The sequence below is a fragment of the Rattus norvegicus genome, chromosome 15 (genome assembly GCF_036323735.1).
Source record: "Rattus norvegicus strain BN/NHsdMcwi chromosome 15, GRCr8, whole genome shotgun sequence".
NCBI classification, from domain to species: domain Eukaryota; kingdom Metazoa; phylum Chordata; class Mammalia; order Rodentia; family Muridae; genus Rattus; species Rattus norvegicus.
In genome coordinates, this window is record NC_086033.1 from 46,997,690 (window position 1) to 47,069,778 (window position 72,089).

Genomic DNA, 72,089 nt, shown 5'->3' on the forward strand with positions numbered 1-72,089 from the left:
GGTCTTACCTGTGGTCCCGAGGCTCAGGTTTGCTCGTGGGGTGCTGTCCAGGGGCTCTCTGCAGCGGCAGCAACCAGGAAGACCTGTGCCGCCCCTTCCGGGAGCTTCAGTGCACCAGGGTTCCAGATGGTCTTTGGCTTTTTCCTCTGGCGTCCGAGATGTGTGTGCAGGGAGCAGTCTCTTCTGGTTTCCCAGGCCTGTCTGCCTCTCTGAAGGTTTAGCTCTCCCTCCCACGGGATTTGGGTGCAGAGAACTGTTTATCCGGTCTGTTTCCTTCAGGGTCCGGCGGTGTCTGTGGCAGGGGTCCTGCCGCTCCTGGGCCCTCCCCCACGGGAGCCCAGAGGCCTTATACAGTTTCCTCTTGGGCCAGGGATGTGGGCAGGGGTGAGCAGTGTTGGTGGTCTCTTCCGCTCTGCAGCCTCAGGAGTGCCCACCTGACCAGGCGGTTGGGTCTCTCTCTCACCGGGTCTGGGAGCAGAGAGCTGCTGCGGGCCGGGATCCCGTCCCTGGTTAATTTTAAGCAGTGTGGGGCTAGCTTAAGTAAAACTTGTAATAAAAAAGGGACAAGGTAATGGTAAAGTGTTTTTACATATGCGTTCTTCTAGAGTTATATTTTAGTCTTTGGATCCTGACTAGAGATAGTTTACACCCTAGACATGAGAGAGAATGGGTTTGGGAAAAACAGTCCTCCCAGACTCTCCACGGATGCTTTGGAGAAAGAGAAAAACTTTTTAGAGCTCTCCTAGGAACAGAGGGAAGGCAGGAGACGTCCTGCCTCTCTGCTGGCTCCTACTGGAGAAATGCTTATTTCTGGTTCTGGGTTCCATAGGTAGGATATGTGGGTCCCTTCGGGTGGGACACCATCTAGTTTTTTCCCTTTTTGTCTATTGTCTGTCCTTGGTACACCAAGCTATCCATGTCTGTCAGTTTATGTCTGTGATTTTTGTTTCTCGTTGTTTAAATGTTTTATGTTTCATGTTCAAAATAAAAAATGGTGAAAACTTTATCTCACCAGCAGGAACGACGCGGCACACACAGGATCCTACTGCAGAAAAGCTTTAATGCGTCTTGAGAGGGAGAGCATAAGCTTACAATGCGGAGACGGAGAGTGAGGAATAACCGTCCCTTATATAGGAAACTATCCTCGCCTAGGACGTGTCACTCTCTGACTCGTCGCTGCCAATTATGCCAGATGACGTACCAAAACGTACGTGTCCCTTTGAGTAGGGAAGTTACCAGGCGCCTGCGGATTGCCCTTTTTACTAGGTGCGTTCTGCCGGATGCCGGTGCCATCTTGTAATGGAGTTTGTGAGGACAGCTCCTCGGACAGCTCCTCACATCTCCCCCTTTTCTGTTTTTTTTTTTAAGCAAACAGGACACCCAGATATAGGAGGGTGAAGACAGAGGTCATATCCTCGTACAAAGTTGGCGAACCTGTACAAGAGAGATACCCTTAGGCTGTTGTTGGGACCCAGGGCACTCCCGACCCGTCGCACTGCCATTTTTCGAGGGAGGGAAAACTGGGGCAGAAACCCTCATGTAATATGACATGCCTTCCAGGGAGCGTATTTGGTAGAACTTCCCTGTGCGATGCTAAGCTCGTCACCCCTCACGGGCTGCTCAAGCCGGACACTCTAATCCTGTGCAATGAACCGAGGTTCTAGGAGTGCAAGAGCTGTCCAGCCGGCGACCTGTTGCTTGAGCATGGTCAACCAGATATCGGCTGACGCTCCTTGTTCAAGGGCTACAAGCGCCTGGGCGATCACTACTTTGTCCTTTCTTGTTTGAGATCTCAATTTGCAAAGCAACCAGAGGAGTAACACTAATCCACAGCAGAGGATCACTCCAAAAAGTCCCACTCCCACCCATTCCTTGAAATAAGAGACTGCTGAGGTGATCCAGGACGACAATCCCTCCGTCAAAGACAGGTGCAGTTGGGTAGAATTTACTTGAATGATGGTCGCTCTCAGCTCCCGAAGTGTCTGTTCAAACTCCGAGGTCCAATTCTGTAACAGATGCTGTGAAAGACTCTTAGACAGATTAGCAGCTCGGGTAAATTTGTCATATTATATGGAGGTGACACAAAGGCCTGGGAGTTTTTGCTCACAGCCAAGCTGGGCCAGTTGCCATAGAATGTCTAATTGCTCTCGGACCAGATCTATACGTTGGTTGACAAGCATAAGGCCTCCCTATATCTGAGTATTGGCTGAGGCCTGTCTGTCCCGAGCCACAGAGATGGTGGCCGATAAATCATTGATAGTTTGGGTTGTCTGTACTGAATTTGACAAGGCCAATGCCGAGGCAGTAACCGAGGCAGCGACTGCTGTCGTAGCAATAATGCCAGCAATAATAGCAGAAATACCAAAATCTCTTTTTCCTCTAAATAAGGTCACGGTCCCCGAGGTATCAACAGGGATCGGGATAAAGCGAGGCATGCGGGTAACTACTGCCATATTTTATATGAGTAGCTGTCCAGACAGAGGCAGCAGGTTTGATGTTCCCCGTCCAGGAAAATGACAACCGTCCCTTTTCGCCCTTACTTCCAAGTAGCATCGCCATGGGCGTAAGATCAGTGCAGCTACCATTAACGCAATGTAAGACCACCACCATAGAGAACTGTGGCGTTAGCCACAATGTCCTCCTCACCAGTTCCCCATGTGGCCTCCCTTAACCAAGCAGAAGATTGATTACATAACATAATGCAAGGGAGATCAAAAGATGTTTTGTTGAATATGCCAAAACAAAGGCTGCCCTTAAGGGGAATAGTCCTATTTTTTTTTTTTTTTTTTTTTTTTTTTTTTTTTTTTTTAGTCGTTCAACCTGTGGATCCTTGGGTAAATAGGCCAACCCTAAATCCCTGTTAGTGGTACATCACCGGCATCGGGAGTGGAAAGGTTGACATTATTCCCCATCGTAGCTCGCCCTGCACCGTTGCTGGCATCCATGGAAGAAGAGTGAGGAGGTGCAGGAGTCCCAGTCCCTTCTTGATCACTTGCTGTGATGCTCCTAGTAAGTCGTCCTGGGATCCATATGGGATTTTCATTGTCCTGTGGAAAAACACAGACAGCTCCCCTGGATCTTATTAAAACAGGATCCAGGCCTTTCCATTCATTTGTTAATACATCCTTCCATTTGACTAATTCTTTTGTCCTCTTGGGCTCTGAGCAATGTCGCTCAGCCACTGTTTGTCCAGCTTCATCAAGATTTAAAAAATTTAAGGTAAAAAGGGCCAGAGCAGTGTCCACTCGGGGTGTTGGGGGGAGTTCTATCATAATTCCCCCTCTTTGTTTTATTAAATATGATTTGAGCGTCCGATGAGCACGCTCTATGATTCCCTGTCCTTGAGGGTTGTAGGGCAGGCCCGTCAGGTGGGTAACCTGCAACTGAGCCCAAAACTGACGGAATTTTTGAGATGTGTAGGCGGGGCCATTGTCAGTTTTTACACATTTTGGCTTTCCCCAAGCACTCCATGCTTCAAGGCAGTGCTGAATGACATGTGTTGTTTTTTCTCCTGTAAGTGGGGTGGCATATAGAATGCCAGAACATGTGTCTATAACATCCATTTGCCAGATTTGCAATGGCTGTATTCCTCTCGGGTTGACCCCGATGTGAGAAACTGGGAGGAACTGGCAGCACTGTTGGCATTGGGTGACTATATCACGTGCCTCTTTTCTAGTTATAGAGAAGCGGTGGCGTAAAGTTTCTGAGGTGACATGGAAATTGCCATGAAAGGCTTTAGCCGCCTCTAAAGGAGAGGCCAGGGCCGTAGCTATCATTTTGTCAGCCAAATCATTCTCTGAACTCATTGGGCCAGGGAGTCCAGAATGGGCCCGTATATGAGTAATGTATACAGGGAATCTTCTATTTAATAGGATAATTTGGATTTTTCGGAAAATATCTGCCACATTACTAGTGGTTTTAATTATACCGGCGGTTTCAAGAATACTAACAGCACTAGCTCGGCCTCCTCCTCTGAGTCTAAGGTTTTATTTTCAGAGCTTTCAGAACTGTCGAGGTTCAGCGCTTCTAGCTCTTTCACAGGGTATAGGCTGGCTCCCCCTCCTGGTTTATGTGTAGAGGAGGAAGTGCTGGAATCTGAAAATTTCAACGCTCCCTTGTCTGTGGACTTATCGGGAGGGCACTTTTTCTTTCTTAGGACGTCTTTTTTCTTGCGCGCGCCCAACTTCTCACTACGTTCAGTTTCTGACAGACTTTCCCAGACTACCTCGAGAGTGGCCTGTCCTTCTACTACTGCTGCCTTACACGTTTCATCCTTTAAACAATTCTTAACCAGCTTCCATATAGCTTTGGTCCCTAGGCGCAGATCCTCTTCCGCCAATTTTCTGTCAAGGTCTTTTCCAAGTTTGTTCCATGAGGCAATCGTAAACGAGCCTGAACAGGCAAACCAAGGCGCCACCCTCTCCACCTCCTTCACAAAGTTTTTAAGTGTTCCTCCTCCAATTTTGATGTTCCTCTGCTTTAACACTGTTTCCAAGGCCGTGACCACAGACTGTGAGGATCCCATGATGGGCCAGGAACGCCGGCGGCTTATCTACGTCCGTCTGACAAGGCATGAGGTGAAAGGGTAGAGACGGACATGCTGCTCTCTTATGTACAGGAGTCTTACACGCGCCTCCCCGGACGGTGCCGCTTATCTACGTCGGCCTTATCACGTCCTTGTTCCTCAACAGTCAAAATCGAAGGTAAAAGGGAGCTGCGCGAAGCTCACTTATATACGAGAGACTGAGACGCGCCTTCAGCTGCTGCGATCGTCCTTTTAACAGCGAAAACGGTGAAAACAGAACATAAAGAGTAGGGTGGCTCCCAGGACAAATACTATAGCCTCAACAAATCCTTCCCAAGGCGGTGACAACCCCAGACCAAAGTCCAAGAGAGGGCTGCCTCTCCGAACGTATCTACCTGCAGTTCTGAATCCTCCTTGTCGCCAAGGGATCTCCGAAGGTGCTGATGATGGCGAGGTCTTTCCCGGGTTTTCGGCACCAGAAGTCCCGCGTTACGTCTCGCCAGCAGGAACGACGCGGCACACACAGGATCCTACTGCAGAAAAGCTTTAATGCGTCTTGAGAGGGAGAGCATAAGCTTACAATGCGGAGACGGAGAGTGAGGAATAACCGTCCCTTATATAGGAAACTATCCTCGCCTAGGACGTGTCACTCTCTGACTCGTCGCTGCCAATTATGCCAGATGACGTACCAAAACGTACGTGTCCCTTTGAGTAGGGAAGTTACCAGGCGCCTGCGGATTGCCCTTTTTACTAGGTGCGTTCTGCCGGATGCCGGTGCCATCTTGTAATGGAGTTTGTGAGGACAGCTCCTCGGACAGCTCCTCACATCTGTGAGGACAGCTCCTCGGACAGCTCCTCACAGTAATGGTAAAGTGTTTTTACATATGCGTTCTTCTAGAGTTATATTTTAGTCTTTGGATCCTGACTAGAGATAGTTTACACCCTAGACATGAGAGAGAATGGGTTTGGGAAAAACAGTCCTCCCAGACTCTCCACGGATGCTTTGGAGAAAGAGAAAAACTTTTTAGAGCTCTCCTAGGAACAGAGGGAAGGCAGGAGACGTCCTGCCTCTCTGCTGGCTCCTATTGGAGAAATGCTTATTTCTAGTTCTGGGTTCCATAGGTAGGATATGTGGGTCCCTTCGGGTGGGACACCATCTAGTTTTTTCCCTTTTTGTCTATTGTCTGTCCTTGGTACACCAAGCTATCCATGTCTGTCAGTTTATGTCTGTGATTTTTGTTTCTCGTTGTTTAAATGTTTTATGTTTCGTGTTCAAAATAAAAAATGGTAAAAACTTTATCTGCCAGTCGTTCACACCTTGACTTGGTTTTAACTCCGTTTCAAGAAGAGAACAATAAATAAAAAACAGTTTCAATTGGCTTTTGGAGCCTACATCTGTAGCTAGAAGCCTAAGTCTGCTGGACAAGCTCCCCGGGGGCTGGCTAAATGTTTGTACTAGCCGATCACAGCTTCTATGGTAATGAAACAGAAAAATCTTTGACTGTGATTATTGGACTCAACAGGTGAAAAGGTGCTTCTCTTAAAATCACAGCTAGAAAACTAAAAATGGTGCTTGGTGTAAATATTAAAGACATGTATAGCCACTTCAATTTTGTTTCTGATTGGTTTTAAATGTATAAATATGCTCTACACGCCTTGGTTATGTACTATTGTCTTTTAAGTTATTAGATATGGTTAAAAATGTGTAACATTGGTAACAGAAAGTTGGCTTAAAATTGTAATTTAGATGAAGTCATTCTAGATAACATGTGACATGGGCCTGGTTGCCTTGTCACTGTTTGGCCTTAGCCTTAGATTGTAGGATCAAAAGCCTCTCCCTGTAATTTATGGCACAAGAAGTTTACATTCATGGAATGTTTTCAGCTGCAATAAGACCCTTCTGGGTCTCCAACAAGGTTTGACCCCTGCTGAGCCCTGCCCTTGCATGTGGAAGCTTTTTGTTCCCAACTGGCAGTCTGGCCAGGTACTTCTCACCTGAGTCAGAATTAGGTTGGCCTTCCTGGTTATTTCCCTAATTTATTCAGGCCACATAGTCTGTCCTTTTTTACCAAAGTCTCAGCCAGGGTTCCCCACTGTGCTTCGCAGATACCTGCTAAGTGCTGTACTTTAGATATATAGTTTGGTCCATAAAGAAACCAGAGGCCTTTTCCTCTTCTGGCTTGACACTGAAAAAAAAAAAAAAGAAAAAAAATCAAACAGGTAGAGATTGTTACAAGACTTACAAAAGATTGATGAGGTTTTAGAACTTGTGAGAGCATTACAGCCAGTTTGCTTACTCCAACTGCCATTTCAAGATAGATTTAGAGGACTGATTTTATACAATTTGTTTATGTCCTGGCCATTGTGAGTTTTGATTTTGTGAGCTTGCTTATAATTTTAGAGAGCCCATAAAGTGATATCATTAAAAATTTTACAAAAGAATGGCTAATAGCCTTATATTATGTAATTTTGTCGCTTCTTCAATGTAAGAAGTTAGAACCTTAAATCTTTCAGTGTATATGAAAATTTTTACTACAAACCTTTGCTCTCAAAATGAGCTTTAATATTTGGGGAGTAGCTGTTGCACTACTCCAGAAAAGAATATTTGAAGCTAATTTTAAGCTTCTAAGGATATGTTAATTGGCTAAATACCTCGCCTTACCAGAGGACTTAAACCTTCCTTTGTTATCCTCATTGGAGATAAAGCTTCAGTTGTGTTAGTACAGAATTGTAGACTAGAGTCATGGAAGTATTTTAAAAAAGAAACCTGGTAAAACATATCTTATTCCAAACAGCAATTAAATTGGTTATTACAAAATACTGATATTTGGCCTATCACATATACAAATTTTTCAGACAAGGTTGGTAATTTTACTCCTTGCATGCTTTTGTATTTCCTATAAATTTGTGCATGCAACCCATAGGAAATGAGCTTACTATATTTATAGGTGGTTCATCTAATGAAAAGGCTACATGTATGATTGGATCACTTGTTTATTCTCTTCAGTTTCCCCTGCTTTAGCACAGATTATTAAATTACGTGCTGTAGCCACTGTTTTTTTTTTTTTAAAAATCAAGCTTTTAAGTCATATACTGATAGCCAATGTATGGCTTATGGTTTACAGTTGATTAAAAAGTTTCCCTTTTTAGATACTACTAGCCCTCAAATTATACAATTACTTAATGCTATATTAGAGGCAGGTTTTCTACTTAAAATCAGAGTGATTTCAGTGTGAATTGTCTGACAACTCACTGTCCTTTCAGTGCTCTGGCTCAGACAACTAAACAAAACCACAGATCCAGCTCTTTGAAAATTGTAATGGAGTTGATAACACACCCTCTTGAAAAGAGGAAGACTCCATTTGCTTACTTTCAACTCCCAGCCTCACCCTGCCGGCTCAGGGATTTCTAGTGCGACTAAATCTGGACAATATTTATAGGATTTGGCATCTCTAATTAATGCTTATGTTTAGGTAAATAAAGCTGGTGAGGGGCTGGAGAGATGGCTCAGTGGTTAAGAGCACTAAGTACTGTTCCTTTATAGGCCATTTAAGAACTCAAACTGGATTGCCTAGACTCCTTAACAAGGGAGGACAATGATACCAGGCAGATTATAGGCCTTACATAGGAATAGTTAGTCAAAAAATCTCATTCTTTATATATCCAAAACAGTAATGCTGGAGACAATAATTTGGTATAAAAGTAAATTTATAAATACAAGTGCTCAGTGTCCTCAATTTAATCCTCAAGGACTTATCTTAATAAATAATATTTTAACAATATTTTAGTAAATAAAAAAGGGGAGTTATCCCTGTATGCTAAAATATGCTCCTTTTATTTCAATTTTAAAATTTGGATGCCAAGAAACACTCTGAGCTTATGGCACCCTACAACTAAGCATACTTCTGCCTAGGTATAGAAAGATCCACATATTAGCATGATCCTGTTCAGATATTTTATATGGGGAAGAGGGAATCTTTGTGTTTTTTCTACAGGATGCTACAGGAGTGTGCCAGCTGCCCGAGTGGCTGGTGAGCCATGCTGATCCTGGGAGCATGAAGATTCAGCTCTCCTGGTTCGGGTCCCTGGAGTCATTCCTGTGTCCTTGGAGGAATATGGAGGATTCCCACTCATCTTTTGTCATCACAGAAATTTTGGCGTTGCTGCAGTCAGTGTTACCACTGCGTGTTCCCGTCCCACCACGGCCTATGCTCAGACCCTCTGTGCACTGCTGCTTTCTGGAGAAGACTGGACTCCAGCTGTTACCCCTGCCCCCCTCATTCCCCTGGCGACTCTTGCTGCCTTAACTGGTGCTATTGTTAGGCAAGCACAGTGGGTGAACTTTCAGGAGTAGTTGCTAACAATTGGGAATTCTAAATTTTATTACAGGAGAGGCTTGACTAGGCCCTTGGTAATATGGCCATAGCAGCTGAGGAGAACTAGATGAGGTGCCCACTACTTATCAGGAGAGGCTCAATTTCCACAATCTCTTATATTAATGCCATCTGGCCCCTACTCTTTCACCCCTGGGCTCAAATAAGAGGAATGAGAAGATGACCTGATGTAGCTATCCTCAGCGACGGGCAACTTCCTCTGACCCTTGACCAATCTCAGACAGGAACCTTGGGGGCGACAAGGTAATTCTATGACGGATAAGGCTGGGGTTTGAGAGGTCGATCCTAAGACAGAGGTGGCTACACCCCGTTTAAACGTACGGGCCGGTCAAATGCTCCTCTGCCCAGTTTCTCCCCCAATAAACACACACGTATAGCCCAGAACGGTGTGTTACAACATAAGTTCATTCCTAGCCATTGGGGTGCAGTCCTAACTGCAAGAGTGGCTCACCATGGCCGAGGTGGGCACTCTGTGAGGCATGTCTGATCTCTCTCAGACCACTACTTCCACCTAATGGTCTTTTATAAAAGAAAAATGGGGGAGATGCACGGAGCCATATTAGATTTGGGCCTAGCCGCTTTTGGAACTGCATGGTTCAAAGTGACTAGGTAACTCTGGGCTGTTTGGCCACAGAGACTCACCCCTAAGATGACTACATTAAGTCTTAAGATCGTTGAATGAAAGCCTCTCCCATGAATTTACGGCACAGGAAGATAACATTCAAGGGATGCCTCAGCTCCCTTAGCAGATACCTGTTACCTCCTGAATCAACACCCAGTGTCTCCACCGCCTGACCTCATCATCTACCGCCTGACCTCTTTGCCTCCAGCTATCACTACCTGTATCTGCACCTCCCCCTCCTCTGTGCTTCACAAAGGACACTCCCCCTACCTGAAAGCCTTAAAAGCTGTAACATTCACCCCAATAAACGAGACCTTGACAACAGAATCTTGCTTGGTCTCCTTCTTCTCTTCACCCCCATTTTGGCCCACAGGTAGAAAGCCTCTTCGGGACCCTGAATAACTGGGTCCCCGCTGGCGGGGACAATGGGTCATTTTCAGGAGAATCTGAAAGTGTGCCTTTACCTTAATTTTGTATATCAGACTATTGTCTGGTGTAGTGGGACTAAGGAGAACAGTCTACTCTGAGCTACTCTGTGATATAGGAGATATCTGCTCAGGCTGTACCTAGTCTAACAGACACCATTTTATAAATTCATAGGCTTTACCCTAAGTTACTCCATTTTGAGAATAAGAAAGAGTGACTCTACATTCAGTTTAGAGATGTAATGACCAGTCACAGCAGCACACCAGGAGGCACAGGCTAATCATTTGTGCTAAGGACACCTGAAAATGTTTGATATTATGTTGAACATGGTCCCTGCGTTTCTCAGCCATACCAGAGAAAACCTCCTTATCTTAGGCCATACTGGAACAGGCCAAGACCAAAGCATTGCAGGTAAACTGTCTGGATACCCAGTTACTTGTCATGAGCCTCATTCAAGAAAAGGGCTCTTGTTCCGACAACCAAGATTGAGTTCAGATTCTTCTACTCATGACATTCAGTCCACTTCAAGATGACCTTTGTGGCCTTCTGTCATTACCTGCCTTTGACATCTGACTTGACCAGCCTTGCACCCATGCTTAGCTCTCCTTTTCCTCTGGCCCCTACGTACTGTTCCTAGACACTTGTGTCAGCTCCCTGCTTCTGTTCTCTGCAGCCTCACTAACCCTTTCTTAGTCATTGTGTAAAACACATAACAGGGCAATATTGTATATGATCTACACGTTAATATTAGTAATTAATATACAATGAAAGAGCCTGTGACTGTCAATGGCCAGGCCAGCTATCAATCAAAATTACAGCCAATGAAACTGAAGTAGCACATGGATTTGCTGTTATTCCATGAATTCTGAAATTGGGGAAAGAGACAGATATGTTTATACTTTTCACACACACACTCAGAGCTCTACTACTGAGCTACATTAAACAGCCAATCATTTTTCAAGACAAAATCTCCCTATGTAGCTGAGACTGCTTTGAGCTCACTACACAGAACAGCCTGACTTCAACCTTTCTATTTCTGTGTCTCTTTCTCCCAGGATCTAGAATCTCCTCCTCCTCCTCCTCTTCCTCCTCCTCTTCCTCCTCCTCTTCCTCCTCCTCTTCTCCTCCTCCTCCTCCTCCTCTTCCTCCTTCTCCTCCTCTTCCTCCTCCTCCTCTTCCTCCTCCTCTTCTCCTCCTTCTTTGCCTCCCCCTTCTCATTCTCTCCCTATCTGGTCTGTCCTTTCCTTCCCCTAGATCATTCCTTCTCCTATTGCTCCCCCTCAGCCCACATAAGCTACATCCCCAAGCCAGTATCCTTTCTTAAAGAGGCAGCTTTGGTTAAAAACACTGGTGAGATGCTCTGGAAAGGTGAAGTGTGTGATGTGCTGTCACCAGGGTTCTCCCTGGCTCCTTCAGGAGAATAAACTGCAGCAGTGCAGCCTCAGAAGCATCACCGAGGCCAGTATACTCTGTTCCTTTCTAGCTTTTATTTTATTGAATCAGAAAATTTTCATTTAGTGTTTGAGATCTTTATTTAAGGATGGGGGAAAATTATCTATAGATTTAAAAGACTTAACAGCTCCCATTAAGAAAACAGAGTCAGTGAGAGAGAGTGCTTCCACCCACAGACATCTGTATAAGGAAACAACCCAACGCAAGGCAACAAATCCATGGGAATGCAGTGTTCTGCAGTAAAGAAAATGAACACTAAGCACACCCCCATCTGTGTTTCCTGAGGACTCACAAGGAAGTGGAGTGAATATTTTAAAAGCCCTGTCATTTTCTTGGCTTATTATAGAAATCTAGAAAGGCAGGCCTAGGAACCCAAAGCTTGCACAGGCCTCTACACCCTGGGCAATGGATGAGATGCTTTGTGACAGTGCTGGTGCTATAGTCTAGGAGGCCATTCTTTTGTTCCTCCCTCTTCTAATCAGCTACTATAACTCTCTGCCCTGCCCTAACCTCCTTGGCCCTTCCATAGAAGATAATTTCATTGAAAGCAGACTTCAGTGATATAGTTTGCAAATCAAAGTAGGCACACTGTCATCTGTTTTGATCTTTCTGTTTTGTTTGTTTGCTTTGTTTTGTTTTGTTTTTTTAATTCTCGGGGTTGAACCCAGGGTGTCTCCCATTCTGCTCCACCAACAGCTGTTCCTTAACATTTCTGGTGCAATTTTAAATTTTATGATTTTTTTAAAGAGTTCTCACCAAGTTGTCCAGACTTGACATGATCTTTCTCTGCAGCCCATGTAGACCCTGAACCTGTGATCCTCCTATCTCAACCTCTAGGGATTATAGGTCTGGGCCACAACATCTGACCTGAAAGTAAGTGCTTTTAAAATGATCTTAACAAAGTAACCAACCACTAGCCTTATCTGTTCCTTGTATGTGAAACTCTAAATGATCACAAGCTTTGATTATTATAAAATTACAAGATTAATATTACATAGGAAATTACTAGAGCAGAGAGACTTCCTATTTGGGCATTAAATTAAAGCCCATTGGAAAGTTCATATTCATTTTTGTGGGGATTATGTGTGTGCTATAGATTGTGGGTTCTATGACTTAATATTGACAGGAAGAAACTATTTCTCTTGAACATTTTCTATCCAGGTAAGGGATATTTGGCAAACAACTGAAATCTGTTTAGCAGACATCAAGGCAGTGATGATCTGCATGGAGGATCTTTAGCCCAGTCTTGTGCAGTCGCTTTGGCTATCCAGGTTCAAATTCTAAAAGAAAGCAGATGGGTAAAAAATGAGTTGATTTCTGTAAAATCTGTAAACACCTATTTCAGTCCTTCATTTATACCTACAAATTGGAATTATTAGCTTTGTGGATTCTGTTTTACTGCTTTAAAATTATTTATTTACGTGTGTGTGTGTGTGTGTGTGTGTGTGTGTGTGTGTGTGTGTGTGAGAGAGAGAGAGAGAGAGAGAGAGAGAGAGAGAGAGAGGAGAGAATGTGTGTGCCACTGTATGGGAGACTTGGCTGTCTGCTTCCATGTGCTCTCCTTCTTGGGATTAAACTTAGGTGGTTGGATTTGCACAGTAAACACCTCACCTGCTGAACCCTTTCACTAGCCTCATCCCCCTTCGATAGTAGCCTTGGTTATTTATGCTCTAAAGTGAATATGCCCATCACAACAGAAAGACAGTGATAGCTATTCATTCTATGCCAAGATGCTAAATAGCATGCTTGCCGGACGGAGTGTTGCCACTGCCACTGTCTTCCCTCCTTTGTCACAGGTGAGTGGAGGGATCATTAATAAATACCCTGCTTTGTTCATCCTAGCTTGTGTCTGCACTAGCCTGGATTCTCTTCCAAAAAATAGTCTGTTGTGCAAAGTACAGTGACCAATACACTGCAGAAACTTCACACAAACAAGTGAAAGAGGGGAAGCAGAAGCTCAGAAATATAGGCAAGAAATAGTTGTTTGTTTCTTTGACCCTTTTCTCTTTTTTAGATTTTTTTCCAATATAAAAGTAGTCAATCAAATGGGGGGCAATGCCCCTCACCTGCAGTTGTCTGTTGGTTCAGTAAGAAAAGTCCTTTAAAAGGAGAAATTTCATAAACAGAGCTCCTTTACAATGCTAACCAGTCCATCATGCCCTATATATTAAGGAACTCCACCTTGTGGTTATGGTCAATAAAATCTGAGAGAAAATTTTGTTTTTGTTATTCCTGGAACAACTTGTGAGTCTCACATTGTTAATTTTTAGCTTGCTCCTTTCACAAAGTTTAAAAGTCTTAGTGTAAATATGCACTGTAGTGCGTTCTCTAGAAATTCAGAGTCTGTGAACACAATTTCACTCATTCTACTTTCTGGTAAATGCAGAGGATGTCTCCAGTCAGTGGATGGGTTCAGTGAACACTAAAGAATGCCAGCATTTGAAAATTTAAACAGGAAGGTACTTCCTGTCAGAGAAACCTACCATGTTATCATTTTGCTTAGGGTCTGCAATTCCTCTTGGGTCCTTGCTGACAGATTTCTGTAACACATAAAGTATGCTTTATCAGGTATGGAATGAGCTACTGCTAGCATCACACATCCACAATGCATCCACATGGATACAGACATGGCAGGCCACTTCTGCTCCATGAGAAATCATCTAAGACAATTCACTAATAGAAGGGGAGGCTGAGGACACATCTGCTTATGGAAAATCTCAGGAGAAGCCACCAGTTCTAGTAACATGTGTGACTGGCCTAGAATATGTCATATAAGAGACTTTTCATGTATGTCTAGTGAACCCCAATAGAACCATCCTAGATATGGATCACACAGGTTCTGCAGGGAGTGCAGCTGGAAATTTGCATGCACAGCTTCTCTGAGGCACAATATGAGGTCCTTTTTGGTGAGAGTGAATAATCCCAGACAAAACTCCTCTGATCACAGCCTCTCATTCATCCTTTTAGATTGCACTGCAGATTTGAGAATCTTGATGTCTCCATCCATCTCCTATATCCAAGTATGAAGTTTCTTCCTGTGAGACTTTGAAGATGCACTTGGAATTGCGTCATTACTAGAGAATCTGTAGGAATACTTTGTTTTCACTGTCTTGGTTAACAAAGAGTCTAGGGCCCTGAAGCTGACCAAGACCTCCATGAAAAGTGTCATTGTGTTTCTGCCCCTCAAAACTGGGATCAGAACTGGGGTGACATGAGTAATACAGTCATTTAAGAAACAGAATGTAAATAATAAAAACAAACAATAATTACAGTGATGAATACCAGTGAGACCACTTCTGGACAGACACCCAAATGACTCTAAACTGTACAATGGAGGGTCCCAGACATCCACATTCAATGTTTACTATTCCCAATAACAAGAAAGTGGAATCAACCTACATGTCTTTCAATAGACAAGTGAGGTAACAAAACATCATACTATATATACACAATGGAATTTTATTCAGCCATAGAGAAAAATAAAATCATGAAATTGGCAAGAAGGTGGGAAATTACTCTGTGAAGTGAGTTAACCCAGACTCGGCAGGACAAATATCTCATGTATGTCACCTATGTGGACCTTGGCTTTTAACTTTGCATTTTGGATGTGGCTATAGATCACAAAACTAGAAAGAGTATTTGAGTCAGGAAAAGTCTGTTTTGAGGAAAGCAGTGGGAGGAGATGGTAATAGAATATGTATGACACAATAGCAGAGAAGAAACTACTAGGGGTAAAAGGGTACAAGAGAAATGGGAGGAATGAGGATGAGAAGCAAGGAAGAAGGATAAACAAACAAGGTATGCATGAAGATGCCATACTGAAACCCGTAACTATGCATTTTAAATAAAAGTTGTTTTTTTTAAATCAGTTAATCAACAACAGCTTATGACCAAGTATGAACATTTTAAACAAAGGGTGTCCCCAGGAGTACAGGCTCATTACATTCTCTCCTGCTTAGTCAGGCCAAGTACATGTTCATGCTAGAGTGTGTTAGTTATATTTCAACACAATATCTGGGCAATATTCCTGGGCCTTTTCAAGGAACTAATAGTTAAGTAACAACAGAATGAGTTGTACAAAAATGGACACAACCAACCAAGAGACTAGACATACCAGGGTGATGTAGTGAGGACTTGAAAAGGTGGAAGGAACTCTTTCCAATGACTCTGCCGTATTCTGTGACGAAAGATGTTATTAATCTCCAATTAGTACTTGAGAAAGGATCACTCTTTCTAAAACACAGAATACCCTTTCTAACTCAGGACGAAGACCTAGTAAATAGACAAACAATAAGAGAAGTAGAGATAGTAATTTTCCTTTGGATTGCTCTCTTAAAAATGAATATATCTAAGATTTTCTATTAAGAACATGCATGGGAGAAGATGGGACTTCTTAGTATGCTGTTGTATGAGAAACACCAGGAGGGTCTGCTAGTCTCTGAATCTTAAATGTGTTGGCATTGTGAAAGGTATGGTCACTTACATTGTTTTGGACCTTGAAGCTCTTTGGGTGATCCCAAATGTCCTACGAATATACAGATGGGCTTGACTGGTGCCCCTTTCTGCTAACTCCCCAGGAGACAGTGACATAAATAGAAGGCATGGCCCGGCTGAAGCAAGACCTTAGTCTAACATTTCTTCCAAAGAGAAAAATCCTGGCATCATTCATTATATATACATATATATTAAATATATATTATTCACTTACATTATTATGTATGTGTATTATATATACACATAAAATAGATATATATTTTTCAATTATATATGTACAATAAATATTTATAATTAATTATATATTTTTATGAATTACATGAGTATATATAATTCACATGTAGGTATATATACATACATAATTCATACATATTCATGTACAACTCATTATATATAATAAGTATAATGAGACAGGATCTCGTATAGCTGAGGCTGGTCTTGAAATTTAGATTCTCCCTCCTGTCTCTCAAAGGATGAGATCCCAGGAAAGTAAAATGGTGCCCAACCTAGACTTGCAGCCTTGACAAATAACAAATATGTCCAAGCTCCATGTAAATTCTTGGCTGGCATCTTTGACAGTTCCTCAACTTCCACCAGGTGGTTTAGAGAACTTTGACTTGACTCTTAGCTCATAAAATGTACCTATCTTAAGGAAATTATAACTAGGAAAGCAACTGCAAAGCACATAAGATATAGTAGATAACTGACATATAGTAAATGCTAAGTCTACACCAAACACTTTGGTGTACACTGACTTTGTTATTTAAACCCAGGACCAACTGGGTTTGATGTGAAATTGATACTAACATCACATAGTTTCATGCCAGAAAATCCTCCATGTACATTTGGAAATTTTTCATACATTATTTTCTGTTCATAAAAACAGACATCAAGATTTGTATTTAACAATCTCAGGGTTAACAATGGCATAGCGAAAGGAACGAACTGATACAGAAGATGATAAACTATCATTTAGTGAAGGAAAAATGAATCACTCCCTCTAAATGTTCTATTGTAGTTCTGAAGTTTTTGTTTCTTTGTTTTGTTTTTCTCTGTTGCCTATGTATGCTGTGAGGGTGAAGAGATGCTCTCCAGATATTAGACAGAACTCCAAACATTTGGAAGCAAAAGTGTTCAAAATATCTAGTCCTGTGCAATCAGGCATCCACCAAAAGCCTCAATGTTTTGAATTTTAAGACACTAGCATCATAGCCTGGAGTGATGGCTCAGTAGTTAGAAGTGCTTGGTGCTCTTGTAGAGGGCTTGGTTCCTAGTATTGACTACAACTGCATGTAGCTCCAACTTCAGGGCCTCTATTGCCCTCTTCTAGGGCACAAGCACACATGTGGTGTCTATACATACAGGCAAAACACACTTATAAAATAAAATCATATAATAAAGATTTATCACTCCATTTTGTAGTCCATTTTTATTGGCAGTATATCTAGGGACAGTTGACTATTGTAAAAACTATTTGAGGCTTTCTATCCCTTGCTCAAGACTTGGGTCCTAACAGACATTTTATCATATTGTTAGGGTAAAGGTAGCATGTGCCTTTCAGCTCTTAGGAGTCTCAGGAATAAGAACAGTCTTGAATTTGAGGTTAGCCTGGGCTACGTTTCATTTGATTCAGGAATTACTTAGAGTTTCTGACAGAAGTTCCAACTGATTTTTTTCTAGTCCCTGTTTTTTAATTTCTAATACAATATTATTTTGAGAACATAGTTTATACCATTTCAATTGTCCTAAATTTATACTTTAAAAAAACAATTTACGGGGTTGGGGATTTAGCTCAGTGGTAGAGCGCTTGCCTAGCAAGCGCAAGGCCCTGGGTTCGGTCCCCAGCTCCGAAAAATAGAAAAAAAATTTACAATACTGAACTCTTTCATTAGTACCCAAGGCACTATTTTGTTTAATCAGTACCTTCTTCTCTGAAATAAGTGTTGGTTATTGTTCAATGTTTATTTGATCTTGACTTCCTCCCTCCCCTTACTTACTGATACAATGAAAGGTTCACTTACGTGGGACAGCTTGTTAAATGCCTGATAAGCATCTTTCACTTAACTTAAGGTTAGCTCCACATTGAAAACATATTTGTTAGAGAGGTGAAGCCAGTGAGATTACTCAGTTTGCAAATATACTTAGGCTAACACGAGCCTAAAAACCTGAATTCAAGCCCACAAACCCACTTAAAGATGAAAGAAGAGAACTGATTCCATAGCGTCGACCTCTGACTGCTCTCTCTCCACACACACCCCATATATTATATATATGAATAAGAATAAATATAACACCCAAATAAGAAAAATATATGGACATGCATGTGACAGTTTATCAGCTGACACATGTGAAAGCATCTCACATGTAGGGGATAGATATCTGTGAAGATTGGCTCACTCCTCGTCTGATGCTCATCAGGAAAGTATACTTTATTCTCTATGCCCCGTATTTCTCTAGAAGAGCTGTAAAGAGAGGAAACAAAGCATTGGCACATGACCTGGGAATAGACAAGAGACTATAATTAAGCTGTACACAAGAGTTTTCAGTGGTGTGTAGCTTGTACCTTGTAACAGCTCAATCACAATATCTCAGAGATAAACCAATATTCATTTTTTTAATGAAAGAATTGTACAAGTTTTCACCACGCAACAAAGTTTGGGAACCATGGAGAGAAGAATTTGGATATGAACATGTATGCAAATATATGATCAGGTATTCTTCTCTGATATTTAGTACTAGACTCAGACCTCCCTGCATTGATAATGCTCTGTGGCTACGAGGTTAATAAGTACTTAGTGATGACTCCTTTTACACTGAATATGCAGACACACCTTTGAACTTGCTTCATCTTAATGCATTTCTGGTAACGGATTAGTAATATGACAAGTCCAACACCAATAATAACCATGACAAGCACAACGACCATGATGGAGACACCTACAACAAAAGACAAACAAATTTCTGATGGGCGTCATCTTTAGGACAGCAGAATGCTAACTATGGTTGCAACTTCATCTCTTCCCTAAAAGACTTTCACTCTCCTTCCTCCAACATGACACAAATTACAATTTGTATTAAAAATTAATAATCAACTTCAAGATTCCATGATGCTTAAGGAAAGTCATTGTTAGCATGAAAATGCCAGCGTGTTAGTTATTAACCAACTATAGAAAAAGCTCCATTGTGGTCTGGGTTGCAGAACCCATAAGCCACAGATGGCTAGCAAATACAGTAATTCTAAAAGGCAAATTTAGTAAATTTATTTTGGATCTCCAAACATGTAAAATAGTAAGGTGGACCATAAAAATCCATGTAGAAACACAACAACTATACAGCAGAGGGGAAAAGGTTTTTCTTGGTGTGAGACTTTGGATATATGTGAGTGTTGTATTCTGGACTGCTTACTGGTAAGGTTTAAGGCTTCTCCCCACTCTGTAATTATTGGTCCTTCTTCACACTGGCAGTCAGGTTCATTGTCATCCACCTGGAAGAGCAGTCAATCATATATTGTTATTGTTATTGAATGACTGATAGAAGCTATGTTTTATACTTCATCTATCTTAGTGTTAGTTTTAGTGTTAGTTTTCTATCAGGCCCATTCATCTATATATACATACATATAAATACCTAGTATTGAAAGAGTAATAAATATATTTATAAACTTTAAGTGACCAACTCGGTTTAGGGAAAAGAGTTTCACCCAAATATAAACTGATAGTATTGAACTAAAAATAAATTTAGAATTTGCGTGTCTTTTTAAAGGCTTTGAGCTAATATTGATACTGGTGTAGTTTAACTGTAAATGATATTAGGAAAAAGTAAACCTTAAACTTCCTGTTTAAGATATATATATATATATATATATATATATATATATATATATATATATGTGTGTGTGTGTGTGTGTGTGTGTGTGTGTGTGTGTGTGTGTGTGTGTTTCTAAATTATCAATCTGATAATACATTTTTACTTGCAACCTTAGTGATGTCTATGTGTAATAGTATCTTGGTTTGCTCTTTGCACTAATTTTATTGTCTATATGCACAATGTAAATGAAATGTACTTGCTCTTTAAAAGAATCAACATACTTGGGAGAGAGAGCTCACTGCCGAGACAGGTGAGCACTCCTGAGATTGCAGAGCGGAAGAGACCACCAACACTGCCCACCCCTGCCCATATCCTTGGCCCAAGAGGAAACTGTATAAGGCCTCTCGGTTCCCTTGGATAAAGGCACAGGAGCAGGAAATCCACTGCGTCTGAGACACCGCCGGAACCTGAAGGGAGGGACCGGATAAACAGTTCTCTGCACCCAAATCCCGTGGGAGGGAGAGTTAAACCTTCAGAGAGGCAGACACGCCTGGGAAACCAGAAGAGTCTACACTCGGCCCACATCTCTGACTCCAGAGGAAAACACCAAATGCCATCTGGAACCCTGGTGCACAGAAGCTCCCGGAAAGGGTGGCGCAGATCTTCCTGGTTGCTGCCGCCACGGAGAGCTCATAAGAAACACCCCACGAGCAAACTTGAGCCTCGGGACCACAGGTAAGACAAACCTTCCAGCTCCAAGTGACCTGCCTGGTGAACTCAAGACACAGGCCCACAGGAACAGCTGAAGACCTGTAGATAGGAAAAACTACATGCCTGAAAGCAGAACACTCTCTCACCATAACTGGCTGAAAGAAAACAGGAAAACAGGTCTACAGCACTCCTGACACACAGGCTTATAGGACAGTCTAGCCACTGTCAGAAATAGCAGAACAAAGTAACACTAGAGATAATCTGATCGCGAGAGGCAAGCGCAGGAACCCAAGCAACAGAAACCAAGACTACATGGCATCATCAGAGCCCAATTCTCCCACCAAAGAAAACACAAAATATCCAAACATACCAGAAAAGCAAGATCTAGTTTCAAAATCATATTTGATCATGATGCTGGAGGACTTCAAGAAAGACATGAAGAACTCCCTTAGAGAAACACAGGAAAACATAAATAAACAAGTAGAAGCCTACAGAGAGGAATCACAAAGATCCCTGAAAGAATTCCAGGAAAACATAAATAAACAAGTAGAAGCCTACAGAGAGGAATCACAAAAATCCCTGAAAGAATTCCAGGAAAACACAAGGAAACAATTGAAGGAATTAAAAATGGAAATAGAAGTAATCAAGAAAGAACACATGGAAACAACCCTGGATATAGAAAACAAAAGGAAGAGACAAGGAGCCGTAGATACAAGCATCACCAACAGAATACAAGAGATAGAAGAGAGAATCTCAGGAGCAGAAGATTCGATAGAAATCATCGACTCAACAGTCAAAGATAATGTAAAGCGGAAAAAGCTACTGGTCCAAAACATACAGGAAATCCAGGACTCAATGAGAAGATCAAACCTAAGGATAATAGGTATATAAGAGAGTGAAGACTCCCAGCTCAAAAGACCAGTAAATATCTTCAACAAAATCATAGAGGAAAACTTCCCTAACCTAAAAAAAAGAGATACCCATAGGCATACAAGAAGCCTACAGAACTCCAAATAGATTGGACCAGAAAAGGAACACCTCCTGACACAAAATAGTCAAAACACCAAATGCACAAAATAAAGAAAGAATATTAAAAGCAGTAAGGGTAAAAGGTCAAGTAACATATAAAGGCAGACATATCAGAATCACACCAGACTTTTCGCCAGAGACTATGAAAGCCAGAAGATCTTAGACAGATGTCATACAGACCCTAAGAGAACACAAATGCCAGCCCAGGTTACTGTATCCTGCAAAACTCTCAATTAACATAGATGGAGAAACCAAGATATTCCATGACAAAACCAAATTTACACAATATCTTTCTACAAATCCAGTGCTACAAAGGATAATAAATGGTAAAGCCCAACATAAGGAGGCAAGCTACACCCTAGAAAAAGCAAGAAACTAATTGTCTTGGCAACAAAACAAAGAGAAGAAAAGCACACAAACATAATCTCACATCCAAATATGAATATAACAGGAAGCAATAATCACTATTCCTTAATATCTCTCAACATCAATGGTCTCAACTCCCCAATAAAAAGACACAGATTAACAAACTAGATATGCAATGAGGACCCTGCATTCTGCTGCCTACAGGAAACACACCACAGAGACAAAGACAGACACTACGTCAGAGTGAAAGGTTGGAAATCAACTTTCTAAGCAAATGGTCAGAAGAAGCAACCTGGAGTAGTCATTCTAATATCAAATAAAATCAATTTTCAACTAAAAGTCATCAAAAAAGACAAGGAAGGACACTTCATATTCATCAAAGGAAAAATCCACCAAGATGAACTCTCAATCCTAAATATCTATGCCCCAAATACAAGGGCACCTACATACGTAAAAGAAACCTTACTGAAGCTCAAAACACACATTGCACCTCACACAATAATAGTAGGAGATTTCAACACCCCACTCTCATCAATGGACAGATCATGGAAACAGAAATTAATCAGAGACGTAGACAGACTAAGAGAAGTCATGAACCAAATGGACTAAATAGATATTTATAGAACATTCTATCCTAAAGCAAAAGGATATACCTTCTTCTCAGCTTCTCATGGTACTTTCTCCAAAATTGACCATACAATTGGTCAAAAAACAGGCCTCAACAGGTACAGAAAGATAGAAATAATCCCATGTGTGCTATCAGACCACCATGGCCTAAAGCTGGTCTTCAATAACAATAAGGGAAGAACGCCCACATATACATGGAAGTTGAACAATGCTCTACTCAATGATAACCTGGTCAAGGAAGAAATAAAGAAAGAAATTAAAGACTTCTTAGAATTTAATGAAAATGAAGGTACAACATACCCAAACTTATGGGACACAATGAAAGCTGTGCTAAGAGGAAAACTCATAGCTCTGAGTGTCTTCAGAAAGAAACAGGAGAGAGCATATGTCAGCAGCTTGACAGTACACCTAAAAGCTCTAGAACAAAAAGAAGCAAATACACCCAGGAGGAGTAGAAGACAGGAAATCATCAAACTCAGACCTGAAATCAGCCATGTAGAAACAAAAAGGACCATAGAAAGAATCAATAGAACCAAAAATTGGTTCTTTGAGAAAATCAACAAGATAGATAAACCCTTAGCCAGACTAATGAGAGGACACAAAGAGTGTTTCCAAATTAACAAAATCAGAAATGAAAAGGGAGACATAACTACAGATTCAGAGGAAATTAAAAAAATCATCAGATCATACTATAAAAGCCTATATTGAACAAAACTAGACAATCTGCAGGAAATGGACAACTTCTAGACAGATAGACCAGGTACCCAAGTTAAATCAGGAACAGATAAGCCAGTTAAACAACCCCATAACTCCTAAGGAAATAGAAGCAGTCATTAAAGGTCTCCCAACCAAAAAGAGCCCAGGTCCAGATGGGTTTAGTGCAGAATTCTATCAGATCTTCATAGAAGACCTCATACCAATACTATCCAAACTATTTCACAAAATTGAAAAAGATGGGGCACTACCGAATTCTTTCTATGAAGCCACAATTACTCTTATACCTAAACCACACAAAGACCCAACAAAGAAAGAGAACTTCCCTTATGAATATCGACGCAAAGATACTCAATAAAATTCTTGCAAACCGAATGCAAGAGCACATCAAAACAAGCATCCATTATGATCAAGTAGGCATCATCCCAAGCATGCAGGGATAGTTTATTGTACAGAAAACCATCAACATAATTCACTATATAAACAAACAGAAAGAAGAAAACCACATAATCATTTCATTAGATGCTGAGAAAGCATTTGACAAAATTCAACATGCCTCCATGATAAAAGTCCTGGAAAGAATGGGAATTCAAAGCCCATACCTAAACATAGTAAAAGCCAAATAACACAAACCAGTAGCTAATATTAAATTAAATGGAGAGATACTTGAAGCAATCCCACTAAAATCGGGTACTAGACAAGGCTGCCCACTCTCTCACTACTTATTCAATATAGTTCTTAAAGTTCTAGCCAGAGCAATCAGACAACAAAAGGAGATCAAAGGGATACAGATTGGAAAAGGAGAAGTCAAAATATCACTATGTGCAGATGATATGGTAGTATATTTAAGTGATCCCAAAAGTTCCACCAGAGAACTACTAAAGCTGATAAACAACTTCAGCAAAGTGGCTGGGTATAAAATTAACTCAAATAAATCAGTAGCCTTCCTCTACACAAAAGAGAAACAAGCCGAGAAAGAAATTAGGGAAATGACACCCTTCATAATAGACGCAAACAATATAAAGTACCTCTGTGTGACTTTAATCAAGCAAGTAAAAGATCTGTACAATAAGAACTTCAAGACACTGAGGAAAGAAATTGAAGAAGACCTCAGAAGATGGAAAGATCTCCCATGCTCATGGATTGGCAGGATTAATATAGTAAAAGTGGCCATTTTACCAAATGCGATCTACAGATTCAATGCAATCCCCATCAAAATAGCAATCCAATTCTTCAAAGGGTTAGACAGAACAATTTGCAAATTCATCTGGAATAACAAAAAAACCCAGGATAGCTAAAATTATTCTCAACAATAAAAGGACTTCAGGGGGAATCACTATCCCTGAACTCAAGCAGTATTACAGAGCAATAGTGATAAAAACTGCCTGGTATTGGTACAGAGACAGACAGACCAATGGAACAGTTTGAAGACCCAGAAATGAACCCACACACCTATCGCACCTGATTTTTGACAAAGGAGCCAAAACCATTCAATGGAAAAAAGATAGCATTTTCAGCAAATGGTGCTGGTTTAACTGGAGGTCAACATGTAGAAGAATGCAAATCGATCTATGTTTATCACCGTGTACAAAGCTTAAGTCCAAGTGGATCAAGGACCTCCACATCAAACCAGATACACTCAAACTAATAGAAGAAAAACTAGGGCAGCATCTCGAACACATGGGCACTGGAAAAAATTTCCTGAAGAAAACACCAATGGCTTATGCTCTAAGATCAAGAATCGACAAATGGGATCTCATAAAACTGCAAACATTCTGTAAGGCAAAGGACACTGTGGTTAGGACAAAAGGGCAACCAACAGATTGGGAAAAGATCTTTCCCAATCCTACAACAGACAGAGGGCTTATATACAAAATATACAAAGAACTCAAGAAGGTAGACTGCAGGGAGTCAGATAACCCTATTAAAAATGGGGTTCAGGGTTGGGGATTTAGCTCAGTAGTAGAGCGCTTGCCTAGGAAACGCAAGGCCTTGGGTTCGATCCCCAGCTCCGGAAAAAAATGGGGTTCAGAACTAAACAAAGAATTCACAGCTGAGGAATGCCGAATGGCTGAGAAACACCTAAAGAAAGGTTCAACATCTTTAGTCATCAGGGAAATACAAATCAAAACAACCCTGAGATTTCACCTCACACCAGTGAGAGTGGCTAAGATAAAAAACTCAGGTGACAACAAATGCTGGCGAGGATGTGGAGAAAGAGGAACACTCCTCCATTGTTGGTGGGATTGCAGACTGGTAAAACCATTCTGGAAATCAGTCTGGAGGTTCATCAGAAAATTGGATACTGAACTACCTGAGGATCCAGCTATACCTATCTTGGGCATATACCCACAAGATGCCCCAACATATAAAAAAAAGACACGTGCTCCACTATGTTCATAGCTGCCTTATTTATAATAACCAGAAGCTGGAAAGAACCCAGATGCCTTTCAACAGAGGAATGGATACAGAAAATGTGGTACATCTACAGAATGGAATATTGCTCAGCTATCAAAAACAATGCTTTCATGAATTTCATAGGCAAATGGTTGGAACTGGAAAATATCATCCTGAGTGAGGTAACCCAATCATAGAAAAACACACATGGTATGCACTCATTGATAAGTGGCTATTAGCCCAAATGCTTGAATTACCCTAGATGTATAGAAAACATGAAACTCAAGACAGATGATCAAAATGTGAATGCTTCACTCCTTCTTTAAAAGGGGAACTAGAATACCCTTGGCAGGGAATAGGGAGGCAAAGATTAAAACAGAGACAGAAGGAACACCCATTCAGAGACTGCCCCACATGTGGCCCATACATATACAGCCACCCAATTAGACAAGATGGATGAAGCGAAGAAGTGCAGGCCGACAGGAGCCGGATGTAGATCTCTCCTGAGAGACACAGCCAGAATACAGAGGCAAATGCCAGCAGCCAACCACTGAACTGAGAATAGGACCCCCGTTGAAGGAATCAGAGAAAGAACTGGAAGAGCTTGAAGGGGCTCGAGACCCCTTATGAACAACAATGCCAAGCAACTAGAGCTTCCAGGGACTAAGCCACTACCCAAAGACTATACATGGACTGACCCTGGACTCTGACCTCATAGGTAGCAATGAATATCCTAGTAAGATCACCAGTGGAAGGGGAAGCCCTTGATCCTGCTAAGACTGAACCCCCAGTGAATGTGATTGTTGCGGGGAGGGCGGCAATGGGGGGAGGGTTGGGAGGGAAACACCCATAAAGAAGGGGAGGGGGAGGGATTAGGGGGATGTTTGCCTGGAAATCGGGAAAGGGAATAACATTCGAAATGTAAATAAGAAATACTCAAGTTAATAAAAAAAATTTAAAAAAAACCACTAAACTGAAAAAAAAACAATCAACATACTTCTACATAGGCTCAAGAGTAAAGGTGAAGGTAAAAATGTCAGCAAGACACTATTGCAAGAGGCAACGAAACCTTACATCATTTTCATCACACAGGGAAGAGCAGATGGTTGAGTTGTAGGCCTTCTCCATTTCTATACATTCGCCATTGCTGCAAACCTAGAAAGGGAGAAAGTGGTATGAGCAATGCAGCTCATGAGACATGGGGTTTGACACAGTCACTTATGAAATTACACATTCCTTCTCACATGGCTTAATTGCATGTTCAATGTAGCAATAGGGCAGGTTGTTTCCATGACTGTGACAGCCATGCCAATCTCTGCTCTCAAGCTCAACTCAGGTATAATGCTAAGAAATGTCTTGCTTTGATTTCACCATCTGTGTTTAGCCAAAAGGTAGCACCACAGTTCCTCTAAGTCAATGCATGGAATGATCCTCTTCTCCTCACTCTCTTGTTCTTCCTCCTCTCCTCTTCTCATTCTCCAGTGTTCCACCATTCCTATCATCTCTTCTCTTCTCTTGGGCCTTATTTTTGTTTGTTAGTGCTGTACTCTAACCAAGCAGATGGGAACCAAGGAGCCCTGAGTTGTCTTTAGGTAGAACTTTCCTTCTAAAAAAGACTTCTCTGTACACTTATGTTTGTTGAGGAATTACTCATACTAATGAAGATACTGAATCAATCTAAGTATCCATTAATAGATGGATGGACAAAAAAGTGTGACAAAATATACTATGGAGTATAACTTAGCTGAAAAATGAATCAAAGTCTGACATATGTGCATTTGTGGCATCTTGAGTAAGTGTGGGAGGCAGGATATGTGAGCTAAGGCAGGCACAGAGATGAGGAATTCTCCATCATGTGTGAGACATAAAATCCTTAATCTTAAAGGAGCAGAAAACTGAATTTTGCCTTCCAGAGGCTGGCAGGGTAGCCAGAGAAAGGAGAAAGTGGCACTAGTTAACAGGCTTAAAATTTTCAATTAACCAGGAAGAGTAATTTTTAATGGTTCATGGTATAGCAAAATGATTGCAATTAATAATAATTTACAGAATATTTTAACATAGTTAATAGAAAGGATTTTTTTTCTTTTTTTCGGAGCTAGGGACCAAACCCAGGGCCTTGTGCTTGCTAGGCAAGTGCTCTACCACTGAATTAAATCCCCAACCAATAGAAAGGATTTTGGATGTACCCAACATAAAGAAATGGGCACAGATTAAAGCGGTGTCTGTCCTAATCTCTCAGTTTTGGTTATTCTCGCTCTACATCTGTATGAAAAGATTATACCGTATTCAACAAATTTGCCTAATAATTAACTATAGATCACAATAATTGTTAAAAACCAGAAAATAGAGTAAAAAGCCTATACTAAAAGATTATACTGTACTCGACAAATTTCCATGATAGTTAACTATAGATCATAATTGCTAAAAGCCAGAAGATAGAGCTTTTAAAAAGCTAATCATGCTTTTTCTCTGTTAAAAATTAAGTATAACAAGTCAAGCTGTAATCTCAGTAGTCACAATTTGCTGTGGGTAGCCAGCTCTCTTCCCTTAAATCAAGTATGCACTGGCTTCTATACCACCAGGAGAGCATTTCTGTTGGGAATGCTCTGTGTAAGACATTCTCAAGTACACTGGTCTGTGGACCATGGGGATTCAGCCCAATTACTGAAAGCCTAGTACTTAGCCAGTAAATATGGTTGTCTGAACAAGATAAATGAGGATGCTTGTCGACATCAGTAACAATAATCAGTATAGAAGCCATGTGTGATTTCATTCAATGCCTATTTTAAGATACAATTTAAACAAATTTACAGCAATTACATACAGTTTAGTATAACTACAATTGAGCAAGAATAATATTACCATATTATTTCTGCCCTCTCCCTTAATAATTTACAGGAAAAGTTGCCATTACTTTTACTGTTTCTCCATACAGAAACAACCCCGCCTTGAAACCAATGATAGTAAACGACAATGTTAATAAGCCCCTGAACCAAGAAATTCAGATCAAATACATAGCTCTCCTCTTACCATTCCCTCACCACATTTTGTTCCAGAATTCACCAGGCCCATGTCTCTAGAATTGTGGTATAAAAACATGGTTTTGCATTTGATGGAGATATTCTGCTTCACATTCTTAAGGTTATAGGTTTTATCCTCTCCAAGGTGTGCTGAACGCCGGCCTCCGGTGCAGTATATCTTTCCACATTTGAGATCTCTGAAGGAAAAGCAAAACATTCTCAGATTTAGGACCAGTAACCAAAACAACTGTGAAAACCTAGACAATCAGCTCAGTCGTTTTCCTCTAAACCTGGTTTGCTGGCAGATTTATGGCGAAGTAGGCTGAGAAAGCTCTCAAACATTTAAAGCTCCAACTCTAAGAACCAGCATGAATAAAGGATGCAGAATAATCGTGGAACGATTTCTTCGTTCTCAAAACTCAGTGTTCCAGTACACAAAGAATATTTATTAGTAAATTGGATTAGGACAACTTGGATGGGAGCAATGAGAAGTGCTCTTATGTTTGGACATCAGCTATGACATCTGGCAAGCCTGGGAGTTTCTGTTCTCGCAACATTTCATGTACAGTGGGATGACTGCAGAAAGTTACTGAGCTGGAAGCGAAGGGCACTCCTTCCCCGCTTAGTGTGTATGGAAACAAAGGTGTACTTGACTGAAAGTTTGGGGGTTTCCTTTTCAATCCACCTCCTATTTTGTCACATGTGAAAGGCCGTGCAGAATGCCACCATTCAGACCTGGAAGGAACCTTAACCGTGTAGCTTAGTCTCCTTTCCAACCTTCCCTCTATATAGCACCTGTTTTTAAATACCTTCACTGCTTTCCTTCACTCTTTTATTTTTTCCCTTTAAAACCCATTTTTCCATTCCTATTTTCCCTGGTCTGGTAGCATTTTTTTCTCCCTTGCTTTCCTCCAGTCTTACTCCATCCTTGTTCTTCATATTCCCAAGCCCCAGCTAATAAACACAGAGAGGAAATTTAGCCAACGACGGGAACTAGGGGCCTGTATTCTCCACTCTCATCCTAATTCTCAGCAAATTAGGGTAAAATCTGTCAGAACAAAAGCTGTTTGTGGGTTTTCAATGCACTTCTGTAGAGGTCTGTTTCTGTTGGGCACTTACTTCTCTTCACAGGGAACAAACGTGTTGTCCTTATTTTTGCAGTATCCAAATCTGTTTCCCTTTTGATTCATCCTGTAGCAAAGGCTGTGACTCTCTTCAGCTCCTTGGGTTCAAATTTACATGATAAAATAAAAATATGAAAACATGAATATTGAGAATGATAGAGCACTTCCATTTCCTCACACAGTTAAGCTTTCTGAATCACACCACAAAAATGGTGCAGTGGAATGGAATCAATAAATCACAGAGAACTGATGTATTGAGTCAGAGAGTGTTTTATGTAGGGATAGAGATACGTAAAAGCAGCATATGAACACTAGCTCTAATACAGATCTAATCAATTACACTGGAGGTACAATTAGAATCAGGGGTTGCAACCAAGAGATGCTAGGTGAAACCTTGAAAGAATGTCACAAGTTATATTATCTCCAACTATACCCTAAATTCTTAGAAGATAGTAAGAGAGAAATGTGAACTATTGTTTTGGTCATTCATTCCCATGACTGCGTCTCACCACCACTGAACAACTCTGCGCACTGGTCATCCCGAGTGGGACACAGCCCCATAAAGCAGTAGCCTTCTCCATTCTTGCAAGGAAACCCGTTGGCTTGGGACTCGTCTTTAGGACACTCAGGGGAGTAGCCAGTACACACTTCCGAAATATCACATTCATTCTTTGCTGGTCTGCATATAACCCCTTCCTTCTTCATCTGTTGAAGAGAAAAAAATGTGGGAATCTTTGACGCATGAGTTGGCAGAACCAAGCACAGGTGGCAAGCTGATTTACTTAACTTACCCACAAGAGATTGATTCATAGCCTTCTTCTCGGTGCTAAGAATTATTATCACTTTTAGATGCTATGACTTTTATGGGACTTTAAGATAAGAAGATGGTGGGGTATTTTTAAAAGCTTTAGTTGTTTCACATATGTGTTTTGCCTGCCTGTATTCATGCCTGGTGCCTACAGAGGTCAGAAGAGGGCGCCACATCCCTGGAGCTAGAGTTGTAGGCAGTCAAGAACTGCCACGTGGGTGCTGGGAACCTAACCTGGGTCCTCTGCAAGAAGAGACGGTGCTTTTAATTGCTGAACCTATTCTCTAGCTCAAGATGATGGTTTTGAATTTGGTATTATGCAAGCCTTAGGCAAAGTAGACATAGGCACAAAATGGTAAAAAAGGATATACTCATTTACCTTACTTTTTCTTCAACCCTTGCTCTGCTGTATTGTTCCAATGAATTCCTACCCATCTAATGCATAGCACGGATCAGATACAGAGCACAGAATCTCTGTCACCCACAGATCAGATTTCACAACACAAACTGTAACAATCCCCTGCCCCTCATTGCTCAGAGGATTACACAAACACATTCTTTGAAATGTGTGGGGTGCCTAGAAAGAGTTGAAGATATATCAGGTGACTCTTTGTGAGCTTGCAAAACAGAGGAGCGAAATAAGTGTCAGTAAATCATTGGAGCTATCTGAATTTCTGGTCTTTTCGTTTTACTCCAATCTCCAGTCATCTAGTGTCTAGTATCTGTTCCCCTTTACATGAACTATTGTTGGGAGATCAAATTTCTCTCCCCATGCTCTTAAGGTCGAATAGACTGGTACTGATCTACACATGGGCAAGAATGGTGTTGGTGATGTGATTTCATCCCTAAAAGCATGCCCAGCATCTTCTCTATTCCCCAGATCAGAGCACCACCTGGTTCAAACACCAGAACAATTCAGAATAAACATTTCATGGTGTATACAAGGAACACTCCCTTGTGGAATTAGTACTGCGGGGCCACCCAAGGCCAGATAGTGCTTTGTTATTCTATGCAGCTAAACCAAGAACACAGAAATCCTTGGGAGCCAAGGGTCTCACCTGACATGATTCACAGCACTCTCCTTCTACACAAGTGAATCCTGGCTTCAGGACACATTTGTGTGCATCACAGCAAGGATTGGTGCATTCCTGGCAAAAATGAAAAAGTAGATATCACAAAGTGGTATGTGTGTGAATTGGATCCTGTTTCATGGTCTAATTAATTTGTACTCCTTCAAGATTTCCATGTAATGTAGGATCCCTGGCTTTGGTGTATGAATCAGATTACTGTGAGCTGCTGGCATTTGGGGACTCAAACTATGTTGCCTTTTTTCATGCTCCTTCATTACCTCCCAGTTTATGAACTGTCATTGGTGGGAACAGAATCCAAAAGCAGTGCTTTCCTGTGATGTCCATCCTTTATTGCTTTCCTGTGCTAAAGTCTGATGTGAGGCAATACACTTTCTAAAATCCGATCATACATCTCTGGCTTGGGATGCCATGAATTTCAACCTGAACTTTATATTCTCTCTCTTTTCCCCCTCGATGTATTATTATATCATAAGACAGCTCCTTAGGTGTCTACTTGGACAAAATTAAAACTTCAGAGACAGATATTTGTCTGCAACAACTAAGGATCCATACATTAGAATAGAACTGTGGAACATTCCAAAATATGCATAGGGAAATGGATCTGTGTCCAAAGTCAGCAACCTTTTTTCAATGATCTTAGATGTTGAAGACTGGTTCTCAAGCTCTCTGAATAGATCAGCCCCACCCTCATTATAGAGTTTCTTGATTGCTGTCCTATTAGAACACTTTGAACTGTGCAGTGTCTAGGGTTAACACAGAAAATTTTGTTCTCAGAACATAGTCTCAGCAGGTTTTTTGGAATTTAAATTGCAGCCACACTGGAGACCTAGTATGCTTCGTATTTTAACACATCCCCAGAGGTTTACATACCCTTGTTGATTTGAGACATAAGTAGTGGAGGGTGCATAGTTATTTGATGAACTTCTCAAAAGACATAGCTTCTAAAATCAGACTAAGAAATAACTTGAAAATTTGCCTTCAAAGCTTTTATAAAATACTTGACACTTGAATAACTATATGAAAAATTTGAAGGCTATTTGTCTATTAAAAGAGACTTTTCTAAAATTACAACTGCCCAGCTATGATCTAGGAAGTGTCCCATGGCCCTACATAAAATTTGACTGACTAGGAGTTGTTTTGTAAGATGGTTACAACTTACTGCTTGTGGCTGAGGAGTCAGATTTAGGTGTTAAGTCAAGATGTTAAGGTGTAGTAAGCCAGGCAAATGGAATGTTGCCAATTTCTAGCAAGATTACCACAATGAGTTGGGATTTCTTAAGAAAGCTTGAAATGAGGGCTGCTCCAGAGCTGGGGTCGGAATAGATAATAAAACAACTTCCTCTAACTTCACTGAGGGTATGGTCCTTTACTGAGATTCCAGCTGAGCACAAACTTAGTCAAAGAAGACATCACTTGCAAATACCTGAACTGGCCCACAGTCACACTCTTCTCCCTCATCCACCTTCTTGTTCCCACAGAACGGATAATCATTGAATTCTTCCGGAAGTGGGTTGTTGAGTATGCATGCTGGTTTCTGATTCTTCAGAAATTGCTGGTATTGGGTTTGGCTGCATTTGCTGAATTTTATTGCAGGGATGCTAGAGATGAGATGAGGTGAAAATAAAGACTTGCAACATGAATGATTCTGTAAATATTTAACACAGAATTGGAAATGAAATACAGTTGCTAACTACTGGGGTAGAGCCATGGTCAGGTTTATTATTACTTATTAGTTGTGTTCCAAAACTAAAACTACCAAAAGCCATTTCATTGAAAAACTCTGGTTATGTGTCTTCCAACAATCCCTTCCTGAAGACAGCAGTTAGTTGGTTGTCTAGGCTTCCTGCTCCTATTTACCCCCTAATGTGTCCCACTTATTTAAAAAGTTATATTTGATGTTATAGGTATTTTGCTTGTATGTATATCTATGTACCAAGTGTGTAATGCACTCAGAGTCTAGAAGAGGGATCCCCTGGAGCTAGAGTTAAAGATGGTTGAAAACTTCATGGAGATTCAGGCGATTGAACCACAATCCTCTGGAAGAGCATCAAATGCTCTTAATAACTGAACCATCTCTCTACTCTCTAATGTGCCCCTCTTAACATAACCATGTAATAATATAAAACTGATTTAGTATCTCTGAAAGATTATAAACATCTTAACCAAGTCAAGGATGGCATTGTGTTTAGTTCTTTAAGAATAATTATGAGTTAACACAGTGTCTGGTATGAAGTGGTTCTATATTATATTACATTATATTAATATAATATATTAATTTATAATATATTACTTATATATGATACTTATATATTATAATATAATGTATTATGTTATCTATATAATAAAAATATTTATTACATATTAATATAGGTTATTGTAGAAATAAATTCAGCAGTAATATTAAAAACATCATCAGTACTTCTAAGTGCCTCCTTTTAAACTAACACTCTACTCCCTTCTCTCTTCCTTTAGTTTGATTCCCTTCAATGATTGAATATGGAAAGACTTTTAGAGTTTGCATCCATTAAATGGGTTGATATGACCCTGAGAATATTTCTAGTTTGATATCAGTTGCTGAGTTCTACTCTGTGAGAGTCACTGCATTTTCAGCTTTAGCAATTTTTCATCGTTTTAAAAATATTTATTTTTAAATGACATGTATTTGTGAGTGTTGATGTGGAGATTTGTGTACAGGTACCCACGTAGGCCAGAAGAGGGTATCAGATCCCTTGAAGCTGAAATTGCAGGTGTTTGTGAGCTTTCCAATATGGATGCTCCTAAGCTTAGGTCTTCGGCAATAGCAGCATGTGCTCTGAGCTACTGAGCCATCTCTCCAGCATTGTGTCATTTAATCAATCACCACACAGAAGAAACCACTGACACTAACATTATTCTTACTCTTCCTGCCACAGAAGAGTCCAAAGATGCACAGGACTGAGGCCTGACAACAAGGTAAAGCACTCAGTATTTATTGTGGAGCAATCTCTAATTGACATTTGCTTGCAAAGGAAAATGACTTTTCTCTAAAGGAGTCTCACTGGATACATTAACCTCACTTAGGAGTAGACAGTAAGTCCAGCAGTCAGTGGACAACAGAAAACAAACTAAATGCTATTTTTATAGACTGTTGGCTATACTTGAACATTTCTTTTTTAATTTTACTAGTCATTTCCTTGTACATTATAGTTTTCAGCTTCGTATTTTTATAGGTCTTAGAGTTGTGTGTGTTTGTTGTGTTTTTACTTTATTTGTTTATTTATTTATTGCCTGTTTATTTTCTAAAGAGAGAGAAAAATGGGTAGATTTGTGTGGGTAGGGAGGAGATGGGAGGAATTGAACCTGTGATTAAAATGTATTACGTGAAAAATTTTTTTTATAAAGTATATGAAAGACAAATCTTCACATACATTATCAGAGCCTCACCTTCCTGCACCCATCACACATTTCCCCAAAGGACAGGTGCATGGAAAGTCATCATGCCGCATGCCCAGGCTGTGTCCCAGCTGATGTGCCATCCTGTTGCCAATTATATTTACATCTGGCAGAAGATCCTGATTGAAAAAGCAGCAATAAGAGACGTCTATACGAGATCTCTAAGTAGTATATAGGTTTCACTTTGAGTGTCTGAGAGGCCTGATTCCTAAGTCTTAGTTTGTATGGATTTGGGAAATGATAGACTTTATTACATCTCATCTATACTTAAGTCTATGACTACAATTTATAATGAAGTTGGGAAATGACATTCTTACAGATTTCTAACTTTATAATTCTGTGTACGGCACACTCCGGTTTGTTGTATTGGTAGCTTTGCTTTCCAAATAGCTAGAATCTAATAACTAATGTTATAACCCCAACTGTGGCGTCCCTCCAAAACTTATATTTTGAAGCCTCGAGCCTCAAGGACTACTATACTTAGGCCAGGGGGACAGGGTTTCCAGCAGTGGTATCAGTATCCTATTCAAATAGACTAGGAGAAACCTCTCTACAACAGGAGACAGTGAGAAGCTGTCAACATGAAGTCAGGAAGTGCAGTGCTATCAAATACAAATGGATCAGGTTCTTGGACTTCTCAGCTTTCACTTTTATGAGAAATACATTTGTGTGGTTTACAACCTGCTCAGTTTCTGGTATTTTGTTGCAGAAGCCCATATGGACTTAATGCAAGCATCCCACACAGTTTTATAAAGGGTGCTGCTGTCTTCTCTGTGCTAGATATTCCAGGGACCTCAACAGAGAAGTTTTCCATATTCAATCTACCATGTCATATTGAGCTATATAATCTTGTGGAGGGAGTTTGTGTTATGAGAAAACTCTAAAAGTCAGAATCATAAAACTCACGGCAGAATTATTGCTGCCTTGCCTCATAGATCTACTTCTTGCTTTAGAAAATCCAAAGGGGAATACGCCACACAGTCATGATAATGCTAATAGAATTTTATTTTAGTTTGTTCATATAAAGCTTCAAGTGCTTCTATGTCTGGCTAAAGTATGATCATTGAAATCGTAATAGCTTCAATTGGGGTAACTAGCCTTTGTATGCAGGTCTTATGCCATTCACATAGTAAGGCAAACTGACAGTCACAAAAGTGATTGTGAAGTATCAATTGGTGACATTATATGAACAAGCACTAGCTTTTAAGCTTTTAAGTCTGAACGAGACTAAGCTGAGGGCAGAGCAACCAGGAAAGGATAGCAAGCAGATAAATACAGACCTTCATACTTTCAACCAGGTCTCGAACAGAGTTGGATGAATAGTATTTACTGGGAGCTTTGAGACTTGGAGAAAGGTCATCCAATCAATATGAGACAATGATTCATAGGCTCTCTACTTTTTTCAAGACTGTCCTGATATGGCACATTAAGTGGCCTTTGTACTTATTTATTTAGTTCAAAAGCAATTATGATGATTAAATAATCCAAAAATACCACGGGACTTACTTGTCCTTATAAATGGCTATATTTAACACACGAATGAGTTTTATACACTGTTATATTTAATACATGGATAAATTTTACAACTATGGAATACACTGTGGTGGTCTCATATCTGTCCTGAGGGTTGAACTGTAGTTTTTCCTTACTGTTACCCACAGTTTTTCACAACTCATTGTTTTTTTCAATTACTATAGGACATATAGGTCTCTTCAAAACATACCTTGGAAATATAGGTCAAATACAGATTATATACAGTTTTCAATGTGATTCAGATAAATACAAAAACTCAAACACTGCGATTAAATGGTACAATGTTAAGCAACCAACCCACCTTAACAACACTGCATGAACGAAGGGTCTGACATATCCCTCCTGGGTAAGCAATTCCTTGCATAGATGTGTAGAGCCACTTCCCACTGAAACAAGATACAAGAATACTTATTCTTAATTTAACTGAACAATTAATTAACCCTAAATTCAAACTGCACTGAAGTACCACAGTGGTAATCCCTGTGCTATTGGAACAATCCTCTGAGCTCCACACTTAACGGACATGTGGATGACCCAAGTTGATATTGGGCTCAATTGAAACATAGAGGTACAGAGAAATACAATTGTGGTTTTGGGATGAAATTGGAAAACACAGGATGTAATTTTTTTCTAAGGGAAACAAAATGAGTGAAGAATATCATTTTTTTTCTGGATTCTTGTATACATTGTGCTCTACTCTGGATAAAACAATTTAAATGACAAAAACAAACATTGACTACAATGAGGTAATCAGTTAAACTTTAAAGTATTTGGGAGGGAAATGCAGGAGTGGAAATAGAGTGAGGAAATATAGCACTAAGAACCATGTGGTTGATGAAACTGAAAGTTATTTATCAATCATAGAAAGTTAAAGGAACAATGTTAGCTCTAATCTGACACTTAAATGAAACCTTGTGTAAAGAAAAGTCTGTTCCCACAATCCCTAAAGGAACAAATATCTACATTGTAGGCAATCTAACTTTCACTTGACTTGGGTGCAGCTCTTAGACTTGGACCTTTGTAAACAGAGCTATAATGAACTAGAAGACAACACTTAGAATATCAGAAAATTCAAATACAAGAAAGAAGACAATCTAAAGGGATCCTTTCAGTCTTTTGTTTTTAATTAAGAAGATGCACTTTGTTTCTATATTAATGTTCTATGTGTCAGTGTTTGCTGGTACTTCTTAGAGGAGCTTAGCCTTCTGGGCTTGCCGAGCATTGGAACTCTTGGAAGAGCGTAAGATATATAAAGAACTGGAGAAGGAGAGATGAGAGGCTGATTTTCTTCCAAAGTCATCTGAGTTTAAACATTACACAACAATGTCATATGCATTGTCTTTCTGCTTCTAAATCTATGGGACTATAGATGGAAGATACCTCATAACTCAATGCATAAGAAATCCCAGACATGATGCGTGGGTGGGCACTGAGCAGGGACTTTAAGTCCCTGTTTGCAAACAACTTATTGATCTGAAGTTACCCATTAAATAAGAAAAATTTTATTAAAGTAAAATATTGTTCATTATACCTATTTAGGTAGTGATACATATCCTAAAATTTATATATGAATTTGTGAAATAGACCAGTGGATATAGGTGCTAGCCACCAAGCCTGACAATGCGAGTTCAATTCCAGGACCCACTTGGTAAAAGGAGGAAACTTAACTCTTGCAAGTTGTCCGTTGATATTCACAAATGCTCTGTGATGCACACACATACATACACACACACAATCACAAATAACAAATACATAGTGGTCTCCATCTTGTCCACAGTGAAGTTTATGGTGATATTTACTATGCTTTAACCTCCAAAATTTTTCGTCCTGACAGTGTATGAATGTCTAAGTCCAAGACAGGCACAGTTACACTTCTGAAGAGAAATGCTGCGGATCTCTCAGATGAAAACTGATAGACTGGCTCACTCTTACTAATCTACTAAGTAACTAGACTGGGCTCGTCACAGGCTTTAGAAATTGCTTGCTTCTGAGCTCAGCCTGAATGTTGTACTCTAGGTAATCCTGGAATGAGGATCCGCAGACTGGATTTACAGAACTCTGGAGACATATAGGCATTATAGGCAGAGAAGTAGGTAGAACAGGCACGTCTCTAACACAGTGATGTTACCAGCATCCAAAGAGATGCTTGAAAGCTGCTTTTGTTCTCAAGTAGAAGGTGCTATGAATTTCATTCCTATATCTATCATTTTTCTCTGGGCTAAGTATAATGCTAGGCGTTTTTGAGCAGAGGAATTGATAATTAAATGGCTCCTCTCAAACTTTTATGCAGGAATATTGAGGCTATTGAAGGCTAAGCTTATCAGAGAAGATTATCTAGAAAGCTTGGTTTTGGTGATATATTCGAGAGGGCTTGGCCATGGATGATGATGATAAGAAATGTCAATGGATCCTCAACCTTGCTTTGGCATATTTTCAACTCTGCATATATATATATATATATATTGAATATATATATATATTCAATCTTATAAAATATTAAATATTCTACCTTGGAATTTTTCTATACCCATAATTAATATTTTGTTTTCATATAATATCCAAAGTAAATAATTTTAAATGCTTCTGTGTTTTATATTTTTCTACTTTATTTTTCCTTTTACTTTTGTGTGTGAATGTGTCTGATTTGCTTACACATGTATGTACACATGTATGTGCCCATGTGTGGACATCACAGGCCAGAAGAGGATGTCAGGTGTCCAGCTCTATCATGCCATGCCTCAGTCCTTTAAGACAGAATCTTCCACTGAGCCTGGAGCTAGGGATGATGGATAACAAGACATGGTGATCTTCCTGTCTCTGTCTGACTCATCCTGCTGGGATCCCAGACCCATGCATGGCCACACCTAACTTTCACATTATAGATACTTTGGATTCAAATCTAAGCCTTCATATTTTCACTGGAAGCACTCTTACCTACCAAAAACCATTTCCTGGGTCCTATTTTGTCATTCAATAGTCTGTCCAATATGTAAAGGAAAGTGGAATAATTACATACCTCAGTAAAATCACATGATCAAAGTCCTTCCTCTTTTTGAGAACTGTTTCTTGCCAAGTCGAAAAATGCAATAAGGTACTTTCTAGATTGGACACTATTTCTATCTCATCTCCAGCCGACCATATTTCCATGCCAGTCAAAGTCACACGAATGTTCAAGGCTTTATAAATCTGTTCAAAGAGGAAATAATTTTCACAGAATCAAATTGTTAGAAGTTTCTTTAATTATTACCTTTATTCCCGTGTATTAAAAAACAATTTTAACTTGTTATGTACTTTTTATATAGCACAGCCCTTGTTTTATAAATTGACGTATTGAACTACAATGCAGAGTATCATTAGATCGTAGAGTACTGTTTGACTTTCCATGAATTTTGATAAAGAAACTAGTATGGTAAAACGATGTTTGAAAATACCTTAATTTCAGCATAGAGATAGGAATGATAAGCGTGAAAGAAAATACTAGAAAAAATTATAGTCTTTCATGAGCACATTAGAAAGCTATGAATAATTAGGGGGAAACCTTGCTGACTCAACAGTAATTACCCAAATTGAATACAAAGCATTGAAAATATGAAACAAGGACAGGATTTTATGCTGTAGGGAGGAGCTAAAATAATATGCATATTAGATATGACCTAGCATTCCAATTTCTTCATTACTTATATAAAATACATGAACATTTATTTTTGCACCTATGAGTGTGCACAGATGTTTAAAGTGGTTAGCAAAACTGCAAATAGAAAAATGTCCTTCAACTATTGAATGAGCCACCATAAATCTAGGTGGGCTATTCCTTCAGTGTCTTCCTCTGCATCTCTTTTACCCAAGTAATAGACCCAGGATATGTTAGAATGATTTGTCAAAGGAAGATATATGCAACTCACAATTTGTTTTAATAACATTGCTCATTCTTTAATGTTTAGATAATCTAATAATAGATTATAATGAAGTTGTCCTGATTCGAATGACAAAGTACAGGCAATAAACCACAGCATGACTTCTTTTAATTACAGACTAGCACAGAGCACTGAGTTTAAAGTAGTGTGGCCGAATAGTTACATGCTTGGTTCTCAAATTGTCTATCTGTTGTTTCAAAATTTTTGTGCTAACAGAATTTTAAAATTTTTATTACTTATTGTTATTGTGGTATGTGCGTGTGCATGTGCGTGTGCATATGTGTGTGTGTGTGTGTGTGTGTGTGTGTGTGTGTGTATGTTGTATTGTGGGAGCAGATGCATATGGCAACTATAATTGTGAAAGTCTGAGGATAACTTAATGGCATCTCTCCTGTCTTGCCACACTCATGGAGATTCCAGGGATTGAGCTCAGACACCATCCTTGCATGGTGTGCACCAAACACCTTTCTCTATCCACTGAGGCATCTCATTGGTCCTCATCAATGACCAAGTTTTGAAATTTATTTAGATATTAAGTGTAATTTACTTAGTAAAGCAAAAGTTCAGTGCTATGGTTTATTGGTATGATTATTTTGAAGAGATCTTTACTTACTAGTTTACATGTTAGATCTGTGGTTTGTGTTAGGTCAATATCAAAACACCACAGTCCTTTCAGAGACCTTCCCTAAAGAGTCTGTTATAATTACACTTTCAGATTGATTTAAATATATCATAACTTACCATGTTGACAAAATTGACCATCCCCCAAATTCGTTTTCTTAACTTGTTTTGGGGTTTACTGTTCCTGCGGTACTAGAAACATAAATATGACATTTGTTCCTTAATAGTGTTGAGGAAAAAGCCAGCAAAATACTTCACTTACTATAAAATACTATAAAACAAAAACAAAACAAACAAACCAAAAATGCAGGCAAAACCAAACCAAAACAAAAGAGATCTCTACAGCAATGGGGAAGAATTCTCTTTCCACTGTGCTAAAGAATGATCAAATTAGGAAGACCTGATAGTTTTTGAAATAAAATAACTAGACATAGTGATCTCTGAAGATGTGCTTTAGCTTAGCACTCTCTAAGGTTTTCCTTTAAACTTTCGATATCTCCTTTTCCATTCTTATTAAGTCTATTTTTTTAAAGCAACTGCTTAGCTGGTGTCCTTTAGAGTACATTTTTATTTCCAGGCCACTGTTAAAGATGCAGCCATAGCATTGCAAGCATCATCAAGTTTACTTCCCCTGACCCCTGAGTGCCTGAGAGTAACAAATCAGAAGACACAAAGTCAAAACAGATCCCGCTGAGCCATATACTACAGAAGGACAGGAATCTGCTTATCCCATCTCTCCAGGACAAAGCTCAGAAGGCTCTAACTTTGATTCTGCTCTTTTAACTATATTTCTTTTCCTAGTCATTAATGAAATGTATTGAATAATAGAGAAAAATTCTCTGTAGGAACACACATAGTCAATTTTTTCATGCTAAAAGCAAGTCAGGTAGTCCTTTCCTAAATCCTGCTGGAAGTCTCTGAAATTTTTCTCTACAGTCAACAAGCGTCTTCCTTATACCTGCACAAATGACTTGTTCTTCATCTTTTGGGCATCTTGTCCATATTTTACTGAGAAGTTTCTCTTTTAATATATTGTGTTTTTTCATGTTGCTTTCTATTACTATTTATGGCTGTTTCCTTTTCTCCAACACTACCCTTAAATTCTAGAGGGAAAACATGAATCTTATTAGAGGCTGCCTAAAGTTACCCTGGAGAGAAAGAGTCAGGGATGTCTGGGAGACCACACAGTTAAGGTTTGCCTCTGAAGGAAAGTAGAGGGGGATGGATGTGGGTATGAGCCTTATACCTTTACTCCCAACACTTTGTTCAGTGTTTGGTGTTACCCAGAACTCATACATGTGTGTTCTTCTTCCTCTTTGAAGTTGTTGGGTCTGTGGTCATACCTATATTGTAAGCATAATTTCTCTCAATCATTTAACCATCACTGCCAGATATATTTTTGGCCAAATCTGAGCATAATAATATTTTCATTGATGTTTTAAATGTGTTATTCTTGATATAAACAAAATCTTCTACTGTTTACAGCATGTGGCATACAAATTGCACAGGACCAACCTAGCTCTTTTTTTTTTCAAATGATTTGAAATATATATTCTCATACCTTTCTTCACTGTTCTGAAACTTCCTTCTATTTCTATCTGGTTGAAGATCTCTTCATTTCTGGAAAACTCCTAAGGATTGCTTCTCAAATACTATCAAATGCCTTGGGTTGCCTTCATGCAGTCACCACTGTTTTTTAACCCAGGTTTTAAATGTTCATTACCTCTTTCATAGTTTGAACTCTTTACTTCTCTGTACTCTGAGTGATTTCCCTGCTTCAGGGTTACTTTCATGGCTAGAGACACCACTGGGAAGTATTATCCCTTACTTTGTTAGAATAGTGGCAACATTAATTCTGTCTTCCTATATGCTTCAAAGAAAGGTAACACAACCTCTAAATTTTCCTTCTCATTTTGATGCAAACTTGCTTCTTAAGTTTTAGCATTTAGAAGCTTTCAATTATCATCTGTATTCAAGCTTTTATAAATTATTCAAAGAAGGGAGGTTTTATTTTTCATTAATTTGTTAGATTATGAAGAGACTCAAGAGTTTTTTATATACCTCTGTTTTGAGGAGTTGAAAGCAGAAGTGTAAATTCAGAATGGAATTTCTTTCTTTTTAAATGAGAACAATAACTGTAGTTTTAAAGAGAATAAAAAGCACAATGTACATCTGAGAACTTACCACAAATTCATCAGCAACAACAAACAATTCAATGAACTTTTCTTTGTGATAGTCCTGAAAATATACAATTTAGTGAAACTCATAACCAATTTAATAGAAAAAAACAATATTTTCATGATAAGAAATGTATTCGAAGATAAAGTGTAGATTGTTGTCTTTATGCAGGTGAAGGCAGTCACAAGATGAGGCAAGGCCTGTGATGGGGCAGTGAAAAAGTAAGGCAGGGACAGAGTTTTGAAGGAAGGAGAGAGGAGAAAGAGGGAGAAGAACCAAGATGGAGGAGGAGAAGGACCACCCAGATCTGTGTGGCCTTAAGGGGCCACAGGTACTAATGAATATTTCATAAGGGATGGAATTTTATAGGAAAATTTGTCTTATCTAGGTGGGCAGTTTATATCATTATCAATTGATTGTGAGTTTATTGTGTGGACATTTTGGGGAATGAGAATTTAAAATATAAATCTGATTGCTAAATTACAAGCTTATTGAGTTTTGATTTTAATGGGTTACTGGGAGTTGTGAGTATAACCACTGGGGGCAGATGCTCAGAAGGTGAGCAGAGTCCACAGCATTTTGAGAGTTGCAAGAGGGCAGCTGCTGCCCGGCTCAGGGAGTAGCCAGAGGCAGTGTGGGATGAAGATTGGGAGCTTAGCAGTTGAGATGCTTTGCTGATTGAGATGAAAATACCCAGCAGATGCCATGTGGCCCACTGGAGCCAGCACTAGCGTGGGATGGTATATTTTTGTAATATTTACCTCTACAGTGAAGTAAATGAATGTATCTGATACAATGATGAACTATTGTTATTAAAACACCTGAATCTACACATTAACGTTTTAATGAACCTTGAGTAGTATTCCACATTTGACTGTCTTGTCTTTTTATTTAGACTTAAAGTTCAAAATAAGAGTTATAAATTATTACAAATTAAGCATTTTTATATTTGAAGTTTCCTTTTTCAATTAAAGACAAAACAGCTTGCAACTAGGCTTGTTTGCAACTAGCTTATATATTTGAATAATAATATTAATATCTATACATACACTCATATATTTGCATACAAACATGTATAACTGTGAAATAACTGCCCAGAATACTCACATTTCCTTTACTTTTCCTAGTAGCCCCTACCCTTTCTAAGGACATTTATAAGCCTTTCCTTCATAGGAAAAACAAATATCAGGAAAATTGGAAATTTTCAGCTCTATGGGACAAGTGCTTTTTTTTCAGCAGTCTCCAAGGCCTCTTTTCATAGATTTAACTATGTAATTATTTATTCATTGGGTTACTCAACCAAGAAAGCATATACTGTTGTAGATACCCCTTATGTAGACTATGAACATGAGGAGCGAAACAAGCCTGCAGCCTTCCAGCTACCATCAAGGGGAGAGTCAAGAAGATAGTCTCTGATTCTATGGAAGCCTGAAATCACTGAAAATCTCATAACCTTGGTTGTTCTTTACCATATGACTGGGGCTGCTGGGGCTGATGTAAGAGGTAAGCTTGTTATGTCATCAACAACATCCCACCAAAATGGTAAGGAAGACAAGGAAAGCCCACATCAAAGATAGGATTCGGGATATGGCAAATTTTCCTGTTCATTTCACTATTGCTTACAGACTTAACGCTGTTATTCTGTAGGGATGGTGGAAGGCTTTTTTCTTTATTGAGACTTTGGATCATCATAATGGAAATCAGAAATGTTTTCTTCCTGAGGTAAAGAGGAATTAGAATACTCACTTCTACTTTATGCTCTTCTATATTCTTAGCATCTATCAGAGTAGACTTCTTGGTAAAATTCAGCCCTTCACAGGAGTAATTGGTAGCATAAGGTGCCTTGACATTGTATTTGAACACCAAATGATCTCCCTCATCTGAGTATTTTACTGGTTCAATGAGGTACCGCTGGTCATTTACCCTGAAGAAGCCTCTGTGGAAAGAGCAACATAACATTATTCTGAATTGTAGCTATACCACTCTATTTTATTAACATTAGCTTTTTCAAGAAAGGGAAACTACTGGAATTAAGACATCCTCAGCATGTAGCTGGGTGATTTGGGCAATAAACATGTAACACAGCATTGTGGCCTTTCAGTGAGTCAGTAATTCTAGGAGCCAATTTAACCTTTGTCTTCAGAAGCATAATTTTTGCTTGGAGCATAGGCAGAAAACCAGATTTTAACTATAGTAACATCAAAGTTTCTGCACAAATTTACTCCATCCACCAGGCACTAACTGTAGAGTAAGTATCTAACACTACAAATTCTGTTGTATAGTTTTGTCATAAAAGAGGTTCTTACTCATGCAAATCCTGGGAGCTACTCAAGGAAAGTCAAGACGAATGAATACAGAACTTTTTTCTTTCTTCTGCCTCCCATCTCTCCTCACATCTTCCACTTTTATCTTTACGTCTAAGACTTACAGAAAAATTATGAGCTTTATTTCTGACATTATATTTTTCGAGACCAGAATGGATCTGCCATTGTAGACAGAAAAGTGACAAAAACAGTAGCATCAGAAGAACCCTAGAGCTCAGAGTCAGGAGACCGGCACTGCTGAATCAATCGAATATTCACAAGATTGGCATGCTTAAGCAATTGTGTAATTTCAGCATCCTGGCCTCTACTACGAGAAAACATGGTAGACAGTGTCCAAGAATCTTCCTTCCATCTTTTAACCCTTACATCCTGTGTTGAAGACCCACTATGTGGAAAGTTATCTGTTCGGTTCCTTGTTGGTGAACATGAGCATAAACACAGGCTATAGTACACAGTCACTACTGAGAGTATATAGTGCCCCCTTTTCCATTAACTTTTATATTTATGAAGCTTGGTGAATAGAAACCACTCAAGTGGTTGTCGTTTAAATCTATAGGAAATGAATTAAAAAGCTACTTTACCTTACCTCAGACCATTACAAGTGCTGATGCTTGCCGCAGAATCAAATTCATGTATGATGGAGCCTTGGTAAAAACAGTGATCCTAAGACAGAAGAGTCAATTAAATCAGGTATAAATATTGAGACTGTATGAATATTGACAATTGATTAATTTTGTCAAGAATAAATCAGCATTTGATAGGTGACATTTGCCCTGAATTTATTTGTGGCATTCATTTAAGACATGTGAATCTACTTTACAGACTTTTTATCCTAACTGAATGACTACTTTGTGTATAAATGCTTATATAAATTCTTTCTTCATGAACTTGTCTATTGGGACATGGAATAGCTTTCAGATGTGACCCTTCTCTTATAACTTTGACTTTGATTCCTTCCATCCGCCTTCTGATCCTTGAAGAAATATTGTTATCCCCTCACTGCCTGTTAAACCAAGACAAGCTTTGGATGTTTCTAGAATTAGACCTTGCTCTCCAACCACCTCCCATTTTGTCTGTCTCTACTGTTTCTCTGTGTTAATCCAGCTGACATCTATCTCTGCTATCTATTACAATGGCACACTGCTCATTGTAATTCCATCATGCAAACATTCTTCTCATTTCTTCTGTCTGCTAATGAGCCCAGAGGCAACACTTGTATGGCCTTCTAAGATCTCACACTTGTTCTTTTCCTCTATCTTTAGACTACATAGTGGCTTACATCGTAGAGACACTTAAGTCATTTTAAATGGAGGAAATAGAGTTTTAAAGAATACTGTTGTTCAGAAGGAGTGCTTTTATTCAATGGCTGTAGAAACAAGTTCTACAAAGGTGAAGGAAAAGATATTCTATATCTCCAGAATACCAGTAATGCAGAGCTTCCTCTGCAGAATGAAGAATAATATCCTTAATGTAAGGGTATCAGAATGGTGGACAGGGCTCATACATTATGAAAGAGCCAGTTCATTGTAGATCTTGAATGTTGTTTCATATATTTAGAATTTATCCCTTTCACTTAAGTACAACTCCATCAAGATATAATGTGTTTGTTTGGGCTCCTGTTTCATGCTCCCTTCACTTACCACTGTAGTGAAGAAAGAGGAGCCAACTTAGCAAAAAAAAATATGATGCAATCTTTGATCTGCTCATTAGGAAATGATCAGCTCTCATTAGGGCTCAAAAGGTACTGTTTTCCATCCTACCACATTTAGTTAGACTAGTCAACTCAGAGCTAGTTCTTTTAGAAAAGTTTTGAAATAGGTTGTTTCATTTTGAATTTGCTGTGATCTTTATTTCTGCTGCTTTAGATATTTAGTCAATACAAAAATTTCCCAACAGAATTTTACATGTCAATCACACGGTCTCTAGAGAAGGAAGAGATGGCTATGTAAAGGTTTGAAAAAAACATATTATAAAATCGTTCTCAGGAAGACACACCTAGGTGCTTTGTAGCATCTTTCCTCCTCACTCCCAACCCCCAGCGCAACATCCTTTTAATCTCCTTCTTTTAATTCACTATGTCCTTAGTGATTGAGCCATCACTTGGTTGCCAACCCATTGACACAACTTTCTGTTCTGTTCACATTAAAATCTGGGCATGCATGAGAACCTACAGGGCTACATGCACCTGACATTCTTTCCTTCCAGCATGTCTTTATCTCTTTGCCAACTTTCTCCCCTCTTTTCCTCTGCTCCAGCTGCACAAACTCTTTTGTTCCCTCTGAAGAATTCATTAGTAAGGTTTCATCACCTTGCCTTATCTCTTGCTGGACCTGCTTGCTGCTTTCCTTGCAACAACGACAAACAAGATTTTGAGGGGTAAATGGTTGGGCCCCTCCTTCCCATGACTTCTGTTTTTTCATTGTCTTTACCTATATTTGAAGTGATATATCTTGTACTTATTGAAATAACTTGTAAATCTGGCAATAAGGTTTAAATTCATACCAGGAAATACAAGTTTCAGAAAAAAGACAAAGTAAGATTTTGTAAGATACCAAGATCTGTGGATGCCTGGTGACCATTTCTCTCTTTATGTTGTAGTATGTCTCACTGTAATTTAGAGCGAGGAATTCCCTGAAAGAGAGAGGAGAGCCAATGAGATGACCCACTCTAAGCCTCTTCCCCCACACAAAACCAGTTATATTATTGAGGAGTCTTGAAGATGTCCTAAATAACAGTAGTCCCATCATTCTTTAAAAAAAGAACAACAATGCCAACCATTCTGACTATAAACTCTCCCCAAACTGAATCTCATACTATTACACATACTGTAGAACAGCCAGCAAACATTATGGCAATTTTAGCAGGTGGTATTTAAAAAAACTTTCTGTAAAACAATTTATAAAGTACATTTAGAGTTTTGACCTAGACATGTAAGGATAGTTTATAGTTTATATCCAATAGGTGTAAATCAAACTATACGTTCTTCCAAGAATACCTGCTCCAGATATGCCCTATTATTTACAAATGTGACTCCTTCAATCCCTTCAATCCATCTTTAAATTTTTGCCACATTGATCCACTTGTGTTAAGTCAAAGAAGTCCCAAAACATTTCTCAATGGACTTTCTTAATCTGATAAAGTAATTCCAGAACACGTCATAGGATATTAAATAAGTGGAGTCATAATAAGAAACCTATTGGCTTGCCAAGCAGATATTTCCAAATTAATTTCTATATTTAATAAAATCCCAACTAAAATGTCAATAGGTGTTATCTTCAATTGACAAATTGACTTAAATGTACACAGAACTCCATCATGACCTAAGGCTTGTTTTTGTTGTATTATTTTGTTTTAATGCACACACTATATATGTATATAGTGAAAAGTGAGATACAATACTGTAGAAAGACAAGTAGAAATTTTTCTGTTAATATTAGCCTCCCTTTTACAGAGGATGTGTGCTGACTCAGAGAAGTATCAGTGTACGAGTATTCTACTTAGAGGGACTAGATGGCTCTCAAATGTTCCCAAGAATCAGAATAGGAAAAGTAAATTAGTAACTGGAGAACAGAATCAACACTTTTCTTGCTTCTGATATGGGATAGGTTTATATTTGAAGAGAACAAATTCATTAAGACTTAAGGAATTCACATTACTGGCAGTCTATATACAGTCATGAGTATCATATGCACCTAACCCTATAAGATATGAGGCCTTCATGAGAGATGAAGTACTTATGTTGGTCTTAGCTGGGCATGGTGGTAGACACCTGTGATACTATATCTAGGGAGGCAGAGGCAGGAGGAGAAGTTCAAGACCATCCTCATTTACATAGTGGATTTGAGGATAGTTTGAGCTATGGGAGACCCTGTTAAAACAAAGTAAAACAAACAAAGCACATTACCTTGCTTTCAGAAGGTGAAGGGTTAAAGTTTTTCTCCCCAATTTTATTTCATACAACAATTCTTCTTCATATTCCTCCTGAAAAACAAGACCCTCTCTGTGAATTCTACATCTACTTAGAGGAAGAGAATGTCTTGGGGAAGGGGCATTATTCCCATATAGTTCCCCACATTAAGTTCAGGGTGGAAACCTTGACAAAGGTGAACTTTAAAGGACAGCATTATAAGAATGATTTACCAGTTATATGTCAGTTAAAAAGACATTTCTACTAGTGAAACAATAAGGATAATGTATATTTGTCTCTCAGTCAGGAATGTGCAAGTCACTTAATGTTCAGTTAAACATTTTTCAAACCCTCAGATCTTCCCTAATGTATTTTATACTCCATATTCTTCCCCTCTCCTTTCTAAATCATTACTACTTCCAATCAAAAATAGTCTTATCTAGAAGGTGTTTTATGTGTGACAGACACAATATGAAAAGATCTTAGTTTACTTAATCTACATTGATTATCTGAAATTTAGTTGGGGATACTCATTGTAGCTAAAGCTGCCTTGTGTTCAGCATGGGCAAAATAAGTAAGGTTTTGATACACACTAGCAAGTTGCTAAGAAGAAAGGAACAAAGATTTAGAAATTCCACCAGCACAATGGTGGCTCCAGTTGGATAGACCAACAGTAGTGTTTATCAGTTGTGGATGCTGTCAGTAATGAATGATGAAATTCTAACTTTCTCTCTTTTTTTGATGACTATTGGCATAGCTATTTTCCTCAGGCTTAGTTATTAGTGATTTGATGAGCTTCTGATTCATCATGTTCCTTTGTTTGTTGAGAATTCTTTATAATGCTGGTTCATAGTTTTTCATATGTGTTGCCCACATATTAAAGTGAATTCTTCATCTGTTTGACTAAATTGTTACTTCAGACATATTAATAATAAAATCAATAAGAGTAGATTTTAAAACCATTTGAGAAGAGAGTATTGAGTTACCGTCCAAATGTCCTATTATTGATATGTCAACAAAAAACACTAAAGACAGTGCCACTGTGTCATCGTAAGACACTTCTGGTTGCTGCCCTCATGGAGAGATGAAGTGCAGCCCCCTAGGAGTAACTTCAGGACCGGGACCAGAGGTAAGGCCAACTTTTCTGCTCCAAATGACCTGCATGGTGGACTCAGGACACACAGAGGCAAAATTCCTCTGGGACTAGACACTTCCAGTTTTTAGCTGGTGCCCAAACCTCGCTGATCCCTGCCCACAGCTCCCTGTTCCCAAACCCCATGCGAGAGAGAGCTCACCAACCAGACAGGTGGGCACTCCTGAGACTGCAGGGCGGGAGAGATTTACAATACTGCCCACACTTGCCCACATCCCTGGCCCAAAAGGAAACTGTATAGGACCTCTGGGAACAGGAAGATAGGGGCACTCAAGAGGCAGGTTCCCTGTGGTCCAGACACCGACTGGATCTGAAGGGAACCAGTCAACAGCTCCCTGCACAAATATCCCATGGGAGGGAGAGCTAAACCTTCAGAGGGGCAGACACACCTGGGAAGCCAGAAGAGACTACACTCTGCCCACATTTCTGACTCTAGAGGAAAACACCTAATGCCATCAGGGACCCCTGTGCACAGTGAGCTGAAGCACAGCCCCCAAGGAGTGACTTCAGGCCTGAGAGATAAGACCAAGTTTTCTGCTTCAAGTGACCTGCCTGGTGGACTCAGGACACACACCCACAGGAACAGCTGAAGACCAGTAGACAGGAAAGACTACACACCTGAAAGAAGAACACTCTGTTCTGCTGAAAGAAATCAGGAAAACAGGTCTACAGGACTCCTGAAACACAGGCCTATAAGATGGTCTAGCCACTGTCAGAAATAGAAGAACAAGATAACAAGATAGACAAACTGATGGTAAGAGGCAAGCACAGGAATCCAGGTAACAGAAACCAAGACTACATGGCATCATCGGAGCCCAGTTCTCCTACCAAAGCAAACAAAGACTATCCAAACACCAGAAGAGCAAGATCTTGATTTTAAATCACATTTGATCATGATGATGGAGGACTTCAAGAAAGACATAAAGAACTTCCTTAGAGAAACGCAGGAAAACATAAATAAACAAGTAGAAGCCTATATAGAGGTATCACAAAAATCCCTGAAAGAGTTACAGGAAAACACAATCAAACAGGTAAAGGAATTAAAAATGGAAACATACACAATAAAGAAAGCATAAAGGAAGACAACCCTGGATATAGAAAACCAAAGGAAGAGTCAAGGAGCCATAGATACAAGCATCACCAAAAGAATATAAAGATAGAAGAGAGAGACTCAGGAGCAGAAGACTCCATAGAATTTATCAACACAACTGTGAAAGATAATGTACAGAAAAAGTTACTGGTCCAAAATATACAGGAAATCCAGGACACAATGAGAAGATCAAACCTAAGGATAATAGGTATAGAAGAGAGTGAAGACTCCCAGTTCAAAGGACTAGTAAATATCTTCTACAAAGTCATAGAAGAAAACTTCCCTAACCTAAAGAAAGAGATGCCCATAAACATCCAAGAAGCCTACAGAACTCCAAATAGATTGGAGCAGAAAAGAAACTCCTCCTGTCACATAATAGTCGAAATACCAAATGCACAAAACAAACAAAGAATATTAAAAGCAGTATGGGGAAAGGTCAAGCAACATATAAAAGCAAACCTATCAGAATTACACCAGACTTCTCGCCAGAGACAAAGAAAGGCAGAAGATCCTGGACAGATGTCATACAGACCCTAAGAGAAAATAAATGCCAGCCCAGGTTATTGTATCCAGCTAAACTCTCAAATAACATAGACGGAGAAACCAAGATATTCCATGACAAAACCAAATTTACACAATATCTTTCTACAAATCCAGCCCTACAAAGGATAATAAATGGTAAAGCCCAAAAAAAGGAGGCAAGCTACACCCTAGAAAAAGCAAGAAACTAATCGTCTTGCAAAAAAACAAAGAGAAGAAAAGCACACAAACATAATCTCACATGCAAATATGAATATAACAGGAAGCAACAATCACTATTCCTTAATATCTCTCAACATCAATGGAATCAATTCCCCAATAAAAAGACACAGATTAACAAACTGGATACCCAATGAAGACCCTGCATTCTGCTGCCTACAGGAAACTCACCTAAGAGAAAAAAACAGAAACTACTTCAGAGTGAAAGGCTGGAAAACAATTTTCCAAGCAAATGGACTGAAGAAGCAAGCTGGAGTAGCCATTCTAATATCGAATATAGTTGATTTTCAACCAAAAGTCATCAAAAAAGATAAGGAAGGACACTTTATATTCATCAAAGTTAAATCCACCAAGATGAACTCTCAATCCTAAATATCTATGTTCTAAATACAAGAGCACCTACATACATAAAAGAAACCTTACTAAAGCTCAAAACACACATTGGACTTCACACAATAATAGTAGGAGAATTCAACACTCCACTCTCATCAATGGACAGATCATGGAAACAAAAATTAAACAGAGACATAGACAGACTAAGAGAAGTCGTGAACCAAATGGACTTAATAGATATTTATAGAACATTCTATGCTAAAAAAAGGATATATCTTCTTCTCACCACCTCATGGTACTTTCTCCAAAATTGACCATACAATTGGTCATAAAACAGGCCTCAACAGATACCGAAAGATAGAAATAATCCCATGCGTCCTATCAGACCACCACAGGCTAAAGTTGGTCTTCAATAACAATAATGGAAGAACGCCCACATATACATGGAAGTTGAATAATGCTCTACTCCACGATAACCTGGTCAAGGAAGAAATAAAGAAAGAAATTAAAGACTTCTTAGAATTTAATGAAAATGAAGGTAAAACATACCCAAACTTATGTGACACAATGAAAGCTGTGCTAAGAGGAAAACTCATAGCTCTGAGAGCCTGCAGAAAGAAACAGGAGAGAGCACTTGTCAGCAGCATGACAGCACACCTAAGAGCTCTAGAACAGAAAGAAGCAAATACACCCAGGAGGAGTAGAAGCCAAGAAATAATCAAACTCAAAGCTGAAATCAACCAAGTAGAAACAAAAAGAACCATAGAAAGAATCAACAGAACCAAAATTTGGTTCTTTAAGAAAGTCAACAAGATAGATAAACCCTTAGCCAGAGTAACGAGAGGACACAGAGAGTGTTTCCAAATTAGCAAATCAGAAATGAAAAGGGAGACATAACTACAGAATCTGAGGAAATTCAGAAAAATCATCAGATCCTACTACAAAAGCCTATATTGAACAAAACTTGAAAATCTGTAGGCAATGGGCAATTTCCTAAACAGATACCAGGTACTGAAGTTAAATCAGGAATAGATAAACCATTTAAACTACTCCATAACTCCTAAATAAATAGAAGCAGTCATTAAAAGTCTCCAAACCAAAAAGAGCCCAGGTGCAGATGAGTTCAGTGCAGAATTCTATCAGACTTTCATAGAAGACCTCATACCAGTACTATCCAAACTACTCCACAAAATTGAAACAGATGGAGCGCTACCGAATTCCTTCTATGAAGCTACAATTACTCTTTTACCTAAACCACACAAAGACTCAACAAAGAAAGAGAACTTCAGACCAATTTCCCTTATGAATATCGATGCAAAATTACTCAATAAAATTCTTGCAAACCGAATCCAAGAGCACATCAAAACAATCAATCACCATGATCAAGTAGGCTTCATCCCAGGCACGCAGAGATGGTTTCAGATACAGAAAACCATCAATGTAATCCATTATATAAACAAACTGAAAGAACAAAACCACATGATCATTTCATTAGATGCTGAGAAAGCATTTGACAAAATTCAACACCCCTTCATCATAAAAGTCCTGGAAAGAATAGGAATTCAAGGCCCATACCTAAACATAGTAAAAGCCATATACAGCAAACCAGTAGCTAAAATTAAACTAAATGGAGAGAAACTTGAAGCAATCCCACTAAAATCAGGGACTAGACAAGGCTGCCCACTCTCTCCCTACTTATTCAATATAGTTCTTAATGTTCTAGCCAGAGCAATCAGACAACAAAAGGAGATCAAAGGGATACAGATTGGAAAAAGAAAATTCAAAATATCACTATTTGCAGATGATATAATATATTTAAGTGACCGCAAAAGTTCCACCAGAGTACTACTAAAGCTGATAAACACCTTCAGCAAAGTGGCTGGGTATAAAATTAACTCAAATAAATCAGTAGCCTTCTTCTACACAAAAGAGAAACAAACCGAGAAAGAAATTAGGGAAATGACACCCTTCATAATAGGCCCAAATAATATAAAATACCTCGGTGTGACTTTAACCAAGTGAGTAAAAGATCTGTATGATAAGAACTTCAATCCCCTGAAGAAAGAAATTGAGGAAGACCTCAGAAGATAGAAAGATCTCCCATGCTCATGGATTGGCAGGATTAACATAGTAAAAATGGCCATTTTACCAAAAGCAATCTACAGATTCAATGCAATCCCCATCAAAATATCAATCCAATCCTTCAGCAAGTTAGACAGAACAAATTACAAATTCATCTGGAATGACAAAAACCCAGCATAGCTAAAACTATCCTAAAAAATGCAAGTACTTCTTGGGGAATCACTATCCCTGAGCTCAAGCAGTATTACAGAGCAATAGTGATAAAAACTGTATGGTATTGGTACAGAGACAGACAGATAGACCAGTGGAATAGAATTGAAGACCCAGAAATGACCCCACACACCTATATGGTCACTTGATTTTTGACAAAGGAGCCAAAACCATCCAATGGTAAAAAGAGCATTTTCAGCAAATGGTGCTGGTTCAAGTGGAGGTCAGCATGTAGAAGAATGCAGATCGATCCATGCTTATCACCCTGTACAAAGCTTAAGTCCAAGTGGATCAAGGACCTCCACATCAAACCAGATACACTCAAACTAATTGAAGAAAAAGTGGGGAAGCATCTCGAACACATGGGCACTGGAGAAAATTTCCTGAACAAAACACTAATGACCTATGCTCTAAGATCAAGAATCGACAAATGGGATCTCATAAGACTGCAAAGCTTCTGTAAGGCAAAGGACACTGTTGTTAGGACAAAACGGCAACCAATAGATTGGGAAAAGATCTTTACCAATCCTCCAACTGATAGAGGGGTTATATCCAAAATATACAAAGAACTCAAGAAGGTAGAGCACAGGGAGACAAATAACCCTACTAAAAATGGGGTTCAGAGCTAAACAAAGAATTCAGAGTTGAGGAATGCCGTATGGCTGAGAAACACCTAAAGAAATGTTCAACATCTTTAGTCATAAGGGAAATGCAAATCAAAACAACCCTGAGATTCCACCTCACACCAGTGAGAGTGGCTAAGATAAAAAACTCAGGTGACTGCAGATGCTGGCGAGGATGTGGAGAAAGAGGAACACTCCTTCATTGTTGGTGGGATTGCAGACTGGTACAACCATTCTGGAAATCTGTCTGTAGGTTCTTCAGAAAATTGGACATTGAACTACCTGAGGACCCAGCTATACCTCTCTTGGGCATATACCCAAAAGAGGCTCTAAAATATAACAAAGACACATGTTCCACTATTTTCATAGCAGCCTTATTTATAACAGTCAGGAGCTGGAAAGAACCCAGATGCCCTTCAACAGAGAAATGGATACAGAAAATGTGGTACATCTACACAATGGAATACTACTCAGCTATCAAAAACAATGGGTTTATGAAATTCATAGGGAAATTGGTGGAACTGGAAAATATCATCCTGAGTGAGGTAACCCAATCACAGAAAAACACACATGGTACGTACTCATTGTTAAGTGGATATTAGCCCAAATGCTCGAATTACCCTAGATGCATAGAACACATGAAACTCAAGAGGAATGACCAAAATCCGAATGCTTCACTCCTTCTTTAAAAGGGGAACAAGAATACCCTTGGCAGGGAATAGGGAGGCAAGGTTTAGAACAGAGGCAGAAGGAATACCCATTTAGAGCCTGCCCCATATGTAGCCCATACATATACAGCCACTAAACTAGATAAGATGGATGAAGCAGGGGTTGGAGATTTAGCTCAGTTGTAGAGCGCTTGCCTAGCAAGCGCAAGGCCCTGGGTTCTGTCCCCAGCTCTGAAAAAAAAAGATGGATGAAGCAAAGAAGTACAGGCTGACAGGAACCGGATATAGATCTCTCCTGAGAGACACAGCCTGAATATGGCAAATACTTAGGTGAATGCCAGCAGCAAATCACTGAACTGAGAACAGGACCCTAATTGAAGGAATCAGAGATAGGACTGAAAGAGCTTGAAGGGGCTTGAGACCCCATATGAACAACAATGCCAACTAATCAGAGTTTCCAAGGACTAAGTCCTTACTCAAGGACTATTCGTGAATTGACCCTGGACTCCAAGTTTATAGGTAGCAATGAATAGCCTAGTAAGAGCACCAGTGGACGTGGAAGCCCTTGGTCCTGCCAAGACTGAACCCCCAGTGAAAGTGATTGTTGGGGGAGGGCAGTAATAGGGGGAGGATGAGGAGGGGGACACCAATGTAGAAAGGTAGGGGGAGGGGTTAGGGGGATGTTGGCCTGGAAACCAGGATAGGGAATAACAATTGAAATGTAAATAAGATATAGTCAAGTTAATAAAGATGGGAAAAAAAAGAGTCCATATTGTCACCCATCCTTTTTATGGATCAGACTGACCTTAGTCAACAGTCAGACATCTTACTTATTTACAATTTTCTCTGTATAAAGTGACTCTTTCACCTTATGCTTCACTCTTTGGAACAAAATCATAGTGAGAAACCCATGGTTAAGAAATGGGGACCTACACTATACCTCCTAAAGATAAGAGGATGCACAGAAAAAGCATCAGTTCTCTGTGGAACACTGGTATAGTCTCCCACATGTGTTTATTCATTCCTTTATTTATTTGCATCTGCAAAGCCTCATGGATCCTACTGGTTCACTTATATTGTACTGAAAACTTGTCATTTATCTTAATATTCATATGGTGCCTTATTTTCTCTTGGGGGTTTTGTAAGTTGAGTCCTAACCTCTTTTGATATGTACCCACCCATACGGATATGGAGTTTAGGTCTTTTTGTTGCAGTTGTGGCATTTTTCAGTTCTAGGCTCATCCCTTGTATTCTCCCTGGCCCAAGCTAATCTCACTCAGTTATAATAGACTTTCTGATATTAAAGTTGGCTAGCATAAGACAAATGTTTTCACCCATGGACTGTAGGAAGCTGATTTCTCCATTGGTCATATATCAACCTTTTAATTAGATGAAGGCTTGAGAAGATAAAGAAAGAGTTGGAAATCAAATAGTTGAGAAGAACCTTATTAGAGAAAAAGAGCCCAGGGTGGACACCAGAAGGAAGAGAGTAGAGAGCTGTTTCTGTTTTATCATGGCATGAGACAATTAGAGAAGCTGAAATCTTGCTTTATAATTACTGAGAAACCTATAAGTGATGGTATAGAAAGCAGGCAGCCACCATGAGAAGAGTAAGAAACTCCATGATGCTAAAAGTATTTGTATATTGTTGTCAGGGCAGAAGACTAAGTATTTTTGTTGAAGCCAAGTTTAAAACGTAGGTGGTAAAATGTGAATACCTAAATATACCTTCTCTAAGGATACCTATCTAAGATCTTCTTAATCCTGAAAGCTGAATAAAGTATAGTGGTTCATCTTATGCCTATTGTCTATTACCTACTGTAAATATTCTTTTGAAATAGGTATTTTTAAATGGTAATGTTTGAATGGAAACCTTTGTAAGGCCAAGCATTTTTTGTCTCCATGGAAGTTGTCTTATTGGGTATTATATGTAAAGCAAGTAATCCTGTGCACTGAAAATTGACAAGAGCCAAATAAAGGCTCAAGGTTGTGCTCTAGGGTCACCAGCTCAGAAAATGGGGTGGGGGGAGGACATTACATGAGTCTGCAAGGACTTAGAAGAATTCCCCCCCAAACTGGAAGATAGGAAATAGCTCCCCCAAAGCTTGAGCAGTCCTTTTTGTGCTTTGCTAGCCTATTGAGGGTCAGTTATCCCTTAGCATACACTGTGAACCAAATGGGAGGGGGGTTTCCTACAAAAATGAAACCGATATTTGCTTCATGTTTACTCCTTCTTGGAGCCAGGGACAGCTTTCTATACAGCCATGAAAGCCACTGAGTCATATATACTAAGTCAAAGTGTATACCGGTGTATCAGAGTCATGGATGCGTTCAAGATCCCGTTTCTGTAGCAGGGATAGCTTTTTAGGATGAACCAGTTCTTGACCCTCTACTCCAACAATCCCTCTTCCTAGAAGAAAACATAAAGCGAACATGCATGTGTTATTACAAGCCACCTTCCAGCGAGGGACAAATGGGTTTACATTCCTCTAGTCCATATGCTTGCAATGACCAACCATGCGCTCATATCACCCTTAGCTGGTAGTGTGAGGATTATTTACAGATCAGTGAGACATAAGGAAGGAGGCAGACAAAGACACAGTGTCCTTAGACTATTTCCACCTTGCTCTGAATTACCACCTTTGTTATTTCTGTTCTCCACTGCTACCTCCAGATGCTCCCTTCTGCCAAATCTTGTACAAAAGTGACCTATTTCAACATTAAATAGTTCTTTTTTCTCTCAGTGAATTTGCCTTTGTAGTCTTAACTCCCATAGGTAAAGCTCAAAGCTTCCAGTGTTTAGGTAAGCTTGGGGGGCCCATGTCAATGCAAAATATTTTCTTTTTATCATGTCCTGTCACACTGACAGTTAGCTATAAGTTTATTCTGGAGCATCTATAACAATACAGATAAAATAATGTGGATTTGGGGGATGGACTCAGATTTGTATCAAGGATTCACTGGTTTATGGACCGTGTGAGCATTTATATCACACCTGTCCTCTCTGATCTGCAAAAGGTACTTTCATATTCTTTATCACTAAAATGTATAATAGTAAAGGACTTTAAACCTTCTGACATACAAAGTAGCTAATGGCTAGCACAGTGTCTACAGGTGTTTTTATAAATGCCCATCTCTTTCCCTTTCTCATTATTGTTAGAGTTTAAGGGGTCTATAGGTTTTCATAGACTCATCAAACCTCATGATCAGTTACAACCCAATCTAAGCCTGACATTGATATACTCAGAGAAATCACCAATGTAATTTAGAGCTTTTGTAACCTAAAGTTTAAATATTGGAGCTAAAGTGATAATGCCTCAAGTGTAGTAAATAAACATTGCAGAAAATAATATCACATACCTTGCATCTGAGAAATAAGGACACTCATCAAAAATATACCTGTGGGAAACATTCTGAAGGGTTATCTGAGAAAAGCTTCACCCTACTCCTTGTTCTTGCTTCCACTGCAAGGATGCCCAGCTTTACTAAGAGAAGCAGTTTTGATCTAACACAGGAAACAATCCTAGATGCAGTTTCACAACCTGTGCACTGCTTGAGGCTAAAACACAGGGGTGGACATCATGTACTAGTTAAAGACAACAGTGGAGATAGTGGGGGTGGAAATGAACTTGGCACAGACTGTAGTCTGTGCCTAATGTGATTATAGATGGATTAAAGCTTCTGAAGTGAAAAAAGTCAAGTATGTTTTAGGAAAAAAGATCACCGAAGTCTGCTACATGCATTTTGGTTGAAGTAGATGAAATATAGAACCACAAACAGAAACCACTTGAGAACACTAGAAAAACAAACAGAAATGCTAAAACATGTGTACATGTTACAAATCATGTGTCAAATAAAATAAAAGATATATTGAAAAGAGAAGTAAGATGCTTTGTAATATAACACTGTTTCCAAACTAACACTAAAAAGAAATCACAGATAGAGAGAAGTACAAAGTGTCATTGATAAGCTCCTACACATTTGCATTGTCTTGGGTACTGCAGCTGCATTTTTCAGCCACTTTCAGTTTTCTCTGACAGCTTATATCTCATCCATGAGTAAAACCAGTTTGTCCTGAAGAGACAGTTGATAATCTCACACATATCCTTCTCCTGTGCTATTACATGACATCACTATGTCTACCATAGTTTAATGAAATATCCTCTTAGTTTACATGACTGTTTTTCCTCTCAATCTCTTGCCACATATTACGTACTTATATGGGATTATTTCATCAATACATACCATACTGCATGACTCTCTGGCCACATCTTTTGAAGGACTTTTTATCTCAGAGTCAATGTCTGTGATAACTTTCAGGCTTTCCATGATCTCTGCTTGGTACTCTTTGTCTCTACATTGTACTATTCTTTTTCTCTGAGTCAACTGCCATGCATTCTTGAGTATTCAAGGACCGTGTTTCTGCTTCAAGAGTATTGGCTGCTTGCTCTTCTGCTTGGGACATTCTCTTTAAAGATAGTCACATGACATGCTTTCCCTTTCTTTTCATTTATCCAAATAAATATCCTATTAGTGAGATCTTCTCTAAATGTCTTACACAAAACTGACCTTAGTGGCCCTGAGTTAATCATCCCCTCAAATGCCAAACATTTCAATAATCCATTTTGGTCTTCTAATTACCTGACTTCACCTGTTAAAATGAAAATTTCTGAAGAAAAAATATTTTATTGGTTTAGTTTATAGGTTAATCTTCAGTGCTTTGAGTAGTATGTCATCAAAACACATTTATTGAATCAACACAGATTAAGCATAAGTGAAGCTGTTGGGGCCTGGTAAATAGTTCAACAGTTAAAAGTGCACGTTGCTTTTGAAGAGGACCTGAGTTTGGTTCCCAGCACCCAAATTGGATTGCTCATAGCTGCCTATAACTCCAGCTTTAAGGAATCAGATGCCCTTTTCTGGCCTCCATGCTCACTGCACTCACATACCCTCCCCACCAACACACAACACATAATTTAAAAATTAAAATAGAAAATTATAAGGTGATCTATTCTTAGTTTAGTAACGAGTCATTAGGGAGTTAAACAGTGAAGTGGATAAGCACATTCTCAGAGCCCTATCCCAGGATCAATTTTCAACACTTCAAATTTCAGCACCATGTTCTGCTGTTCTTTTCCCTCTCTGAACTCTAGGATCTCTTAGCATTTCTTCACTTTAACACACTACCGAAGTACCTCTCGTTATATTTGTCTTTCTATCTCTACCAGGTATTTAGTAAAGTAGGCAGTGTTTTCATTTGCTCTTTGATTAAATTTGCTCTTTAACAATTCCATACATGTATATAAAATATTCTGGTTACTTTCTAACAACCCCCTGTTCTCTTACTTCCCTCCCACCACTATGAAGCTGGTTTCATTTCCACTTGTCCCTTTCCCAGACTCAGGTCTTTATGTTTTAATTTGTGACACATTTAGTTTAACCAGGGCCTTATACAATATTCAAAACAATCTATAGTTTTGACAAAATACTTATCAGAGTGCCGATGTTTTTCATAGAAAACAGAAAAATAATTCTAAAATTCATGCAGAACTATAAAATATTAGAAAAATCTAGTTTAATGAAAAGAACAAAGCAGAGGGTCTAAGATTATTTGATTTTAAAATATTCTACAATTTAATGTATTCTACTCATAATGATGTGGTATTAGCATAAAATCAGATAGCCAGGCTATAGTACAAACATAAACTTCACAATCAATACAGACATTCACAGCCACACTGGGACACATACTGGGCAAAGGCATTTATTTCAGTAAATGGTGCAGAGAAAATGGGCCATCTATGTACAGAAGAAAGAAAGGAGGCTACTATTCATTATTATTTAGAAAAACATCAACCTAAACCAGATCAAAGCTTAAATCTTTGGCCTGAATCCATGAAAGCAGCAGAAGAAAAGAAATGGCAAGAGTCTAGAGCATTGGGATGAGATGAACTCTCCATGAGTAAGTCCTCACAAATGCTGAAGAGAAAGGATAGTGGAGAAAAAAAGATTCTATAAAGTGAGAAAGGTCTGCACCATAAAGGAAACCAATATCAGAATGGAACAATAACCTTCAGAATTGGAGGAAATGTTTGCGACCAAAGAATGGGTTAAAAGGAAGATCTGTCCTTCTGACTTGAAAGTAAATTAAGCAGTCCAATGCCCTACTAATGAAGGTCTGCTTGTAATTGTCTTTGTAGACACAGGAGCCAATGTCAGCATTTAATTATGCTTTGAGTGCTCTGAAAAGAACATCACATTCAGAATTGGGAGCTGTGTGTTCTACAGTAATGGATTCACCTACTCTCAGCAAGTCACTTATTTCTTTGGGCTTCAATGTCTGATTTATAAATAGGGGCTATTATAATAATATTTAACCTTGAAGAGGGTTTTATCATCCAGATGGCATATCTCTGGACTCTGACTCTGCATTTCTTTTACTTAGTAAGACCTACTTTGAGTAAAAAGTGTCACTTGAAAAAAATAAGAGACAATCATGAAAAATTAAGGATTAAAAATATTTTCCACTTCACAAATGAGGCAAAGACACACAGAATTTTCTATTAACACACATAGACAATGTCTCATAATAAATAGAACAAAATGTATAACTAGTAACACACTCTAATGCCTAAAGGTACAAGGGTATATGGAAGGACCTGAGCACATAAAATGCACTGTGTCACCTCTAATTCTAACAGACTCAATAGTCATCTATTATTGCTTCGGATGATTTCTGTCCTTGAACACATTGTGGTCACTCTTCTGAGCAGTTCTCTTCTACCAGCCTTACCAGTTTTCAAAATGCTCAGAAAGAGTTTTCAACCATCACTGTTCCAGGTTCTCCCCATTTTCTCTTTAAGATACTCCCTTGATGTTTTTGTCCTCACTACCCTGCAAAACTTTTCCATCAAGGTCATCAGTGATTGACCTTCAGATCTTAAATATAATGACTTTTATCTATTGATTCATCCAGGCTTGATCATTGTTTACATATTTTATAACCAACTCTTTCCCCAAGCTTTTGGTAATATTTTCTCTCTTTGACTTACAGCTGAGGATTTCCTCTCGAATTAGTTCCTTTCTCTTACCCTTCTCACATCTTTCTTTTCATGATCCAGACTCCTAAACATTGGAGAGGCTCCAGGGTTGATGTCTTTCTCTTTCTGTGTCTTCTGTCTACAAGTACTCAGTTAGATCTCATGAACTACCCATCTTAAAAACAACTGCTATATAATTGCTTGCCAAGGTCTTGTAACTCAAAAATACTTCCATGGTTTTGCTGTTTTTGTTTTCTGCATTTCGATATATCATGGGTAATACATGGACTATACTCATGATTGTCATCCCAAAAAGTCTTCCTCCAAATAATTTTCTTCTCTCAGAGATATGGACTCTGGCAATGCAACTAGGCAAGCCAAAGACATTGAAGTTATCAGGAACACCTGGATTTCTCTTATGTTCTACACATGGTGCATGAGGTAATTCTATTATCTCACTCCTCATCATGTACTCAGAACCTAAGCACTTCTACTCCTTTCAGTGTGACCACAGTCAGCTCATGCTTGGATTTCTACAACTTCTTGATTAATTCCATGATTGACACATGTTAAGTCAGTAAGATTCTGAATCCTATATGGTTATAATGAAGCTAAAAATCACCATTATCGTGAGACATTAGAGCTGTCAGAATCAGGGTAATATCTTAGCACATTCCTCTTCTATTTGTGGTGAGGAGTAAGACTCCTGTCTTACTGCAAAGCCACTCACATAAAAATAATACTTGGTACTGAGAATAAGCATCTGTTAGTATGTTATACAGGAAAGGTAAGAAAACATTTTTGGAGTCTAGTAATTTGATAAGATTTGTTGTTTATAATCACCATTTTAAAATATACTTTTGTTTACAAAAAAGGATGTTCATTCTAGAATAGTATTATATGATATGCCAGCAGTATACTGTGTGTGTGTGTGTGTGTGTGTGTGTGTGCGTGTGCATGCTGATGTTTGCCTAATGAAAAAAATAACCTTGAGATACATCTCTTTAGTTTCTCCCCATTAAATGATATATGAGTATTTGTGTTCCATTTGATTCCTTGAATTATACTGCAATATAGATTTGTGTCAGTTGCTACATCTTTAGCATCCATAATAGTCCCTCATGCATCCAGCTCTAATCAAATGCTTCTAGATACATCTCCGTTTGCTTAAGGATTCATCCTTATAATGTATGTTTTATTGTCAAGAACCTGTTTAACATAAAAAGTTATTGAGACCCCAGACTCTTTACCTTACTAACTGCCATGAGTGGCCCAATAAATACTTAGGGTATCATGCCCAGTTACTATTTGCAAAGCATTTTATTATCACGATCATCAACAACAAATGAAGGGCTTTAGCTTCAGCCAACTGATCATGTCTTTGGTTAGCCCACTCATTTCTCGAGACCCCCATCTCTTTTATTGTCTGTGTGAGTGCTCCTACATAGATGTACTTTCTTTCATCTTTCTACAGCTTAATTCAAAGAGACTTTCAAGGTTGAATAGACAGAACTGAGAGCGCCAGTTAATCTTTCTTTATTTGATGCCAATTTTCTCCTTCGGATTGGTAATGTGATAAGTCACTCTGGGACATGGGCTTCTCTACTGTTCACTTCCCAAACCCACACACCTGGCACCACATCCTCATGATGATGCTGTTTTTCCCTCATTCCTAAAACACAGGCCACCTCTGCCTTCCTGTATGTTAAGATGTGAATACCTGTGAGTAAATTTTGCTGCTTCTCTCCTACACTGTGAACTTTTGATGGTAAGGCCTCTGGTGTTTGGTAAGCTTCTACATTGGTGTAGACTTGAGACCTAAACAAAGTGATGTATCTGAAGGTGTGAGTCATTCCTTGTGATACCCCCCAAACACTGAGAATTCTAGAATGAAATTTTTCTTTCATTTTATATTTGGGAGAAAATGTGACTATACTCATGACTAAAATTCATCTGTTCCTTGAAGGTTCTCCCACCCAGAGACCAAGAATGCCATTGAGGCTGGACGAATAAAAGTTTAAGAATTTGGTTAGCATGATGTTACCAGTATGAAACCCATTAATTTAAATATCCATAAAAGCAGTTCAAAAACAAATTAAATTTAAAAAGAATTTCATTAATTTGTTGTATCTCTTTTGTTGTATTTGGTTCATGGAATAATTGGTGTTATGCTAAAGTCATGTCTACGATGTTCAGTTTGGTAGACTTTATGACTTTCTATACTGACACAAGCTTGTTTAATGGCCACATAGTTGTCTTTGGAGAAGAGATACTTATCAACTATCAAATACTCCATGCAAAGTCATATTTTTTTAATTATTGGATATTCATCATATTCAAGGGTATGTCTGGAGATGACATCCCTTAGTAGGTGGGAGGTGAATGGTGAAAAACTCAGGATCCATGCATGGAAATTTATACTGCAAATAGTTCCAATACATACTTTAATCACAGAAACAGTGTCCTGAGAAGTATTTTCAAGGTAAGAACATGAGATGACAGGATTTCCGGGGGAGGATAACCATTGTTGGAGCCAAACTAAGAATAATTAAGTTGTAATTTAGCTTTTCTCATGATGTGTATTTTGTTTTTATTCTTATGTTTATAGTATTTTATTCCTCGGCATTTTTATCATATAGAAAAAATATCCAGACTGTATTTAGCATGGGAGAGGGTAAGCTATAATGGTTTCCTACTAGTTCTCAATGGTTGACTTATCTTTGGGATTTAGAAGACCTGAAATTTTTCTGAATTTTAAGAAATAGCACAAGGGGCTGGCAAGATGGTTTTATGGTTAAGATCACAAAATGCTCTCTCAAATGACCTAGGTTTGATTCTTAGCACTCATGTGTCAACTCACAACCACCCAAAACTCACAGTTCTAAGGACTATGACAGCCTCTTGTTGTCTCCAAAGGCACCTGACATATATGTTATACATTTGAAGACAAAATAAAATAAAATAATGAAAAGCCATTCAGTTTTCTTAATATGGAGAAAAGATAGCCTACCAAATGAACCACAATCAGCTTCCTAAGTAAGACTTCATTTGACATAGCCTTGCCCATTGAGTTTTTCATGCACAAAGAAAAGACGGCCTGCTCAGGTGATTCACACACCTTCGCTCAGGTGCCATGTCCCTTAACTACCACATAGAGGAATCAAACTTCCAACACACTAACTGGGGGGTAGACACACTTAACCATAGCAATTTTTTCTGACCCTCTGTTCAATAATTTTTCCATTAATGTCTAAAAGTGTAATAACATATTTTATTTCTTTAAATCTTCTAATGGATTTTTCTATCAGTCTAACATCAAAAGGCTCTTTCTCGCTTGATTCAGAAATCCTCCCTACTTAGACTTCTGTGTCCACACAGATGATCCCCACTGCTTAGCCACTGCTCCTTGTTCAGCACTTTGCACATTTCATATGTATAACAGGCAACACATTTGCTGACTTGATGAACCTTAAAGATGGCCAGGTAAAGTGATGAGATTGAAGCTGGGTGTGCAGGGATCCACATCTATACTCTAATCTGAGGCAATGCAAGAGTGCTACATCCTGTCAGTGTGTGGTGTGGAGTAACCAATGATGACTGTGGAGCAATAGCATATTTCTTTCTTTCCCTCTACCTTTCTCTCCCCACCCATCTCTCTCTTCTTTTAGGAATTTAATACTGTTTATTTTTTGTGTTTCATACACATATACACAGAAGTATAATCACATCTACATTCTATTTTCCTCCTATATCCATCTCCATAATCTGTCATCACATTTTCATCACCATTTTGTCTGTTTTTTTTTTTGCTAACCTACCAAGTCCAGTTCTAGTCACCCATATGTTTATGAATGTGGGACCACCCATTGAAGCAGGGGAACTCCCTTAAGAGGAATAATTGTTCCTCCCTCAACAGCTATCAACTGCTAGTAGCTCCTCAGCAAAAGATGGGCCTAAAGATTTTAATCCATGCTGGAAATTCTGATTTGATCCTTCACTGGTAACCACAGATACTGTGACTTCATGAGGACCAAGACCATATCATGTTCAGAAGACAGCAACTCAGACTGTTCTTTCTCACCTCCGGTCTTCAGATTCTTCCCACACCTTCTGTAATATTCTCTGAGTCTTAGAGGTGGGAAGTTTAATTTCTATGTCCCTTTTAGGGATTAGCACTCAGTAACTCATTCTCAAAGTTTCAACAGTATATATTTCTGCATTGAGTGCTGCCACTGCAAAAGCAAGCTTCTCTAACCACGGAAGAGGAAGCTAAGACTGAATTGCCTCGCTTAGATTGGCCTGTATGTATGTTTGTTGGACATTGTAAGAATAGAATCTTATTGCTGCCTTAAAACTGAGAGAGAAATGTCTATTACCAATGCTTGCAAATAAGATCTTTTGTTAATTGTGTATCTGATGCAGAGAAATGGGCAATAATCTTTATGCATGATCCTAAAAACCTGTAAATTATTATACTTAAACTGCATTTCCATCTAGTAGATTAGATATGGGTCCAATTTGCAGGCGAAGAGATCTGTTTCATTTTCCATTTTCATACAGGTGGTAACTGGCAGTTAAAGGACTCAATTTCAAGTCTATTTCCTACAGAACCAATGTCTTTCATATTGATTCTATTAAAGGTAAATGATTATTATTATTATTTTACTCTTGTCTTTTCCCCAGCCAAGTATTATCTCAAACAGCTATAAATTCCACTGGAGTCACAGGAAAACTGAAAACTGGAAATACGTACTCCTTGAGAAACACAAACCATCACTCCTAGGAATCAATACATGCCCTAGTCATGACCTACTCTAAAATTAGCTCAAATTCCATTAAGGTTGTAGAGATTGAAGGCATCTTCTGACTCAAAAATGCTCTGTTCCTAATAAAGAAGTCTGACCTCAGCTGTGGACTCTGGAATTACTGAGAGGGTGTTTTCAGGCAGCCCAATGAGCACCCTCTAATTCACAACAGTTATTTTGATTTTCTGATTCTGTGGATCTTATTGCAATTTCCGAATTGGGAGTGAAACGAAAAGCAAAACAACATAGTTACAGAATTTATTTTTTTAAAGAAAAAAATGTGTTTTCTTTCTCTCCGTGTTTCTGTTATAAGCCTGTATGTGGGTCTATTTAATCTTAAAGAGAGCACATTAATCAGGAAATAGTTGATTTCTTGGATTTATTAAAAATGAAAAGTTCAGAAACTTTACTAGAGGTACTTGAACATAATCTTGCTAGTCTTAATGGCTCTTAACATTTTATTTTAGTATTTTTACTATTCATGTATGTATGTGTGTGTATGCACATATGTATGTATGTATGTATGTATGTATGTATGTATGTGGCATGTGTGAGATGTGGAAAGGGTGGTTACATGCCATGATGTACATATGAGGACAGAGAATAAGTTGCAGGAATCGGTTCTTTCTTCCATCATGTGGGTTCTAGCAAGTGCACTTAGGTGTCAATCTTGACCACACGCCTTTGCCATTTTATTTTTATGGAATGCAGAAGATGATTTCAGTGCCTGAATTTTTCAGCAAATTTGCCACCATTTTATATGCTGGCTAAAAACACAGTTTATACTATTAATACAGTAACTAAATAAAAATAGTAGAAAAAATTCAGAAAATTCTATTCAGCCTTGGAGGTGTGCTTTTTTATTATGGGGTAAAATGAGCCACAGATCCTTGGAAACAAGGTTAAACAAACAAAGAGAAAGGCACTGAGTTTTACCATGCATGCTTCCATCCAAAAGATCAGGATGGAAGTCTGAAATCTCTTTTGTTTTCCTTGCATTTGAGAGAAATAATACCTATGTCTTTTTCCAATATGGGAACAGAGAGAAGCCATTTTCCTTCATTCATTCAAATAAGAGATTGTTTTCCACCGGACTTTATTATGTCATCCTAGGATAAGTAGTGTAGAAAAGGAAGAAATGGTTGTTATGGACATACTAGTATCTAATTTCATCCAGGACATTTCTATGCACACTGAGGAAAAACTAATAATGATGACAACTGAAAACCCACAGGCTCACTTTTCTTCATCACAAGCATGTATCTGTATTTTACACAGTATGTTTCATTGTGAGTTATCATAAAGAATTTTATATTATGCAAGATCTAGTATATTGAATAGATTGGGTCAGATGTAAACAGGCACACAAGGATTGAGAGATTGTAATGCACTTTCATTGGTAAGTTCCTGCTCATTGATCTCACTCAGAGGCTAGCTCTGGAAGCTGGGTTGCCCATATGTGACATGTACACAATGCAAACTCAAGTATGTTTATGGTAAATTTCCTTCAAGAGCCCTTGCATAGAGAAGGGTTGGCACCCCTAACTCTAGGAGAGGCAGGGTAAAGAACAACAAAACAGCCAGAGTTAGAATGAAGAGCTAGAAGATGCAGCACTTCCAACAGAGGTTATAGGTATTCGTCCTATGGTTTAAAGGTGCCTCCCATGGAAAAGAGAAGCCAGATGCTCTCCAAGCATGGGAAGCTCATCCAAGGAGAGGAAGCTCATTCTGGAGCTCCAACTCATTGCCTCAACCCAGTTTTCCAGGTTGTGTCTGGCTGGATACTGGAAGCTCTGACCTGATGATGTTCTGCTTCTGATTTTATTTGTTTTTTCACTTGGACACTTCACCAAAGGGACGTTGCTCTGCCCAAGACTCTATCAGAAATTGCAAGTTATCTCTCTCTCTCTCTCTCTCTCTCTCTCTCTCTCTCTCTCCCTCCCTCCCTCCTTTATCCTCTCCCCCTCTTCTCTTTTGATATTTATAATCTTTTCACTTTGCCTTGCTATATGCTTAGTAAATCCACTCATACCAAACCAAAAAATATAGCTATCCTAGCTCATTATCCATACCGCATGAAGAATAAATCAAGTAGTAGGCTTTGGTATTTATTTTCTCTTTACTAAAGGATTTGCTTAAGACAGATGTGACAGTAAAACTAACTTAAAATCTGTGCATGGCAAATTGAATCCTTGGCCATAGTACTTGCAGAACTTGGAGAAAATGCATCAAATATTCCAAACCTCAATTGAATTGAAGTAATGATTTTGGGAAGGAGACTCCAGCAGCTTAATATGACAAAGTATCCTCATCCATAGTGAATGACATTTTTGAATGTGCTTTTGACCTGTTCATGGCTATGCACATTGCAAATTTGTTTCTTGTGGGTTATTATATATGATCCTAGTGACAGTCTTTAGAAATTAGGTTTATGTCATAGATTTGGAATAATGAAGTTTAGAATGAATAAATGACCAAGTCATAGAATTCGGCTAAAGTGTAAAGGCATCATGAGGAAGACAGACAGACAGACAGACAGACAGACAGACAGACAGACAGACAATAACAATACAGCCTCTGAAAGCCTGAAACAAACAAAACCTATACTAAATTGAAAAAATGAAAAGAATAATGAGATATAGTTCCGGTCTCCCTGAGATTTTGATCAAATTGAGAACCATTGCCTATTAATTACAAAGTTCAAACACTATGCTGTCAAATAATTTTCCTCTTCCCTTCCTCTAATGACGCAGAGTGAAGTAGAAAGAGTGTTTTTTTCTGAGTGGGTGCACACATGTTTATAAGGCTTGACAGACTTAAAGAGCTCTCTAGTGTTTAAAAATAAGGATGTAGGTCTGGAGAAATGGCTCAGTGGGCAAGAGAGCTTATTGCTTTTTAAGAAGATTCCAGCCTGGTTTTCAGCACACATGTCAGGTGACTTATAATCACCTGCTACTAACTCTAGCTCTGGGGACTCTTAGACATTTTATTCATCTTTTGAAGCACCCTTACACATATGAGTGCACACACACACACACACACACACACCCCACACACCCCACACACAAACATACACACATATGCAGAACAAAGGGGGCTGTGGTGATTTGCTCTACTACTTTCCCACAGGGAGTTGATGGTTTCCTTCATACACCATATACTTTCATTATGATGAACCATCTCAGATCTAAGATCAATAAGGCCAAACAAGTAGGGACCGAACTCTCCAAAACATTCAAAATTAACCCTACTTCTTAATACGATTTAATCACTTCAGGTATTTGCTATAGCAATAGAACATTACATTACCAGTACATTACCACTGAGGGGTTTTTTGTTTTTGTTTTTGATTTTGTGTGAGTGTGTGTGTGTGTGTGTGTGTGTGTGTGTGTGTGTGTGTGTGGTAATGAGTTATGCAGTAGTAGCTGTGTGTGTGTGTGTGTGTGTGTGTGTGTGTGTGTGTGGTAATGAGTTATGCAGTAGTAGCTGGAGATGATAATAGGTAAAGTGTCTCAATGTTATTCTAAGGAACAGATATTTGATATGGGGCCCATATTCCATGTGATTTTCTTTGCTTGAAACTAGAAAACACAAACTTAATTTATTCTGATAGAATAAAGGTCAATGCTCTTTTTGAACTTTGGAGAACCTGAGGTCAACTGTGGAAAGATGTAAAGAAAGGAGCAGATCATTGAAATGTCCCATGTGCCGATTGGGAGAGTGGGACAATTTGTGTAGATTATAACAAATGAAAATTTATTTATCTGTGTATCACTATGATCTCTGTATCATCTATCATTTATCTATACC

At 39.0% G+C, this 72,089-nt stretch overlaps 1 protein-coding gene across 1 annotated transcript; it reads right to left on the reverse strand.

Annotated features, from left to right (window-relative positions):
• Positions 1 to 11,486: 11,486 nt before the first annotated feature.
• On the reverse strand, positions 11,487 to 59,892 carry Adam7 (ADAM metallopeptidase domain 7). Its single transcript, NM_020301.2, has 23 exons — positions 59,795 to 59,892; positions 58,741 to 58,844; positions 49,514 to 49,590; positions 48,162 to 48,240; positions 46,196 to 46,272; positions 45,032 to 45,221; positions 43,292 to 43,345; positions 41,228 to 41,299; positions 39,589 to 39,758; positions 36,874 to 36,958; positions 35,031 to 35,158; positions 33,031 to 33,205; positions 31,575 to 31,664; positions 30,218 to 30,413; positions 29,704 to 29,806; positions 28,595 to 28,781; positions 26,639 to 26,719; positions 19,319 to 19,397; positions 18,745 to 18,850; positions 18,276 to 18,375; positions 15,534 to 15,596; positions 13,903 to 13,959; positions 11,487 to 12,699 (listed from the first exon to the last, which is right to left on the reverse strand). The coding sequence occupies exons 1-23, from the start codon at positions 59,844 to 59,846 to the stop codon at positions 12,655 to 12,657; spliced, it is 2,370 nt and encodes a 789-aa protein (NP_064697.2). The 5' UTR covers positions 59,847 to 59,892; the 3' UTR covers positions 11,487 to 12,654.
• Positions 59,893 to 72,089: the final 12,197 nt, after the last annotated feature.

What these genes read in the sequence shown, in the direction of transcription:
- Adam7 (NM_020301.2), bottom strand. Translation starts at nt 59,846, where the DNA reads ATGTTTCCCACAGGTATATTTTTGATGAGTGTCCTTATTTCTCAGATG. An exon ending in TAGAAGAGCATAAAGTAGAA is followed by an intron (nt 43,346 to 45,031) that starts GTGAGTATTCTA and finishes GTATATTTTCAG; the next exon opens with GACTATCACAAAGAAAAGTT. An exon ending in GTCCTCACTACATCACCCTG is followed by an intron (nt 13,960 to 15,533) that starts GTATGTCTAGTC and finishes TATGTGTTACAG; the next exon opens with AAATCTGTCAGCAAGGACCC.